Genomic DNA, 72,089 nt, shown 5'->3' with positions numbered 1-72,089 from the left:
AAACAACTTTATCAATGGAATTCAAGTCCATAATCAAAGGCCATGGTTTAAACCCATGGTAATTTATCCAAAAGCCTAATCCTCATTGGCAATATTTGAAGCCCAATTTTTCATTGGCAACATCAAAGCCCAATTCTCATTGACAATATCAAAAGCCCAAGTTTCCACTGACGATATCCAAAGCCCATTTTTTCATTGACACTATTTTATCAAAAAATCCGAGATTATTAACACTTGGCAAAGAGAAAAGTATCATGGCATAATTATTGCTTAAGTATTACTATGGCAAAAAAAAACCATGGCAATCACTTTATAAAAGCTCACAGGGAGTTATCTTGAAGAATATGTTCTTACATTATAACCCATGAAACACATGGTCATCACTTGCATCACAACATCCATAATATATATCTCCAACACTCATGGAAAATGCTCGATCCCACAAGCTTATCATTTAAATTAGGATGCGACTATTAGAAGCCACAAATGTTATTTATGATATGGAATCCATAATAGTAAAGGTTATTTTAGAAGGTGCTTTGAAAACTTGTCATATTGTTTCAATCATTACAATTAATTACCCAAAAGACCCATTGCAAGTATCTATAAAAACCCAAAGAATATTTACTAATAAAAGTCCATGAAGGAGGAAAGCCCATGGCAACATGTGTTGTTGATTTTGTAGGATGCACACAAACCGACCCAAAGGAACCAGCCCAGGTGAACGGGCCCAGTCTAAGAGATCCCAGCAAGAAGCAGAGGATTGAAAGTAGGCAAAACAACCCTTGTTCATCCCTGACCAAAGTACAACAAGAGAACCAAGTCCTTAAAGATGAACTAGAGGTTGTCCCGTCAACTTTTGGTCACTCTCTACCTGACGTGAACAGTACCTGAGGCTTATAACATCAGCTGAAGTCTAAAGGGTGATGGAACTCCACCATCTTTTTCAAGACTGCACCTCTAGCGGAAGGGGAGCTGAAACCAAATTATTTAAACTCTAGCAAATTGATGCTATAAATATTAAAAACGTTCAAGACGTGATTCATGTGCCAAGCCCATGAATCCTAAAGGGGAAAAAATTGGGAACATGTGGTTTGAAGGGCATAAAGGGACCTCCAGCAGAACCCCCTGAAGTAAGCTTAGAACTTGACACTTGGCTTGGGGTGTTGAATCTTACTTCTTAGGGGTCTAAATCTCAGTTGCAGCTTTAGGATTTGATCTTGATACATGCCCCAATCACATTGATTAAGCTCAGCCCCAGAAATCTTGACATTTAATGCAAAATCCCATCATTACCCAAAGAAGCAAAGCAGCCCATAAAGCAAACCTTCTACTTTTGACCAAATATCCCAGGAAGATTAACCTTGGTTTTTCACCTCTGATTAACCCTACGTTTTTTGGACTCATGTTAATTAATGCTTCCCTAAAGCTCCATTATAAAAAGATAAGCATCTCAGCCTATAGGGACAACGACTCCCTCTGAAACCCCTAGTCTATTTACCATTTTGCTAGCAGTTTAGCTCTCTTTAAGCTCACTACTCATCCCTTTCATCCCACGTTCATATAACCTCAGACATTCCTTCCTCTCTTTTACACAAACACAGCTCATAAATGCCTCCCACTACTCATAAAAAGCCTTAATCTCAAAGTTAATCTCATCTCACTTACTAAAACAGCCCAAATTGTCTCATTCATGCCTTATGAACACACACACTCACCAAAATCTTAGTTTAATACTTGCTGCACTGAGCTAGGATCCCTCTCCCCCTTCACACCATGCCAATTAATCCTTTCCCTCTTCCCATGGAACCTTTAATTTTTGTTTTTATTTTACGGTTGAAGGAAATAATGTATATGTAACAATCGAACTTTTCCCTCACATTGATGTAATGATGGCTGAAAGTACAATGAACTCCTCTGACCAAGACATGCAAAGACCCCCAAGAGTTAACACATTCCTAAATTTATTTAATCATTGACCATTGGAGATTTTATTTCACTCAAACTATCAGATCAGGACCACTAATGTACTAATTAAGTATTATAATGTGTTTTTGATTGGGCTTTTTGTTGTTGTTTTGTCAAGTGCAGCTTTAGTTTCTTGCTTGGATAAGCTTTGTCATCACACTGAAAGTCTTTGGGTACCATCTCAAGAGCCTATTTTCGAGTTTCGGCTTGACTTCCCAACATCTTAGATAGAGGCATCAATTTCCCCCTCGACACCCCTCTTATCATGCACTTAAATGAGTTTTTCCTTTAACAATGCTCTTTTAGTTGTTATGAAGTTATGAATAGTGTTGCCTTCCAGGAGAAGGGCTTTTTATATGAAGTATTTGTGTCTTCCATGAGAAAGCCTTTTGTAAGAAGTAGTTGTGCCTTCTAAGAGAAGGGCTTTGATATGAGATCTTGGTGCCTTCTAGGAGAAGAGCTTTAGTAATAGAAGTTCATGCCTTCCATGAGAAGGGCTTTTAGTATGAGTGTTTGATATCTCTTGAGAAGTGTGGAGATGGTAAAAGATATAGATGTTTTGTGGGATGTAGTATTTGTAATATGTATGATATATGGAAGTATAAGAGACATGGAGGTTAAAGATAGTAAAAATATTAGATTATAACTGCTGGAGAAGTTGTAGAGATTGCTTTCCAAGAGAAAAGATTTTGTAATAGGAGTATAAAGATGTGTTTAGGTATTTGGAGATAGGAGCAGTAAGATAGATGTATTTTCAGAATATGGAGAGTGAGAGAATGAGTATAAGAGGGGTAATGCTGTAGTGTGTTTAGCAATGTTACTAGGATTTATTGTTAGGATCTTTTGTTGGAGATGTATGAAGGCTTATGAAGGGCATTTATGAGCTAAAGGCTGAAGAGTTTAGTTCCTAATTTAGAAACTAAAAAATTCAGAAGCTCAAAACTTCATTAAGAGCTTTTTAAGATTATTAGAGGGAGAGAGAAGTTTATGAAGGAGTTCCTCTTCTCCCTTGGTGTCCCCTTGAGGTGTTGATGAAGAGTTTCTTTTAGAGCTAAGTTTAAGGGGGTATTTAGCAAAGGGAAACATTTTTTGCCTTTGTGGTCCACATGGTTGATTTAATTAATGATTGATGTAAGTTTGGGGAAAGATGCATGTTTTGTTCACATCGTTGTACCCCACAACTACGTGTTTTACTATCATCCAAGCACTCAAAAACAAAGAGTAGGAGAGTGGAAAGGTAACACTTTGTGGTCCACACGTTTTTCTTTCGGTGTTGAGGGCCAATGGGTGTTTTCCCTGCTTTGAAATTTGAATCATTGATGCAAGTTGGGGAACTAAATTATTACTTTCATCGATCGAAGCACTCAAAAAGCAGGGTCTTTGCTTTTATTCCACCTGAATAGTCCATCCCACTGTCACAGATTGTTCTAGTTTTACTCTTACCTTCCAGTTCTCAGTTCTCACAAGATTAGTGTTCATTCAATTCTCAATAATTAAGAAATGGCGGAAGGAGCTCTGTTCGACGTTGCTAAGGGAATCATCAGGAGAGCGGGCAAATGGACTGGGCCAATTAACTAATCTACAAACATTGTCAACATTTGTGATGAGTACGGATAGGATTGATTCAGTGCCTAGAAGTAACGGTGGATTGAAGGAACTTGACAAGCTAAATGAGCTTAAGAGGAAATTTGTCAATTGAAAATCTCAAACACGGAAAAGATGCCGTATTAGAGTATAAGGATGCAAATTTGAAAGAGAAACAATGTCTTGATAGGTTGTATTTTGGTCATTTTATAGTTTTAGGGGGGTATTTTGGTCATTTTTAGGTTTCTAGATTATTTTGATCAATTTTTAGGCTGTGGGGTTATTTTGGCCATTTTTTTAGGTTTCGAGAGTATTTTTGTCATTTTTTAGGTTTCAAGGGATTTTTGGTTATTTTTTTAGGTTTTGGGGTTATTTTGGTCATTTTTTAGGTTTTGGGGTTATTTTGCCCATTTTTTAGGTTTTAGAGGGATTTTGGGGGTGTTTCGGGGGTATTTTGGTCATTTTTTGGATTTCAGGGTAGTTTTGGTAATTTTTAGGTTTTGGGATATTTTGATAATTTTTTGGGTGTCGAGGGTATTTTGGTCATTTTTTGGGTTTCAGGGGTATTTTGGTAATTTTTGGGGTTTTGGGGGGTATTTTGGTAATTTTTAGGTTTTGGGGGTATTTTGGTCATTTTTTGGGTTTTTGGGGGTATTTTGGTAATTTGTAGGTTTCGAGGGTATTTTGGTCATTTTTAGGTTTTGGGGGTATTTTGGTAATTTTTAGATTTTGGAGGGTCTTTTGGTCATTTTTTGGGTTTCAAGGGATATTTTGGTCATTTTTTGGGTTTCGAGAGTATTTTGGTCATTTTGGGGTTATTTTGGTAATTTTCAGGTTTTGAGATATTTTGGTCATTTTTTAGGTTTAAGGGGTATTTTGGTCTTTTTTAAGGTTTTAGGCGTATTTTGGTCATTTTTAGGTTTAGGTGTTATTTTGGTCATTTTTTAGGTTGAGGGGGTATTTTGGTAATTTTAGTGGTTTTGGGGCATTTTAGAGTTGAGTGATTTGTAGAAATGATAGTGTTTTTTTTTTTTTTTTTTTTTTTTTTTTTTTTTTTTTTTGTTTTTGTTTTTGTTTGAGAAACCAGACTATTAGTGCCTGGGCTTTATTCATAAAAAAGAAATGAAAACTTCAGTGGACATCAAAACAAGCTAGAGAGGCTATGTCCTCAGGTAAATCTTCTAACCAAACCCGGGTGCCCCTATAAGTTTTTGCTTTTTTGGCTAATGCATCAGCAACTACATTACAAATTCGTGGAACATGAGTGAACATCGATTTCTGGAATTCCAAAGCTTGAAAACGGATATCTTCAATGACATGCCCATATGGTAAAGCATCCAAAGATCCCTATAGTATTTCTTGGATGACTGATAAGGAATCTCCTTCAAAAATGACCTGTGTGAGGCCTATTTCCTTGGCAAACTGCACAACTCTATGGCACGCTAGAGCTTCCAATTCAACCACTATTTGAGCAAGAGGAACTGATGTGGTTAATGCACCGATAGCCTCCCCACGCTAGTCCCTAATCACGACACCTAAGCCAGCCAAATTTTCTTCCTTAAATAGCGCCGCGTCAAAGTTAGCCTTGAAAATGTTCTCGTCAGGTGGGCGTGAAGATGATGGATCGGAGGCGAACCGGGAGTAGCTGTGGTGGGGTCTTGAGCTTTTAGAAACTTCTGAACTAGGCTTCCAGCCATTTGAGTGATCTTATACAAGGGCTGGGTGGGTCGCCTGACTCTTGAGGCGTTGCGACGATTCCACAGGAGCCATGCAATGGTGATGAAGATTTCCTTCCTGTAGTCATCGTTAGTCTGCATGAACTGTTCTGACAAATCCTGGAAGCAAGCGACCTGCACCTCAAAAGCTTGCTGGGTCCAGAACAGAGCGCTCCACACCTCTACAAATTTTGAACACGACCAAAGTGCGTGAAGTTCGTCTTCCGGATGGGTCTTGCACTCTTCGCACGTATCCAAGGCGATGATATGCCTGCATTGGAGGTTGACCATAGTTGGGAGAGACCTGTTACACGCTCGCCAGGCGAGGTGTTTTATTTTATTGGGCACTCTTAACTGCCAAAGATCTTTCCAGAACTTGTTTTGTTGTGCAGAGGAAGTAAGGCCCATAATTGGGTACCCAATTAAAACCTAATAAATATTAATATTTGATGGAACACAAATTCGTCAGTAAGAGTGGGCAGATGGAATCCCCTGTGGAATGTGAAGGTTTGCTCGATGAGGGCCACCGGTGTGGTGCCTGCCACAAAGTCTCCGATGCCAAAGTTAGAATAATAATCAAACACAGTAAAGAAAACAGAATGTACTTTCAGAGTATTTTTGCATATATCCCTTCCGTTGATTGTATGAAAGCTTTATACCTGAGGCTTTAGGGGCTAGCCGTTGGGGTTGTTAATGCTCTCTGAAGTAACGCCCCTGGTCCAGTAATGAGACTTTTAAGAGGCTCCCAACGGTCTGCTTGGTCGATTTAGTAACTGCTCAGGTCATTGATTGACTGTATTGAATGACTCCCTGCCTTCGTCAATGATGATGGCTTTCTTCGTTGTTTCTGATGACCTCGTCATGGATGATTCCTTCGTCATTAATATTATCTTCGTCAGTGGGATGTAGAATCGTCATTCCTGTCAGTTGCCCCCTAGGTTCTGGGGTCGTCGGTGATACGTCATGACGATCACAGAAGATGAAAAGTTTCTCTTGTGACTCTTGGGGTTCTGTTCCGCTTTAAATGCTTAGTGGCGGCGCTACACGCAATCATGGCCACGTGGTGCGTGATGATCTGTGGAATTAATGGCATGACCCTTGGGTTTCCCGCTGGTTTTTCAATCGTTTTTGGCCCACATTTAAAATTTCCCTTCTTTAGCTTTTCTTCCACTTCTCAGATAGCAAAAGCAGACAAATTCTTCAGTGATACTCTGAGCATTTTCTTGGGACTTCCTTTCTTCTCCAAATTACCTTGCGTTGTGCTTCTGCTGTTCCGCCATTAGAGGTACGTTTCTCTTTCCTTTTTCTTTCTTCTTTTTTCTTTTACTGTAGTATTATTTTTGATTTGCTATTCCCTTTTATTTTTCTTCTGTTGTTGGTCCTTGTTTTTCTTTTGGGGTTTTAGTTTTGTACCGTATTTTTCTGCCCTCCGATTTCTGCATTTTCCATGGTTAATAGCTTGGAGGTTAGGATAGCTTGCCCGTCGATCTCCTTCCTTTTTGCGCGTCTAGGGGGGTCTTTGGGTACTTACCCATTTTTAGAAAATTTTGTGTACGAGGGCAATAGTCTGAGCATGGTTTTGGGCGAATTGTTGCCTTTGCTCCGTCAATCGCTCAATTAGTTCGAGGGTTTAGGAGGGTGAGGATTAATGTCTGAGGTTAGGTCTAGTGACCTTGAGACTGGGCTATCATCCAGTGGTGACCCGGCTGAAGGAGATACAGCCGTCTCTGGCCCTCGAGAGGTTAGGGCTTTTTATGCCCTCAATGAGATTTGTGGTCTGGATGCTGAGACCGTAAATAGATTCAAGGATAGGTTTCAGTTTCCGTCTAGGGTTCTTGTTCGTCTACCTAGGGAAGAAGATAGGGCCTGCCACTTTTTTCCAGGCGAAATATGCTTTTATAAGTCAACTTTCACCTGCGGGCTTAGGCTCCCCGTCCACCCGTTCCTGATGGAACTTTTAGATCACTTTGGTATAGCTCCCGGGCAGCTCATGCCTAACTCGTGGAGGATCGTCATCAACTGTATGCAAATATGGTTGGCCTCCAACGGAGATATGATCAGGATAGGCGAGCTCACCTACTTGTATCGTTTGAAAGAGTCTAAGGAGTGGGGGTATTATGAATTAATCCCTTGGGAGAGAAAGACTAGGATCGTCAAGGGATTGCCCTCGTCATTCAGGTATTGGAAGTCGCGCTTTTTCTTTGTGTCTGGGGACGACTTCGAGACTCAATCCAGCAGTGATTGGGGTGATATCCCGAGGTTGCTCTGTCGGTGGGGAACCCCGACCTTAGGTGCGTCAGTATTTCTCCCCGTCGTTTTAATTTTGCCAACTTTGAGGCTCTGGTCTTGCTAACTTCTTTGTTTCTTTGTTTGGTATAGTTAAGAGACGGCCTGGACTGAAGAGCCGGTATAAGGAACGTATCGAGACTGCGATCGGGTACGCTGAGACGATTGAGAGCTGGGACGAACTGGTTGACCCCCGGTCTCTTGCATTTTACAATCTCGGTCCTGACCCGTCTCCCTTTGTTCTTCGTCAACTTGGCATTGAAGGCAAAAAGAGTAAGTTTTAACTTCGTCAATGCTGATTCTTCTTATGTACACTTAAGCAATCTTTGACAGGCATTTTCTTCTTGCAAAGATGACGACAAAATTCAACAAGGATATGTACGCAAAGATGAGATCGAAGAAGGACGAACCACTGTCCAATCTGGGGAAGAAGGCTGTGCGAGTTACCGGGAAGGGTCCTGCCTCCATGCCCCTTAGTATCGTTCCTTCCATAGCTTCTGAAACGATGAGGACTGCCTCCCCGACCGCTTCAATAGAGGAGATTCCTACTCCCGGCTCCAAAAGGCCGCGTGTGGCTAGCAAAGGGAAGGAGAAGACTGATACTCGTTCATCCACAATATGGGATGACGAGACATTGGCCGTAGAAAGAGCTCACGAGGTCGTCACTCCAGCGGACTTGATGGCTCTTTCTGACATGTCCTTAAACGATGTGGCTTCTCGTCATGTTCACAAACTCGTCCAGGTATGGAGTTCTTCCTTCTACATTTCATCATTTTTTTTTTCTTTTTACAGACGACTTCATAATTCCCTCCAGGTGTTGGGAGAGAGCCTTCATATTACCGCTGAATACCTCACTCAAGGGGCCAAGGTGGCGTCTCTGACAACCCGGATGGAGGCCTTGGAGAAAGAGAACTCTGATCTGAGGACGAACCTGATCACCTCCATAGACGAGGCAACGACTTTGAAGGAGAAGGTCAAAGTGCTGGAGGACGACCTCAGAGTTGAGCGCGGGTTGACTCACGAGAAGGACGAGCAGCTTCTTGCAGCCAAGGAGAAACTTGTGACCATCGCTGCTCGATCCGTGGAGGCTTTCCAGACCACTGACGAGTACAATACTGTGCTCTTCAGTTGGTATTTCAAAGGTTTCGAGCTTCTCCGGAGGTATATGATCAAGCATCCTTCTGGAGTCAACCTGGAGAGTCTGGACTTGGAAGAGGTTGACAAGGAAATGGCTCTGGATGAGGCGGCTTCATCTTCTGCCCCTGGTGATGACGCGCTTGAGCCTGTTACTGACGTACCGGCCAGTGAAGGCACAGCTGATGCCTGATTTGAATACTTAGAAATTTTTTGTTTTATGGTGGGTGCCCGTCTTGTTTTGGGCCTTTTCTTTTTGTAAATCTAATTTCAAAATAGCTAATTTTATTTTGAAAACAATGATAGTGGCCCAGTGGTTATGGGCTGGAATGAAGCGTACTTACTTTTCCTCTAGATGTTTTGGCTGATTTACATCCGTCTACAGTTTTGTGCTTTGTTAATTAGTTGTTGCATCCTGTTTTGATTTGATGTACTGCACTCTTTTCTCCGTCAGCTAGACTCCTGCCACTTGCGACTGCCAGGGGGTGCTGCCTGAGTGGCTTATGTCCGTCCAGGTGGACTTTTGTCACTTATTTTTTTATTTTTTATTTTTTTATATCGCCAGTAACTTACATCCATCAAGGCGGAATCTTGTTACTTAGTCTTTTAACCATCCTACGATGGTCGTCAGTAACTTACATCCGTCAAGGCGGAATCTTGTTACTTAGTCTTTTAACCATCCTACGATGGTCGTCAGTAACTTACATCCGTCAAGGCGGAATCTTGTTACTTAGTCTTTTAACCATCCTACGATGGTCGTCAGTAACTTACATCCGTCAAGGCGGAATCTTGTTACTTAGTCTTTTAACCATCCTACGATGGTCGTCAGTAACTTACATCCGTCAAGGCGGAATCTTGTTACTTAGTCTTTTAACCATCCTACGATGGTCGTCAGTAACTTACATCCGTCAAGGCGGAATCTTGTTACTTAGTCTTTTAACCATCCTACGATGGTCGTCAGTAACTTACATCCGTCAAAGCGGAATCTTGTTACTTAGTGATTTATAGGCCTCATGGTTGACCAGTACTGCCTGTGCAAAAACATCAGAGGAATAATACTTTTATTAACTTCGAGAACGAATGCATTCTTGTATTACATTTACTCATGGTATTTCTTTAAATGCTCAATGTTCCAAGGACGAGGGAGCTTTTGTCCGTCCATAGTTTCAAGATGGTAACTTCCTTGTCTAAAGTAGTGAATGACGCGGTAAGGCCCTTCCCACGTTGGGCCCAGCTTCCCTTGAGTAGGGTCTTTAGTTGCTATAGTGACTTTGCGAAGGACGAGGTCTCCTATGTCCAGACGCCTGAGTTTAACCCTCTTGTTGTAGTACTCGGCCATCTTTTTTTGATACTTTGTCATTCTACCGGACGCATTGTCTCTTACTTCATCTAGGCAATCCAGGTTGAACCGCAGTTCCTCGTCATTGAGTCCATCTCTGAAAGTTCCTCGTCTGATGCTTGTTACTCCAACTTCTACTAGGATTACAGCCTCTGTGCCATAGGTAAGTCTGAAGGGTGTCTCTCCTGTTGGGGTTCTGGCTGTAGTCCTGTATGCCCACAGGACACTAGGTAGTTCTTCTGGCCAGGCACCTTTTGCTTCGTCTAGCTTGGTTTTGATTATCTTGAGCAGCGTCCTGTTCGTTACTTCCGTCTGTCCGTTTGCCTGGGGATGTCCCGGGGATGAGAACTGATTCTTGATCCCGAGGTCCGAGCAGAAGTCTCTGAAGCCTTGACTGTCGAACTGCCTCCCATTATCAGATATGATCGTCAAGGGAATCCCGAACCTGCAGACTATGTTCTTCCACACGAAGCTCCGGATCCGAGCCTCAGTGATGGTTGCTAGGGCCTGCTTCAACCCATTTTGTGAAATAGTCAATAGCAACTAGAAGGAATTTTACCTGACCTTTACCTTGGGGCAGAGGACCGACGATATCGATTCCTCATTGTGCGAATGGCCATGGGGAGGCTATGCTCGTCATTTTCTCCGCTGGAAGCCGTTGCACATTCCCGTACCGCTGGCATCTGTCGCACCTTTTGACGATATCAGCAGCATCCCCCTGCATGGTTGGCCAAAAATATCCTGCTCTTATCACCTTGTTGACTAGGGATCTGGAGCCGGCATGGTCGCCACAGATTCCTCCATGTACTTCTTCCAGGATGTATTTGGCCTCATCCTCGTTGACGCACTTTAGATAAGGCATAGAGAAGCCTCTCTTGTACAAGACGTCATTCAGGATCGTGAACCTGGCTGCTCTCTTCTTGACCTTTCTGGCTTCGTCAGTATTCTGAGGTAGGTGCCCGTCCTGGAGGAAGGATATTATGGGCGTCATCCAGGTGTCTGTGCTCTGGATGGAGAACACCGCCACCTCTTCAATACTCGGGTGTTTCTGGATCTCTATTGCCATGTCTGTGCTTGTCCTCCCTTCTTCTGATGACGCTAGTTTTGATACTTCGTCGGCCCCAATATTCTGGCTTCTTGGTATCTGGACGAACTCCACTGTGTCGAACTCCTGAGTTAGTTGCCTTGTCAGTTTGAGGTATTTCTGCATCCTTTCTTCCTTTGCCTCGTACTCTCCACTGATCTGTCCGATTACCAGCTTTGAATCACTCTGGATCAGCAAGTTTTTGGCACCAAGAGCTTTCCCAAGCCTCAAACCCGTCAATATTCCTTCATACTCGGCTTCATTATTGGTGGTTGGGAACTTCAGTTGAACCCCATATTTCATCACTTCTCCGTCGGGGGTGGTTATGACGACCCCTACTCCCCCCCTCTTTTGGGCTGACGAACCATCTGTCTGTATTGTCCATTTATCAACTTCGTCTGTAATTCCATCTTCGTCTGGAAGAGTGAATTCAGCGATGAAGTCAGCCAGAGCTTGTGCCTTGATAGCTGTTCTTGGATGGTACTCGATGTCAAATTGGCTGAGTTCAATTGCCCATTGGACCATTCTCCCTGCTGCTTCTGGTTTGTTCATTGATTTCTTAATTGGTTGATCTGTCATCACAAGGATAGGATTTGACTGGAAATACGGCCTGAGTTTGCGCGAGGCTACTATAAGTGCAAACGCAATCTTTTCGATCTTTGGGTACCTGAACTCAGCTCCTTGAAAGGCTTGGCTGACATAGTACACCGGGAGTTGCTTCTTGCCTTCTTCTCTAATCAAGGTTGCGCTTACTGCCGAGGCTGACATCGCCAGGTACAAGTATAGGTTCTCCCCTCCTTTGGACGGGCTCAGGAGAGGTGGATGGCTCAGGTATTGCTTCAGCTCTTGGAACGCTGCTTCGCATTCGTCGGTCCAAGCAAAAGCCTGCTTCAGGTTTTGAAGAAGGGCATGCATTTGTCTGTGGCCCTAGAGACGAACCTATTTAGAGCTGCTATCCTTCCTGTAAGTTTTTGTACATCCTTGACGGTCTTGGGTGAGGCCATGTCAATGATAGCTCGTACTTTCTCTGGATTTGCTTCTATTCCTCTCTGGGACACCATGAATCCCAAGAACTTTCCCGAGGCTACCCCAAAAACACATTTGCTTGGATTCAATTTCATCTGGTGTTTTTTCAGGGTTGCAAAAGTCTCCTCCAGGTCGTCCAGATGAGCGAGCTCTTCCTTACTCTTGACGAGCATATCGTCCACGTATACTTCCATGTTCCTGCCAATCTGTTGGCTGAACGTTTTGTTTACCATTCTCTGGTACGTAGCTCCAGCATTTTTCAACCCAAAAGGCATCACCTTGTAACAGTAGAGTCCTTGGCTTGTGATGAAGGCGGTCTTCTCCTGGTCTTCTTCAGCTATCTTTATCTGGTTATACCCTGAGAAGGCGTCCATGAACGTCAGTAGCTTGTGTCCGGCGGTGGAGTCCGCGAGCTGGTCTATCCTTGGTAGAGGGAAGCTATCCTTTGGGCATGATTTGTTCAGGTCGGTGAAGTCTACACACATTCTCCACTTTCCGTTCGCTTTCTTTACCAGGACGACGTTGGCGAGCCATTCTGGATAATATACTTCCCGGATGAATCCAGCCGTCAAGAGTTTGGTTACTTCCTCTGCTACTGCCTGATCTCGTTCTGGAGCGAAGGTTCTTCGTCGTTGCTGAACGGGCTTCCTGCTGGGGTCCACATTCAACCTATGCTGGATGATTTCTGGAGATATGCCTGGCATGTCCTCGTGGCTCCATGCAAAGACATCTAGATTCCCTTTAAGGAACTTTATGAGTCTCGTTCTCATCTCGGGGCTTAGCGTCGTCCCTAACCTGGTTGTCTTGTCCGCATTCCCTTCTACCAACTCCACTGCTTCCAGGGTCTCCATCCCGTCTTCCTTTTTTTCTTCAATCGTCCATGTGTGGTTTTCCTTTCTTGCCAGTACGGTCTGATAGCACTCCCTTGCCAGGACTTGATCACCCTTCACTTCACCCACGCCGTTGTCTGTTGGGAATTTCACCTTCAAACAGTAGATTGACGTTGCCGCCTTCCACTTGTTTAGGGTGGGCCTCCCAATGATGACATTGTAGGACGAGGGGCAATCTACCACCAGGAAGTCTACTTGTTTGGTCAACTGCAATGGGTAGGTCCCTGCCGTCACCGTCAGAGTCATTATACCCCTGGGGTAGACCCTGTCTCTACTGAAGCTGACGAGCGGAGAGTCAAAAGGGCGGAGCCTTTTTGGATCTAATCTCAACTGCTGGAAGGCTGGGAGGTAGATGATATCCGCTGAGCTCCCGTTATCAACAAGGATCCTTCTGGTATCGAACCTTTCTATATTCAGCACTATGACCAGGGGATCGTTGTGAGGCTGCTTTACTCCCCTGGCGTTTCCTTCATTAAAGGACATGTCTTGGTATGTTCGTCGGTGGTTGGACGGAGGCATGGTGTGGACGCTGTTCACCTGTCTATGGCATGCTTTTTTGAGTGATCTAAATGATCCTCTTGAGAATGGTCCTCCTGTGATCGTGTTTATCTCCCCGATCACTTTGCGTGGAGGCAGGGACGGATGGTCGTCATCCCGAGTGAAGGATTCATGTTGGGTCCTATTGTCGTCTCTGAACTTGCTATATTCTCCTTTCTTTACATATTTCTGTAACTTTCCTTTCCGTATTAATTCCTCTATTTGTTCCTTTAGGTCTCTACAATCTTCTGTGTTGTGGCCGTGGTCTCTATGGAACCGGCAATACTTGTTCTTGTCACGTACGTTGGGGGACGAGTGTAATGGCCTGGGCCATTTGAGATAATGCTCGTCCTTGATCTGCGTGAAAATCTTGTTAACAGGCATAACTAAAGGAGTAAATTTTACCTGACAAGGATTTTTGTCGTCTCTCCTTCTATTCTCGTCATTGTTCCGACGTTCTGGTCTGTCTCTCTTTTGCCCTCTGCGGTCGTCTTCCCTTTTGGACTTGCCTCCTAGCCTCTCAGTATCTTTTATGGCAGCTAGAGCATCTTCCGCGTTCATGTACTTCTGTGCCTTCAGGAGCATCTCAGCCATCGTTTTTGGGGGGTTTTTTGCAAGAGAGGCCACGAGGTCTCTGGATCTCAACCCTGCTTTGAAGGTCGTCAGCTGTACCTTGTCATCAGCTTCGTCTACTTCTAGAGTTTCCCGGGTGAATCGCTTGACATATGACCTCAGAGTCTCCTTCTCTCCCTGTCTTATGGTGAGTAAGTAATCTACTGGTCTCCTTGGGCGTTGTCCCCCTATGAAGTGGCGCAAGAAAGCACTACTCAGCTGATCGAAATTGTCTATGGACGAGTTTGGCAACTTAGTAAACCACTCTCTTGCAGCTCCTTTGAGAGTCGTAGGGAAGGAACGACACAATATCTCGTCAGGTGGCTGCTGAAGACCCAGAGTCGTCTTAAAGGTATTAAGATGATCCTGAGGGTCCTTGAGTCTGTCGAATGGCTCTAATTGAAGCAGGCGAAACTTTGACGGCACAGGGCAATTAAGTACCGCTGCAGTGAAAGGCGAATCCGTAGCCCTTATCATTTTGTCTATGCTCCGGTCTGTCTTTTCTTTGATAGTGCTCCTTAGTTCGTCCATCTCTTTCCTCATTTTCCAAAGAAGATCTGAGTTCTGTTCGTCCGGAGTAGTTGGTCTCCGGGGGGTTTCCCTCCGGTGACTATCCCCTTCTTCCTCCGTGTTACCCTTGGACCGGTTTTCTTCCTGTTGAGCTTGTTGAACTTGCTGGAGCCGCAGCTTCATTTCCTGGTTCTGTCTGGTGAGTTCCTCAATAGTGGCTGCAAGGGCTTGAACTTGCTGGGCCAAGGTTGCTGAATCTGGGTTGGATTCCATCTGGATATGGAGAATTGATGGAAACTACGTTTTCGAGTATGAATCTGAAAACTCGTTTCCCACAGACGACGCCAAACTGATGGAACACAAATTCGTCAGTAAGAGTGAGCAGATGGAATCCCCTGTGGAATGTGAAGGTTTGCTCGATGAGGGCCACCGGTGTGGTGCCTGCCACAAAGTCTCCGATGCCAAAGTTAGAATAATAATCAAACACAGTAAAGAAAACAGAATGTACTTTCAGAGTATTTTTGCATATATCCCTTCCGTTGATTGTATGAAAGCTTTATACCTGAGGCTTTAGGGGCTAGCCGTTGGGGCTGTTAATGCTCTTTGAAGTAACGCCCCTGGTCCAGTAATGAGACTTTTAAGAGGCTCCAAACGGTCTGCTTGGTCGATTTAGTAACTGCTCAGGTCATTGATTGACTGTATTGAATGACTTCCTGCCTTCGTCAGTGATGATGGCTTTCTTCGTTGTTTCTGATGACCTCGTCATGGATGATTCCTTCGTCATTAATATTATCTTCTTCAGTGGGATGTAGAATCGTCATTTCTGTCAATATTAATTGGGTTTAATTGGATAATACCTATTTAATTTAATTAATAATTAGGTAAATTTGGATTTCATTTAAGTGGATAAATTTAGGTGAATAAATAGATTTAGGTTGATTTTACCTACGCAAATAAAATAAATAATGGTGAAGAGCGGAAGGGAAACACTTTGTGCCTTTGTGGTACACACGGTTGCTTTAATTAATGATCGATGCAAGTTTAGGGAAAGTTGCATGTTTTGTTCACATCGTTGTACTCCACAACTACGTGTTTTACCATCATCCAAGCACTCAAAACAAAAAGTAGGAGAGTGGAGAGGTAACACTTTGTGGTCCACACGTTTTTCTTTCGGTGCTGAGGGCCAATGGGTGTTTTGCCTGCTTTGAAATTTGAATCATTGATGCAAGTTGGGGAACTAAATTATTACTTTCGTCGATCGAAGCACTCAAAAAGCAGGGTCTTTTCTTTTATTCCACCTGAATAGTCCATCCCACTGTCACAGATTGTTCTAGTTTTACTCTTACCTTCCAGTTCTCAGTTCTCACAAGATTAGCGTTCATTCAATTCTCAATAATTAAGAAATGGCGGAAGGAGCTCTGTTCGACGTTGCTAAGCGAATCATCGGGAGAGCGGGCAAGTTAGCAGAGATTCCGCTCATCTGGGGCGTCAATGACGAGATAAAAAAATTCGTGGTGACTGTTTCGACAATCAGTGCTGTGCTAAGGGATGCAGAGAAGAAGCAAAACAACCATCACGTGAAACAATGGCTGAAGGGGCTTAAGGATGTCATACTTGATGCGGATGACTTACTGGATGAAATCTCAACTGAGGCTTTACGATGGGAACTGATGACCCGGAACAAGAAGGCCAAAAAGGTACGCATCTTCTTTTCATCTAACACGTTTGCATATGGTCATAAAATGGGTCAGAAGTTTAAGGCCATGAGGTATAGGCTGGATGCCGTCGCAGCAGATAGGAGGTTTTATTTAGAAGAGCCTTCTGAGGAGAAACAAGTCAGCCTAGTCAGTTATGAGGCAAGACTGCGGACTTATTCCATTGTAAGTGCTGAAGATTTTATTGGAAGGGAGGAGGATAAGAAGGCCATTATTGGATCTCTGTTGTGTGCTGAAGATGTTATTGGAAGGGAGGAGGATAAGAAGGCCATTATTGGATCTCTGTTGGATCCCAATTTGGAGGAGAATGTTTCTGTCCTTCCGATACTTGGTATCGGAGGACTAGGAAAGACCACAGTTGCTCAACTTGTCTTCAATGATGAAGAAATCAAGAGCCATTTTGAGCTAAAATTGTGGGTATGTGTCTCTGATGATTTTGATGTGAAGATAATTGTTGAGAAAATCTTGGAATGTATACAAAATAAGAAACAAAAAGGCCTTGAAATGAACACTTTAGTCAATGATGTTCACAAAGAAATTAATGGAAAAAGATACTTGCTTGTGTTGGATAATGTGTGGAATGAGTTGCATGTGGTGGATGATATGTGGAATGAGGAGCGTGAAAAATGGTCTAGCTTGAAAGCTATTTTGAAGGGTGGCACAAGAGGCAGTGGAATATTGTTGACTACACGTAGTGAAAAAGTGGCAGAGATTACACAATCTAAGCAACCATACAAGTTAAAGGGTTTAGATGATCAACAGTCTTTGTCTTTATTTAAGAAGATGGCGTTTAAAGAGGGGGAAGAGCCAAAGAATGCAAGCTTTGCAGAAATTGGGAAGGAAATTTTAAAAATGTGTGTAGGAGTTCCGCTTGCAATAAGAACAATAGGAGGTATGCTGTATTTTCAAAAATCTGAAAAAGAGTGGTTATTATTCAAAAATGGATTTTTAAAAATATCTCAGAATGAAAGTGATATTTTACCAACAATAAAGTTGAGTTATGATCTTCTCCCATCATATTTAAAGCAATGCTTTGCTTATTGTAGTCTATTTCCAAAGAATTACATAATTGACAAATCAAGTTTGATTTATATGTGGATGGCGCAAGGGTTCATCACGTTGTATGATGAAAAGCAATGTCCAGAAGATGTTGGTCATGAGTATTTTATGGATTTACTTAGGAGATCGTTCTTTCATGAAGTTGAACAAGATAAACTTGGCAATATTTCAAAATTCAAAATACATGATCTCATGCATGATATAGCAATACAAGTAACGGGATCAGAGAGCACCACTATTTATTCAAAAGAGAATGTAATTGACAAGAAAACTCGTCATGTGTCATTTGGGGATATGTTGTACTCAAAATCAGAGATTCCGATCTCATTATATAGCGCAAGAAGGATAAAGACATTTCTTTTGCCATGTCAACAAAATTATGATACCATAAGATCAAATGATTCAATTTCTAGTGTAATTGTGGCAAGTTTTAAGTTTATACGGTTGTTGGATTTGCATAACACGGGGATTAAAACAATTCCAAGTTCTATCCAAAACTTGAATTATCTAAGATATCTTGATCTTTCTAAGAATGGACACATTGAGATGCTTCCTAATTCTATTGTCAAGTTGTACAATTTGCAAACACTTAAACTCTCTGAGTGTGAAAACCTTCAAGAATTGCCAAGAGATATTAACAAATTAGTCAACCTCAGGTTTCTTGGGATTGATGAATGTTTGGGTTTGACTCATATGCCAAATGGACTGGGCCAATTGACTAATCTACAAACATTGTCAAGATTTGTGATGATTAAGGGTAGGATTGATTCAATGCCTAGGAGTAACGGTGAATTGAAAGAACTTAACAGGCTAAATGAGCTAAGAGGAAATCTATCAATTGAAAATCTCAAACACGGTAAAGATGCCGCATTAGAGTATAAGGATGCAAATTTGAAAGAGAAGCAACGTCTTGATAGCTTGTACTTAAATTGGGTAGAAGAAGACATTGATGAGGCGGGTCCTGGTTACGAAGACATGTCACTGGAAGCCTTGCAACCACATATAAATCTCAAAGCATTGAGTTTAAAGCGGTACGGGGGAGTGAGATTTCCACATTGGTTTCAGTCCCTCACAAATCTTGTCCGATTTAATTTAATTTCATGTAAAAAAAGCCAATATCTTCCACCGTTGGACCAATTGCCTTCTCTCAAAATTATCCATTTGTCCAAATTGGATTGTTTAAAGCACATATCAGATTCAGAGAGAGATAACAGTGATTCTTTATTCTACCCATCTTTGGAGACACTTGAAATTGATAAATGCCCTAATTTAAAGGGATGGTGGCGGGGAAGGAGGGATTCTCTTCCTTCATTTCCTCGTCTTTCCGACTTATACATTAGGGATTGCCCTCGGCTGACTTCCTTTCCTTTGTTTCCATATCTCGAAAGTTTGAGGCTATATGGGTGTAGCTTGAAGCAGTCATGGGAGAGGATGATGATAAACAACAAGACTTCTTCAGGGAATCTACCATCAATTGCTTCTTCTTCTTCTTCTACAATTGTTGCCCCTCTCTCCAAATTAAGTTACATGGAAATAGATGAAGCTTTGCCACAGGAGTGCCTACTAAGTCTCATCTCTCTCCGTACTCTATATCTAGTCAAATGTCCTCTTCCTCAAGGCATTCGATATCTTACGGCACTTCAAAATCTGTATGTTTGGAACTCTGAGGTGGTTGATTTATCCAATGATTGGGATAAGATGGAATGGCAAGGACTTAGGACCCTTCTCTCTTTGCAATTCTATAAACTTCCGAAGTTGGTCTCTCTCCCAACGGGGCTTCAATATGTCAGCGCTCTACAAATACTCAGAATTTCGCAGTGTCCTAGTTTGAGAGCTATACCGGAGTGGATCTGCAAACTTATATCTCTTCAATCTCTTCAAATTAGGGAATGCCCTAATTTGGAATCATTGCCAGAACGAATCGGTGCCCTTACCTCTTTGCAAGCACTACAAATTTGGGATTGCCCTTATTTGAAATCATTGCCAGAAGGAATCGGTGCCCTTACCTCTTTGCAAACACTGTACATTAGAGCATGTCCCATCTTACTGGAAAGATGCAAGAAGCTAATCGGGGAAGATTGGCATAAAATTTTTCACATTCCCAATTTGGAAGGAGATCTGTCTCGGCAAGAAGAAGAGCCAGGTATGTAAAAGTCACCATTTTATTCCCAACCTTCGATTAAAAAAAATCCAAATGCACAATTCTTCTTCTCCATTGTTCTCTCTCAACGGCTGTATTTCTTGGTGATTAAATTTCAGATGAAGAAGAACCATAGAAACCTGCTTGTCAGAATTGGGACTTAATTAAAGCTTTTGGGTGCTGCAATTGTTCAACAACACAACAACTCACTCACTGGTACTATCTCCTTTCTTTTCTTTTGCCTTTTCCCCCTTTATCTGCTTATAATATTCTCATTTTTTAAATTATGTTTTGGAAAAAAATTAATGTGAACTTTCTTTCATTACCCATTGTGTAAACAGAGTCAATATTACTAGGAGAATTGAACTGGGCAACCTTGCCATAGGATTCAGCTCATTGTACAGGTATTCAATTCCTTTTTAAATATATAAGCTTCCAATTTTCTGTTATGTCTACAAATAATGCCATTGATCACAATTTGTTATCTAAGTTAAATCACTATGGGATCACGCTTTGTAGCAAAATATAATTTTCATGCATCATGGTTTTATTTTGAAATATAGCTTTTGATAAGTTGATATTTAGAAGGAAAATGTTACTATATGTTACCGAAACATCGAACTATCTAAGTTTTCTCAGTTTGTTGATTTTAATATTGTTGTCTGGTTTGAGCTAAAAAAAACATGAATTCTACCACTGACCTGTTTTATAAATTATAACACTAAATATACTTCATAGAGATCAAGCACCGATTCATTATTTTTATTGTCATTACAGACTAAATTCTGCAGTCAAGACAAATCCTTGTTTTTATTTTTTATTTTTTTATAGCTAGTTTTTCTACTGATAGTAACAGTAGAACCTGATGCATCATTTTAATGCAAGTGCTGCAGGCTTTTATCATGTACATTTATATAGCTAGCTTTCAACAACAATATGTGGCTTTCTCAAGTGATTTATCAGTGTAGGTAACTCATATACAATATCCTAACCTCTCTCTCAAGTGTCCTTTGTCCTTACTTCTTTTGTTTCTTCTTTCACATCTTTGCATCTTCAGATACTAACATCAATTCTTGTTTTACTGTATTTCACATGCATCAGCACCAGACAAGAAGTAGAGAATAAATATAGGGCCCCATGTATAAGTGATGTAGTGCTTTTGATCTCAAAGTACATTGAGATACAGAGATGATTGCTTTCATACAGTTTGCATATAGCCTCAAGACTCCTATGAAAGGTAAGCCTACTTATCTAAAATCGTAATGGTTTAAGTACTGCTTTTGTATATTTTAGTATTTTATATTTCCAACTCTTACTTCTACTGTCTAATTCTCTTTCTAGGTATAATTTTTGTATGTCTTTTTTTTTTTTCCCTCTAAATATCCAATGATACTTCCCCTAGTAATGTGGGAGCTATTTCACCAGTTTGTTTAGCAAACAAGATGTGTTTGCATCATAGTGCTTTTTTTGAGACATTTTAGCTTTATCTATTGAATGGGAAAGGAAGGGGAAGAGGAGGAATTTAATTCCTATGAACCAAAATAATATGAATTTATTTGAAAAATGTAGGAGGAAATAGGTCACTAGTGCATTAAGCTGCTCACATCCCAGAGATTGAAATTTATTTTGGAAGGATTTAGCTCCAGTGTGTATACAGGTTTCTCATATCCCTCCAAATTTCTCAAGTACTGTTTTTTTTTTATCAGTATATAAGTAAGTATTTTATCAAACAAAAAGACAAGGTCCAAATATACAGTTAGTATACTACAGAACCAAATTTCTCAGATACTAATCTCGTTCACTGTTAAATTTACCCTTTGGTTTCAGGTTGATGAGTTTATCATTTATTGGGCTCTATATGCAAAAACCTGAGGAGAAATGAATACTAAAGCAGGCAAGAATTTAAAAGTGCATGTTTTTTTCCAAACTAGACCATGCGAAGTTTACACACAAACAAGAAGAAAATAATGGTAACTATCTCATTCCTTACCACATTAAATCTTTCCTCATAGGTTTGTCTTCAATTTTTGGGTTTTAATTTTTTTTTTCTTGCAATATGATAGGCAACATCATCAACAAAGCATTATTCCCAAGTTTTGAGGTTAGCTATGGATCCTCATTTCCTCTCAAAACTTTTTTCCTTTTTTGAAATATGGTGGAAAACTTATTCACTCACTTATTCACCTTTTTATTTCTCAAACTTCGGTCTGATAGGTTACCATGGATGAAAGCTATATAGCTTGGTGTTACCACTCAAAGTATTATCTGCTTTTAAGGATAGCTTAATTTCATGGTGAATGATTTTTGGACTTCTCAACCAGTAAGACTTCGTTGAACAAGGGTTGCTTGGAGAGTTCCGTTATTTAATAAAGAAGGCATTTCTTTCATCTTTGGATTAATTTCTTAAGGTTGCTTAGCATACCATGGAGTTATATTAGAGATATGGCACCTGTGAAATATCACATAAATCTAACACCTTGTTGGAATTTTTTGTTTAGTGCTCTGTCAGATAGGTTCAGGCTTTCTGGTGTATTTGTATTGCTGCTTCAGATTTGCTGTTGTATATGAGTTGCTAGTTTTTGGCTTGGTTTCAATGAAATTTCTGCCTGATTATCCAAAAATAAAATAAAATAAAATCTAGCACCTTCTATTCTTGAGGACAGGAGTTCATAACCTTTCTAATGGCTTTCAAATTGAATACTAGACAACAACAGCTATCAGACAGAAGAGAATAAATGATTTTATTTCCTGCAATTTGAGTTCCAAAGTAAAATTATAAGGTCTTTACACAAATTGGTCCCTTTTTCTTCATTTTTCATAAAAATTTTCAATTATGTTATATAAGTAAATTCTTTTCTGGGCAGAAGTTGGATTTCAAGGTGAAGGCAAGACTATTCACCTAAATGAGTAAGATCGATTCTTTTAAACATGAACTTCCTCTCTTTTTGTTCGCGGGATGTTGGATTGGATACCAAGGCTTATTTGACTGAACTCACTGGTATTTTTCTCATTTCCTTTTTTTCCCTTTATCTGGTCCTAGGATCTTCAATCTTTTATTTATGACTTTTGCATTTTAATAAAAAACTTGTGACTTTTCCTTCAACGTTTTCTTCATTCTAATAAATTGCATCTTTGTATCTTAAATTGTGTTGATGACATGATGTATTTGATGTGCTTCAAATATTGTTTAAACAGAGTAAAATTTGGCTCAAGGTGATATAGAGGTAATATTGCAGGGAGAATTAATTCTTGCAACCATGCTGCTGGAATTAGCTCATTGTATAGGAATTTTGCTGTTTCAAATCCTTTTTATATGTAAGCACCTAGCTTGCTGTTATATCTTCAAATCACAATCATAATAATAATGACTTGCAATTTTCTCTTGTAGCTTGGTCTTATTTGAAAACACAGCTCAATTTTTTAAAATCAGTTGATAAATTCAAATAAAATGGAAAATATTCCTATATGTTATCGAAACAGCAAACTACTATATTTTTCTCACTATCAATTTTTGAATAATAGGTTGCTTGGAAAAGAAAAAGAAAAAGAAAATCTCTGGCATATGTTTCATAACACTAATTATCATATATTATAAAACTAGAGATCCAAAAATCTTTTAATATAACAGACTAAATAATATACTTAGCACTATTGTTTTGTGAAGCAATCCTTTCTATAGAGATATTAGCAGCAGAACTTGATGCATCAGTAGATATTAGCAATAGGACTTGATGCATCATTTTAATGCGTGCACTTTCAAGCTTTTATCATGTACATTCATGTGGGCAGTTCCCACAACAATCCATAGCTTCCTTTAGTGAACTATCCAAGGAGGCAACTCATACAATATCCTAATTTCTCTCTCTAGAGTCCTTTTTGTCATTTCCCCCTTGTTTCTTCTTTCACCTCTTTAAGACCTGATTTACTTGTAGATTGTTTGTCATTCCATATGACTTCTTGTTGTCAGTTTATGTACTAATATCTATTCTTGATTTGTTCCATTTCACGTGCTAATATGATGAGAAGTGTAGAGTAAATGATAACCCATGTATAAGGTGATGTAGTGCTTTCTAATTCCATACTTGCATTGAGATACATGGATAATTGCTTTGACAAAGTATGTAAATAAACTCATGAGTCCTGTGAGATGTGAGCCTATGTATCTGAATTAGTAATGGTTGAACAGTTGCGTTTGTATTCTAGTACATTAAGTTTGTAAATTTTTGCTTGTCATGCTTGTATTTGTTTCTAAGTATTATTATGCATGCATCAGACATCCCTCTCAACTACACCCTCCCAGATGATCAAATCATATGGATTGGAAACAAGAAAGGTGAATTCTCTGTCAAAAGCGCCTTACTATGTAGCACTTCCAATCATTCATCCATTTAATGAGGGTGAAAGCTCAAGAGATGATCCTCGCTCCCCTCTCTGGAAAAGGATGTGGCTCCTCAACATCCCAGCAAAGATCAGAATCTTCGCCTGGCGTGCCTGCATGAATGCCCTCCCCACTATGCATTTCCTAAGAACCAGAGGAGTAAGCACAGATGGTATTTGCCCTGTGTGTGACTTGTGCCCTGAAAATACTCTGCATGCCCTCATACACTGTGACACTGCCAAAGAGGTGTGGAGCAATTGGCTAAACTGTCTAGTGGATTAGGAGACAAATTCTGGGGATTTTATTGATCTAGCACTTCAGTTCATCACCAATGGCACCACTCAAGACTTGGAAACTCTTTTTGTCACAGCCTGGCCTATTTGGTACAACCGGAATCAAATGGTACATGAGTCAACCTCATCACTTCCCTTCCAAATCTGGGAAACTGCTAGGAGAACTGTCAAGGACTACAAAGGTGCCTTGTCAATTGCATTTCAGCTGAAATCCAACCCAGCTTTGTGCTGGACTGCCCACAAATATGGTAGAAAAAATATTACTTTCTACCTTCTCTTTTTAATTTATCTTTCTCTTCTTCATTTTTTTAGCAATATTATTATCAACAATTTGAGTTCCAAAGTAAAATTATAATGTCTTTGCACAAATGGGACCTTTTTCTTCATTTTTTCATAAAATATTTCCAATTATGTTATATAGGTAAATTCTTTTTTGCGCAGAAGTTGTCTTTCTAGGTGAAGGTGAGACTGTTCACCTAAATGAGAAAGATTAATACTTTTAAACACGAACTTCCTCTCTTTGTTGTCATGGGATGTTGGAATGGATACCAAGGCTTATTAGACTGAACTCACTTGTATTATCTCATTTCCTTTTGATTTTTTTAACCCTTTATCTGCTCTTAGGATTTTAGATCTTTAATTTATAACTTTCGCATATTAAGGAAAAAAAAAAACGTGACTTTTCCTTCATCTTTTTCTTCTTTCTAATATATTGTATCTTTGTATCTCAAATTGCTTTGATGAGATGATGTATTTGATGTGCTTCAACTATTGTTTAAATAGGAATTTGGCTCAAGGTGATATCAAGGTAATACTGCAGGGAGAATCAAATCTTGCAACCATGCTGCTGGAATTAGCTCATTTAACCCGTGTGTCTACAGGTGCATACATCTCCATTCTCAGTTCCCTTCAAATTTATTAAGTACCAGATTAATTCTCTCTTAGCTTTTCCCTTTGGTTTCAGGTATGGGGAGTTTATTAGTTATTGGGTTCTATATGCAAAAGCCTGAGAATAATTGATAATACAGCAGACAAGAGTTTATTAGTAGTGCATGTTTTTCTAAATCTACTTGGTACAAAAATTATGCAGATGCTAAGAAAAAGAATGGTAACTATCTCTTTCCTAACCTAATTAAATCTTTTCTCATAGATTAGGTTTCAATTTTTGAATTTTCTTTTTCTTGAAATATGTTAGAAAAAGTATATGTATTACTGCTGTAGGGTACTAAAATGTCATTCTTTTGTGGTCCTGAGTTGTAATTGTCTTAGTGCTTTGTCTGCTGGTTCAGACTTGTTGTTGTATTTGTGTTGTTGGTTTTCAGCTTGGTTTCAATGAAATTTCTGCCTGATTATCCAAAAATAAAATAAAATCTAGCACCTTCTATTCTTATAAATATTCCTATATGTTATCAAAACAGCAAACTACTATATTTTTCTCACTATCAATTTTTGTATCATAGGTTGCTTGGAAAAGAAAAAGAAAAAGAAATATCTGGCATATGTTTCATAACACTAATTATCATATATTATAAAACTAGAGATCCAAAAATCTTTTAATTATTGGTGTTGCTATGACAGACTAAATAATATAGTTAGCACTATTTTTTTGTGAAGCAATCCTTTCTATAGAGATATTATCAATAGAACTTGATGCATCATTTTAATGTGTGCGCTTTCAAGCTTTTATCATGTACATTTATGTTGGCAGCTTCTCACAACAATCCATAGCTTCCTTTAGTGAACCATCCAAAGAGGCAACTCATACAATATCCTAATTTATCTCTCTAGAGTCCTTTTTGTCATTTCCCCCTTGTTTCTTCTTTCACCTCTTTAAGACCTGATTTACTTGTAGACTGTTTGTCATTCCATATGACTGCTTGTTGTCAGTTTATGTACTAATATCTATTCTTGATTTGTTCCATTTCACGTGCTAATATGATGAGAGGTGTAGAGTAAATGATAACCCATGTATAAGGTGATGTAGTGCTTTCTAATTCCATACTTACATTGAGATACATGATAATTGCTTTGACAAAGTATGTAAATAAACTCATGACTCCTGTGAGAGGTAGTCTACGTATCTGAATTAGTAATGGTTGAACAGTTGTTTTTGTATTCCAGTACATTAAGTTTGTAAATTTTTGCTTGTCATGCTTGTATCTGTTTCTAAGTATTATTATGCATGCATCAGAATTGTTATTTGAAGATATTTCCCCCATGGTCTCGGCGCTCATTGATGAAGACACAAGGTGTTGGAAGGTTGATGTTGTTAGAAGAACCTTCCTACCTTTGAAGCAGACATCATCCTAAACATCCCTCTCAGCTACACTCTCCCAGATGATCAAATCATATGAATTGGAAGCAAGAAAGGTGAATTCTCTGTCAAAAGCGCTTACTATGTAGCACTTCCAATCATTCATCCATCTAATGAGGGTGAAAACTCAAGTGATGATCCTCACTCCCCTCTCTGGAAAAGGATGTGGCACCTCAACATCCTGGCAAAGATCAGAATCTTCGCCTGACGTGCCTGCATGAATGCCTTGCCCACTATGCATTGCCTAAGAACCAGAGGTGTAAGCACGTATGGTATTTGCCCTGTGTGTGACTTGTGCCCTGAAAGTACTCTGCATGCCCTCATACAGTGTGACACTCCCAAAGAGGTGTGGAGTAGTTGTCTAAACTGTCCAGTGGATTAGGAGACAAATTCTGGGGATTTTACTGATCTTGCATTTCAGTTCATCACCAATGGAACCACTCAAGACTTGGAAACCTTTTTTGTCACAGCCTGGCCTATTTGGTACAGCCGGAATCAGATGGTACATGAGTCAACCTCATCATTTCCCATCCAAATATGGGAAACTGCTAGGAGAACTTTCAAGGACTACAAAGGTGCCTTATCGACTGCATTTCAGCTGAAATCCAACCCAGCTTTATGCTAGACTGCCCCACCTCCTGGCACTCACAAATATGGTAGAAAAATTATTTCTTTCTACCTTGTCTTTTTAATTTATCTTTCTCCTCTTCATTTTTTAGGCAATAAGCATGGATTGGTAGAAAATTTGTTACTTTCTCACTTATTCTCTAAATTTATTTCTTAAATGTTGATCTAATAGGTTCTCATAAATGAAGACTGTTGGCGCTTAGAGACTTCTTAACTTGATTAGTTCCGTGAACAAAAGGATTGTTTGGTGAATTTTGTAAAATCGTAAACAAGACATTGGCTTTCGTCTTAGCTCTAATTTCTCAATGTTGCTTACCATACCATGAAGTTATAGACACATTTTGAGATAGGAAACCTATAAGATATCAGGTAATATTATTTCCAATTGTTTGAGTTCCAAAGAAATTTGTAAATATGGTCTTGGCACAGATTGGATATTTGAATCTTTATGTTTTTCATTTCAGATGATGAAATTTCAAATGAAGAAATTTCAGATGAAGAACCAAAGAAACCTACTCTTAAGAAGTGGGACTTAATTAAAGCTTTTGGGTGCTGCAATTGTTCAACAACTCAATAACTCACTCACTGGTACTATCACCTTTCTTTTCTTTTCCTTTCCCCCTTTATCTGTTCATAATCTTCTCATTCTTTGACTTATATCTTTGCATGTTAAGCAAAAAAATAATGTGAAATTTTCTTTCATTTAATTTCTTACATTGAATAAATTTCATATTTGTATTTTCAATCGGGATGTATTTGATGTGCATTCTTTCCTGTTGTTTAAATAGTGTCAAATTGGCACAAGGTAATATTACTCGGGGGATTGAATCCGGTAACCATGCCGTAGGAATCACCTCATTGTACAGGTATTCCCTTTGCTTCAATTCCTTTTTATATATAAGCTTCCAATTTTCTGTTATGTCTACTGATAATACCATGTATCACAGTTTGTTATCTAAAATTAAATCACTATGGGATCATGCTTTACAATAAAATATATAATTTTCAAGCATCATGGTTTTATTGTGAAAAGTTGCTTGATATTTATAAGGAAAATATTACTATATGTTACCTAAACAACAAACTAAGTTTTCTCACTTTATTGATTTAATATTGTTGGTTGGTTTGAGCTAAAAAAAAATTCTACCTCTGACATGTTTATAACACCAACTATACTTTATAGAGATCAAGCACCTCTTAAGTATTGTTATTGTCATTACAGACTAAATATTGTAGTCAAAACAAATCCTTATTTTTTTGGAGCTATGTTTTCTACTGATAGTAACAGTAGAACTTGATGCATCATTTTAATGCAGGTGTTTCAGGCTTTTATCAAGCACATTTGTATAGCCGGCTTTCTACGACAATATGTGGCTTTCTCAAGTGATTCTTGGACTTCTTATCTTGATGAGTTCTATGAACAAAAGGATTGCGTGGTGAGTGTTGTAATCATAAACAAGACATTTGATTTCATCTTTGCACCAATTTCTCAAGGTTGCTTACCATACCATGAAGTCTTTGCACTTTTTTCTCAAGGTTACTTACCATACCACGAAGTTATAGACATTTCGAAATAAGAAACCTGTAAAATATCAAGTAATTATATTTCCAACAGTTGAGGTTCCAAAAAAATTTGTAAATATGGTCATGGCATAGATTGGATATTTGAATTTGTATGTTTTTCATTTATTTTTATATTTTTAGTTATGTTTTGTTCTTAGGTAGGATCCTTGAAGTAGTGAATCTTGGACACAAGTTGGATCCTTGAAGATTATACACATAATTATTTGGGCACAAGTTGGCTTTCAATGTGATAGTGATGCAGAACGAAAACAATTTAGATATCATTCTAACTAAATGAATACCTTGAAAGCTCAAGGAAAAAAAAAAAAAAAATGGAATCTTCATAAATTTAGCAATATTCTCATGGAGGTTTTTTTTCCCCAATCTAATCAAGGATAAGATATATGGTATCTACAAAAATTGGAGAAATTTCTCTTGTAGACAATTGAGGAAGTTACTTTTTTGTTTTTTTTTTGCAACATCCTTTCAGCTTCACTTCAAGGATAGTGATTAGAGTTCAATTTTATCTGTAACTTTTTTATTATCATACTAGATACATATAGATATACTTTATCCTTGGATTCATAGGCTTTCATTGGGAAGATTTATAAGAAAAACATAGTTCAAATGACACCCCTTGTGGAAAAGCTGAGACAAAGGGAGAGTTGGAAGGGTTTTATTATTATTTAGGGATAAATAGAGGTAGGGAGTATTAATAAATGAAAAGAACATAACATGAGTATAACAATCTTCATTCCAAACCATCTCTTTTAACCATAACAACCTTCATTCTTGTCTTGATCAATAGTCCACTCACTTTTGGCACTCACGGAACTCCCCACACCTGTAGCCAGATAAATTACCCGCAAATTTAAGAAGTTTTCTACGGTATCAAAAGAAATTGAAATGAAAAAAGAAGACTTATGTATGTTGGTTACATTACCACTAGGACTAGGAGCAGGACTACCATCACTTTGATTAGAACTCCTTCCCAATTGATAGAAAACTTGAGCTTCTGGTGAATTAGGATCCAAGTGTAGAATAACTACATCCATGACCAAGCAAACAAATCAAATTAGTGTGTCAAATATTAGCCACTTCTAGTGACATTTACCCTTTTTCTTAAAGAAGTGTAAAACCGAAAAAAACTCTATAGCACTCACCATTCATTTCTTACAGTGAATTTCATAAAAATCTTTTAGCTAGAACAAAACAACTCTTATAGTTAAATGCATGCCGGGACACTAGGAGACTTTAGCAGGGGCATGGCAAACTGAAGGCAGGCCCAGAGCAAGTGTTACATTGATCTGTAGTCCTAATTCAGGATCATTACGGTCTCTGATGACGACACACAAGCACTTCTTGTTGTCCTTTAGGACTTGTTTAAGACCAGTGCAACAATCTGGTGTAGGTGTTTTTGCTTGATCACCAACGTAAGGCAGACATGTAGCCAGTCCTACTAGTTGCTGTGCACATTCCTCTGTGTCTTTGGCTGCATCTGCCATTGTATAGCTAACCATAACTGACATTAGCACTAAAAGGAATGGAAGTATCAAAGTGCTTGGGTGTAAGGCTATTGCCATTTTGTATCATCGCATTTGCCCTCAGTAGTCACTACTTGTTGAAAACATTCCACATTGAATGATATACACTATTAAGGATAGCTCAACAATTGTTATCTAATTAGATGTGGCATTCTATGATTGCGGCAGGTTGCAAGAAAAGTAACTAAAATTCCATTCCTCTAATAAACGCACAAGATGAAATCTACCAATCAAATTTTGTTTCTTTAGTCACAGTTGCTAGTAACACTGTCGATTGGGGCGTGGGTGATGCTCTGTAAAGAAATAGAAGATCACAGAAGTTTCCCTGAGGTCATAGTCACCAACCCCACCTAGCGCAACAAATCAGTACATGATGTGGTGAGCCAAGTTCCATAATTATTATGTGTACTTCCAAATTATTATAGTATAATAATGTATAATTTATTCTCAATATTTTATTGTAGATAATTTTTTCTCCCTAAAAATTAAACAATTTGGAAAAGTAATTTTTATGTTTCTATCTTTACAAATATATAAAATTATTTTTTTTTGGTGCTTTTCATTGATTTTATTATTTTTTGAACCGGTTCATATTCTTTTAATTATTTTTATAATGCATTTTATTTTCCTAATTTCTATTGGTACTTCTAAAAATTTTAAATTTCAAATTTATCATTCTTTGAACTGACACCAAAATGAATAGAAGTTGACAAAAATGTATCAAATGAAACTAAAATGGACCGAAATGCTATACAAACGTGGCCGTTCAACATGAGCGTAGCAATAATAAATATTACACTTTTAGATGTTCATATTATATAGATTCAGATTGATATTATGGTATTATGCACCATTTTTAACACTTCAACATCACAATACAACCACTACCTGCCGTTCATTTTTGTTTTTCTTTTACACTTCTTGGGCCAGCATTCTCTCTGTTCTGTTTGGGCCTCAATTCCTTTTAGACCCGAGTTAAAATTTGGATCACAACATTCTCCATTTTGGCAAACTTATACCCAAGAAAGGGCAGAAACATTAAACAAGAGTTAGAACTTAGAATGATTCATGGACAATTTACCACCAATTCACCTTTATCATGACATATGAAGGTAGAGACAAGGAGCCACTAGTTTTTAGCTCTCTTAAAAATGTATGACTTTTTACCTACATGTAGTAATTAAAATAAAAAAAAGATTGATTTCGCCAACCAATTTGTTATATGTTTTACACGAATATTGCACTTCAACGATCCTTCAGTAAAATTAATTTTCGATCAATATCTAACATGGAGTACCAGTTTTTATCTGTGAAAATACATATTAGCTACCACCAATATATCTAATCTTTTGTTGAATATTTCGATTGCACTGGAGAAGCTTGCTTGTGACATCCAATCCTACCCAATTTTATCATGCACCAGTCAAGCTTTCATTGCTTCTTTCAACACCACCATAGATAAAAAATATCCTTGGTCTCCAATAGATAATTTTTCCCCAAAAAAAACAAACAAGGTAAGTATGACAAAGGCATTGAAATGTAAGCATTGTGACATGCTTTGAAGTGCATTAAAAAATTGCTCTTAAAAAGGCAAAGTAAACCCTCGAGTCAATCGAAGGATTGCAATTTTGTGCAATTATTTTTATTATGGAATGAATCAATCATCTACTACTTTGATATCTTATTAAACAAAATGGCAGCATCATCTAATCTAGAATTTTCTTCTCAAAAAATCATATCTAGAATTTCAAGATCCAAATAAATAATTCTTGTAGTATGAAATTAAAAAAAAAAAAATAAAAGTTTGGTATCTTAAAAAACTTTTGAAGTATTTTTATGAATTTTTTATTATTATTAAGAAGAGTGGGTTTTGGAACTGTCATTAAGAAATTATAATACCTTATTCATTTCTTAATTATTTTTTTTTTTTTTGGGGAGAACCTATGGTTTAAAACCAAATTAACCAATGGTTCTTTACTATTAAATCTTGTATTTCTTGAAAAATGAGTCCACTAAAGGGATTCTAATGGTATAATACTTAAGAAATGGATGAGATAGATTCAAGAAGAGAAGACCTTTGAAAAATGCACCTCTTTTATACAAGTGATTGTTTGTTCCCATGATAAATGCTAGCATGCTAGGTAGTCATGCATCAAAAAACCCCAATGATGAATTCTCACATGATACTCTAAGAATTCTATAAATCCAACTTTAATTCCTGTGGATAGGGTTAATTGCTCTCCCCAGATAAACCATAGAGCCAAAAGAAACCATGGACTAGAATTGAAGAACTTAGCAATCGAATGTACTAAATAAACAAGTACAACATTGCATTGTACATATTCATAATAGGCTAAAAAAGACATGATAGATATATAAATTGCTGTAAGATTTTTGTCTTTCTATCGCTATCATTTCAAAATTATATTTTAAGCATCAAAGACAAATGAGGGTGACTGCCAGCCATTTAAGTACACATATGAAAAAGAAGAAAGCTGATACTCTGTGAAAAATGCTAATATTATAATCCCATCAGCAATTTGACCATGGGCCTTACTTAGCCCTTAAAAAATTCATGGGCCACATTTAAAGCCCATCAAGAGAAGTTTTGGGCTAAGCTTTTGCGCGACCTTCCTGAATCAACTCCAAGTGGGTCTTGCAACTTCGAACTACCAACACAATTTTCTTTTGGTGTTTTTTGTCTGATTTTGATTATAGATCCAAGTTGGGGAACTGTGAATTTTTCGTTCTTGTATTCCACAACCACGTACATTACAATATTACTTGTCTCATCACACCCGCTTTGAACATGCAATAAGATTTTTTTTTTTTTTTTTTTTTTTTTTGGGGTTTACATGTTTTACTTATAGCAGTTTTATTTTATTTTTTATTTTAAGAAAAAGTTGTATTAGTACTTGACTACTAATGTGAGAGAGAAATGTGGAGGTGGGAAAGAATAGTTTAGTGGGAAAAAAAAAAAAAGCACATTTGTGGGGGGAAAAAACAGTTTTATTTTTTAATATTTTTTCAAAAAGAAGAAATTGTATTAGTACTTGACAACAAACATGAGGAAAAAATATTTGGAGGTGGGAGAAAAATATTTTTATTTTTTATAATTTAGCTAAAAATTAGGAGTTTTTAAATAACTAATTTTACATGTCTAACCCTATGATTTATAAGAAAAACATAGTTCTAATGACACCCCTTGTTGAAAAGCTGAGACAAAGGGAGAGTTGGAAATTTTTTTATTTATTATTTTTGGGAAAAATAGAGGCAGGGAGTATTAATAAAAAAAAAAAAAAAAACACGAGTATAACAATTGCAAAACAGAAATAGCAATGAAGGCCAAAGTTACAGAGGAGAGACAATCCAAGTGCCTATATGAACAGGTGTGAACTGAAGAAACACCATGTTAGGGCCTCGCCAATGACAATTTCCATTACAAACCTGACCATTAGTCCCCTTACTTTTGGCACTCGTGGAACTCCCTCCACCTGTAGCCAAAGAAATTACCACAAATTTAAATAGTTTTCTACCATATCAAAAGAATAGTAATTAAATTGAAATGAAAAAGAACACTCATGTATTTACATTACCACTAGGACTAGGGGCAGGACTACTATCGCTTTGATTAGAAGGGGCATGGAAAATGGAAGACAGCCCGAAAGTAAGTGTTATATTAATTTGTAGTCCTAATTCAGGATCATTACGATCTCTGATGATGATGCACATGCGCTTCTTGTTGTCCTTGGACTTGTTTGAGACTGCCACAGTTTGGGGGTAGATGCTTTTGCCTGACCACCAACGTAAGGCAGACTTGTAGCCAGCCCTACCTGTTGCTTTGCACACTATTCTGTCTTTGGCTGCATCTGCAATTGCATAGCTAACCATAACTGACATTAGCACTAAGAGGAATGGAATTGTTTAACTCAAAATATTATGAGAATATTATCTGCTCATAATATTCTCATTCTTTAATTTATATCTTTTCAATATGTGAACTTTCTTTCATCAAATTTCATGCAGTTTAATAAATACCATCTTTGTATTTTTGAGTATATCTAATATACCAGTTTTTAGTTGTGAAAATACATACTTCGATCTTTTCGTTAGAATATAGTCCCTGGATATACAAAGCATCCTTTCTGCCGCTATTGCTTGGCATTATTTCACCATGTTAGCCTTGTAGAATTTGGAGTTTATCCTTATCCCCTTGTACAAGGGCATTGTGGGCTTTGTGAGTTTGCTCTATTTTGTTGCATTGAGCACCTACTGACCCTTTCAATTTCTTCTCTCTTTGGGCCTTTGGAATATGACCCAATTTCTATTATTTTGCTCAGGCCTTGATCCATCTCTTGGGCTTTTCTTGGACTTTTCTCTTCATGAACTTTTGGGCACGAATTTGCAAAAATGGTATCAACACCAAGTAGGACTTGGAGTCCATCTTATTATTAAATAAATGTTAAGGAGCATCCTTTTAGAGGATTCTGGCCTTTTGCCCTTTCTGGGAAAAATATTTGGCATAATGCCCCTGTTTCGAAACTATATAGGGGCGTGCCCCTGTTTAAATACTCGATCACCGTAAAGGCGAGTTACATAAATATCTCGACTATGAAGAAACCGAGTTGTGGGCAGGTGCTTGCCACGCTGGTGTTCCAGCTTGGCTTTTGGGCAATAAAATATTCCCGCGTTACTGTTTGTAACTCGTCAATGGGGAAAACGAGTTATATGCAGAATAAGAACCAGTTTTTAAATGTAACGTCTCTAAAACTGTTTGTCTTCCTTCCTCTACAGTTTACAGTCTCTCTCCCTTCCTCAGTCCGATCAGTAGCCACCGCCAGTCTGTTCAGTAGCCACCGTTAGTAGCCACCGTCAAGTTTTCCTATTTCTACCCGCACCCAAACCAAACCATTCAGTAGACCCTTTCCGAAGTTGAATCGAAACCCATACCCATACCCACACTTTTTCAATCTCACCACAGCCGAAGCTCAACCCAATCTGTCTTCGGAGTTAAAGGATTAGAAACGTATTAAGGTAATTTGTAAATGCTGAGTTCAAATTTTAATTTTTTCCCTTTGCATGTAATCTGATTTGAGTGTGGCTTCTTAAGTTTTTCGCTGTTAGATTTTTCTCTATTTGTATTCATAATTATTGTTGCTGTTTTAGCTTTGTTGGGTTTGGTTTTGAAGTGGGTTTGGTTTTGAAGTGTCTTTTGACGCACATCTAGGGCAGAAATTCGTGTAAAATACAGTTAGCATGACAACGGTGTTCATTGTTAGGGGAAATTGCTTTGTAATTCATATAGTTTGAAAGTGTATCAAATCAATCTCTATTTTTTCCAGAAATTATGTCACAAGTTATGTCATGATTTTGAATTAGGGAAAATTTCTTTTTAATTCAATGCTGAATGATGTTGAATTGAGAAGCTATTGGTTTTACAAGCTTCAAAGTTACTGGCTTTTACAAGCTTCCACTCTGTTTAGTTATTATTATAATAGATATAATGTGTGTATAATGGATATGCATGCATATATCTACACACAGACCATGGACATCCTAAAACCTTTGCTGCCATTTACTCTGCTTAGGGCTCTAACTGTGCCATATTGTTTTTATTCAACATCTAAGTTTTGGTTTGTATTTTTTTTTTTTTCATGTCATTATCCTTGTAATATCATATGGGAACATATAAACTTACTTACCACATCAGTTGAAAGTCACTTACATTTTGTGTACAGATGCATAATTGATTGTCTTAAGAGACTAGAATTGTCTTAGAAGTTCTTAAAGTACTTTTTTTTTTTTTTGGTTATTAGTATTCCTAGCCTTTCTAAGAAAGGATTTAGAAGTAGCCTATATAATGAACATTCCAACTTTTTTCAATCGCAATTGCTATCTCATACCTAAATGTGAGTGCTTAGGAAAGCCTAGGTGTGATTGCCCAATGTTTTATCTTTGTTTATTTGATGTTCTTTTTATTGTTTAAATACCAAACAGCCATCAACACAATCAATATGTTATCAAGAATCTATTTTAGTGTTGAAATTCCTAAAAAGGCTACATCAAATTTGGTATTAAAGCCCGTTCAAGCTCCTGTCTTGTGTCAGATTAGCAGCTTCTGTGGGTTATGTTTGTTGACTAAGTACATCGAATTATTATTATTATCATCTATTACATTTGGGGTTGAAAAGGCAACTTAGTGGCCTTAGTGGCCTTTTAGGGTCACCCAATCCTTTCATAATAGGTTGGGTTAGGTTAGGGAGCATTGAGATTTGTGGTGGCTTTTGGGAATGGAAATAGTACATCCTCTAGGGTGCTTCTGACGGACCTAGGGCTTTGTTTATTTATTTATTTTTTTTGGTGGTTTGGCCTACTATACTTATTTCCCAAGGGTATTGGTGGAGGTATTGATTTCTGTGTGTCGAAATTAATTTTTGACTCTATAAAGTGTAGGCTTTTGAATGGGGTTTGATATGTAATTTAATTAATGGAAAAGAATGGAATATGAATTGCCACTAGGCTTTTGATGCAAATGGAAAATTGCAATAAAGAAACAAAGATGAAAAATGATAAAAAATTAAAAACGTACGAGTCAGTGATGGGAATGTAATTGGCTTAGTCTATTGGGATGTTTCAGATGATGAAGAGTTCTATTGGGACCTTCCTTAGTCTAAACTTGAATGTACTGTTATTTGATTGCAATTTTCTTTAAAGACCTTTTAATTTGGGAATTTTAGATAATAAAGAGTTATCTTGGGACCTTCGTTGGTCGATCTAAAGTTGAATTGGCTTGACACTTATTTGATTGTTTGTTTTTGTTTTTCACTGTTGGATTGCTTTTAATTAAGTTCTCCCAGAATGAAGACAATTTGGTAAATTCTAGGTCTTCTAGAATGGGCTGGCCTTGGCTGCACCAAAGGCCTTGTCGCCTCACACCTTAGGGCGTCGGGCCATATAAGGCCTTGGCACCTTAAGGTTGCCTTTCACCTTTAACTACCTTGACCCTATTTCTAGTTGACTTAGGAAAGCCAACTATTGATTTTAAAAAATCTGCTTGATTTGAAGAAAAGAAATGAATTACTAATAACCTAATTTACGACCAAGACTTGACCAATAAAAATATAATTGACTTCTAAGAGAAAAAATAATCGACTTCATAAAAAAAAAAATGAAGGAAAAAAACCCAAAAGAGAAGAAAGCAAAGGTCTTGGACTGTTATGGTCACCAATTCAGTGTTCATTTGACACATAACTATGCACACACCATCATTTGATGGTATAGGTCTCACAGCTGTTTAATCCATTTAATAAAGCTAAATACTAATTTGACTATTATTAGTTGCCTCCAAAGCTGTGCTTGTGAGTGAGATGTCCATTGCAGTAGAGTCTCTAATGGAACCTTTACCTATTTCCATGTTTGTCTCCCCCTTTTTTTTGTTGAAAACACACCTCAGTAGCCACTAAGTTACAATGAACCCTTTTCAGTTCTTGCTTTATTAAATAAAATTTCTTTTAGAGTGTGATGTCAAGTACGGGAACAAGCAAAAGCAAAAGGAAAGAACTTTACACTTTGATTAAAGAAGGGAAATTCTAGTATTGATGGGTGACAGGGCTTGTTTAGGGGTAATTGGTAATTGGGTACCTTTTAATTTTAGAGCTATGTTTTAGTGTTTTAGAATGGTGTTTTTTGTGGTGCTTAATTGATTGTTTGGTTTGCATTATGCTGTGTTCATTTGTTGGTTTACTTTGTTTGATTTAGACATTGAATCTCACCTTGGTTGGTTGGTTAGGTTGCTTATACAATTTGCGACTATGTGTCTTTTATGTTTATGCCTTGCAGCCATGAACGTTAGGTTGTTTATATTTTAGTGTTTTACTTTAACTCTTCCTTGATATGATTAAATCGATTGAAAATCAGTGTATATAGATGCATGATGTATAATTCAGTTTAGCAATTATATGTTTTCAATTTTCTGTCAAATCTCTCTTTCACTCTGTCTCTCTGTATTTGTTTCTGTGAGTTTGTTGTAGAACATTCAATTACTTGCCTGTGTTTACTTGCAAAAGCCAAGCTTTTCTTCACTATCAAACATAGAGCTACGTGTCTAACATGATTGCATGCGTGTCAGATATGCAGCAAGTGGGAAATGTGGATCCTGGACCGACGGTTGGTACACAGTTGACGCGGCAGCCGGTTCATCGATCCACGCTGCTTTGGGAGATGCCAGCCGGTCAGGTGTGTAGTTGTACTGAACTTTGAATATGTCGAAATCATTTAATTTTATTTCTGTAGGGTTCTTTAATTCTTTGCAAATAGATGTTGAATTTGATCCTATCTGCTATTGAGGTAGAGCGAATAAGCAGTTAACATTGTAACTAACGTTTTGCAAAATGTTCGGAACTAACTAGTTAGCCTACTGTTTCTTGCATATTGTTATTATGTAGCATTCTTATAGTTATTTCGTGTGCACTATCATAAGACAATGCTCTTTCGTGTGCAGGTAGTGCCAGGCGTGCTAAAGTGCAGACGCCGAAGTTGCAAGTTACCCGAGCATGGGCTTGACCCACGGATTGCTCGGTACATAACTGAGGCGGGTTTTGAAGGGTTATTCAAGGTTCCAAACTTGGAAGTGGATCATGCGTTGATCACAGCACTAGTTGAGCGTTGGCGTCCAGAGACGCACACATTCCACCTACCGCATGGAGAGATGAGCATCACCTTACAAGATATTGAGGTGATGCTAGGGGTTCGTGTTGATGGGTTGCCAATTACTGGGGCTGTGAAGATGGATTGGCCTACGTTGTGTCTTCAGTTATTGGGTCATCGTCCACCAGACCCGATACCGCATCCCCATGAGAACACCTCTATCCTTGCTGGGGCGAGGCTCAGATTCACGTGGCTGGATGCACTATTTAGTGGTCCCCTAGCTGCGGATGCTTCTGATGAGGTAGTGCAGCAACATGCGCGCTGTCACATACTCGATCGGTTGGGGATGATTTTGTTTATGGATAAGTCGGCAGATCGGGTGTCGGTGCTGCCTCTACAGTTCCTAAACCCAATCAGCAATGCGAAGAGGTACAGTTGGGGTAGTGGGGCATTAGCCTGGTTGTACAGGCACTTATGCAAGGCATCGGAGTCGAAGGCGATGCAGATTGGAGGAGCAGTGATGTTGGTGCAGCTGTGGGCGTATTCGAGGTTCCCACTGATATGCCCTGTTATGAGGTTGCCACTACTGCCAGTGGAGGCAGGTCCCCTTGCCAATCGGTATGTTATTTGATTAGTTTGATACAATTGTCATGCCATTTGTCATTCACCGTGCATGTGTCTAGTTTATCCCACTTGTAATACATTCACTAAGGACACTGCTGTCGAGAAGTAAACCCTGTTTCAAACCAAAAGTTCAATTGACATTAATTTAATGGATTACTTAACAAGATATAGCATGCCAATATACATTGTTATGAGTGCAGAAGAAAATTACAAATACAATATACTTTTTTTTAATAGATAATGCTAATACATAACACTTAGTTGCATCTATTAGTGCAATGGGAATCACAGTCACACACGTCATTTAGTACTTAATATGTACTCGGCGACAATTTCTAAAAATAGGTTGTACAAAATATTGGTAAATAGTATATAATCTAATCGTATTTAAGTATAATATTAATATTGAAGATGTTTGTTTTTGAAGACTTCTAAACAAGCATGTTTGAAAATACATTCACATGGAGTTAGTCACCATTTCTATCTAGTTTCCAATATGCTGTCTTCTGTCCAAAGCTGAACCCATTGAGAATACAGTAAATCAAACAGGGCAGGGAGACAATAATTCCCAATCCTACAATTGCCTAACATAGATAGGGTACTAATGCACTACTTTACCCCTAACATCCAAATAATCACTAACCCTAGCATGTTTGTTAGCTGCAATTTGGAAGGGATCATAAACTAACGTAAACTAACCAATTAAAAAACTTGTTCCCACACCATGCATCAAGCCATATACCCTCACCCTCATGCCATCCCCAATTTTAAATCTAATAAATTTATAGGACTCCCAAAACCCGCTCTTATTCCTTTCCACAGTCCCACTCCATGTGGAAATTCTACTCCGTTTGTAGTCCTCTGGGAATCTTGCTCATATTTAATTCTCAGAAGGCATCTCCACAATTGGTCATTTCCCTGAGTAAAGCACCATATTCACTTATCCAACAATGCAAAGTTGAAGGAGCTTAAATTTTTAAAGCAGACCAGAGCGGCCAGTCTGACGAGTTGAACAGTGAACTGGGACCTAGACTGGTATGGTCCACATTAAAAAACCAGGAAAAAATTGGAAGGGCTCAAAACCAGTCAAACCGCTTCCTGGTTTTGAGCAGTTTGATCAATTTTGGCCCCTTTTTTAATTACTAAATTTTTTTCTTCTCTTACAAAAGAAAACCTTGTATATTATTTTTTTGATAAGTAACAATCTAATATATATATAAATAAATAACCCTTATATGTTAGGTTTACACATAAGCTAGCCCAACATTAAAAACTAAAGAATGTCAGGCCCTTGCAAAAACTAAACAATGTATTCATGTTTGAAATTCTTGATGGAGAGGTATTTATTGAGGAGGAAGTATAGTATCCCCTTTCATTTCAATCTGGGACTTTCAATAAGTCTTTCTTACAAAACAATAAGTCCCTCATTGATTTTGATTTTTTTTTTATTTTTATTTTTTTTAAATTGGTAAGTTATAGGTGCACCCAATGGGAATCCAAGATTGAAAAAAAAAAAGATATTAAGAATGCTTGTACTAATAAAGGAGCCACTCTTTTTCTGTCTTTCATTCTAGAGAAGAAAAGTTCCAAATTTAGCATGGTATTTTTTATTTTTTATTTTTTTGATATGTAACGTTAGAACTTTTTATTAAAGAATAGCCAACCCAAGTACACTGAAAATGTACTACAGTGGCATGAAAATTTGCATGATAATTATTTGGATTCTATTATTTGCATGATAACTAATGAGCATTGTTTGAAATTATATGTTTAGTAGATGGAAGGGACTGAAGAGCACGACAGAGCATGCGACACATGTGCTAGCTACGTATCGTGCGTCATTGTCGAGTATACGGGCACACCAGGTATTCTACCGCTTCATGTCACAAGGATATAATTCTCTATTTTATTTTGGTTTTGACTTTCTAGGGTTGTCAACTACTGCATGTGTATAGTTAATAATGTAACTTTGGTCGATTAGACCATAGATATACAAGGCATTAGTTACGAATTCCGGAAAAAGGTGGGCAATCACTATAAAGTACCTTCATTAGTAATTTTACACTAATTTGATTCCACATATATTTAGCTGTGTACGCTTAAATTTTCTTCCTCGGTCTTAGCTAGTGCAACCAGTAGTATTCGGGTGCATCTTACCATGTCAAATCCAATAAGAGGGGGAAATAGAATAAGAGGGGGAAATAGGTCAAGAATGTCTTACGATTTTTAGTGAAGTGGTTCTTCAATGGTCTTATACATGTGTGCTCACATTGAGGATTGACACAAATAAGTACGTATTTCACTTGTTAAGAAAAAGTATCGGCACACCCAAATATGCTTTAACATATGATCATTTGCTACTAATTAAACAACTGCATCCTAAATTAGCTAGACTTTGTGAAACAATTAAAATTTTGAATGCTACTGCAACTCTAGGCTTATGTCGACACTGCCTCAACAAGTCAAACATGGTGGTCAAGTTGGGAACCTTGACTTGATAGAAAGGCAAATGAATCAGAACAAAAAGCGAGTAAAATTCATCAAGAACAAGACAGGATAGCTGTAAAGAAAAGTAAACAACTTCTTAACTTTTGCTCATCAGAAACCAAACACCCACTACCCATGTCTTGTGAACCAACACAAAAGAAACATTTTTGGATAGGATGACTCTGCTAAAAGCATCAATCAGAGAGCAGTGAGCAGTGCTCCTTTTCTAGTTGTCGCGAGAATAGCATTAGCTTGATTCGTCAGCAACCTCCAAACATATTACTCAAATACAGTTAATCAGTCAAGAAGTGGCTTCAATAATACACAATTTGATTCTTTGATGAGGTCATGACATAATCTAGTGGGGCAATGGATCATAAAGTGTCAACATTAGGTCCTTTTGAAAAGTACATTTGGGTGCAGCTAAGAAAGCATGGGAAGAGAAAAAAAAAAAGTGATTCTGATCTAACTATTTATTAGTATATATATTTATATATAGTCATATCCTTAATTTGGTAACCAGAATCTTCTTAACTGCCAATCTTAATTAAGGTTCTAAAGAAAACTTAATTTCTCACCTCCTAACCACTGGTGTTTTCTTGCTTCCACCAGCAATTGTTGCTAATATAACTTCAAAAAGAAGTTAAGACCACCCTTTTCATTTGTTCAATGCTTGTGGTTTCAACAAGATCAATCTGTTCTAGTCCTTTTTAATCCTTTTTCCTTTTACAAAAACAACAATCAAGCATTAGTTTCAAAATTTTTGGGTCGGTTCTAGATATAATCAACAAATTAGTCAGGTCGACCATATGAACTCTTTTTTGCTGGTCATTTTATTGAATCGAAATCATACTATTTGTTACCTTACGTCCTTAATGGACATATCAAAGTTTACAACTTCTATTAATGTCATTTTTGTCTTCCTCTATCTTTTTTTACTTCCCAACTTGAAACAAGTCACTTGTTGTAATTAGTGCATTAATCATTTTCCTCTAAAATAATCAAAGTATCTCAAATGACTTCCTCTCATATTTAAATACAAGAAAATTTCTCATGTTATTATGTGTGCAGATTTTGAATGATGTCCTTACTAGCTAGCTTTAAACCACAGTTTTATATGATCAAAATCTTCAAAAAGGTGTAAGGAAAAATACAGTTTCTCAAAAAATGAGTGCAGTTTGTTCTATAGGAAACCTAGATAACTGTGTATCTGCTCTCCACTGAAAAAGTTGGATGTCATTGATAGAAATTTACAACCTTGACTGGTAACATAACATAATCACTGTGGTGAGTTCATATGGACTCACAACATCAGCAGAATCTAATTCATGATAAACTGTACTCCGACATATGACCAATTTCATCATGGATACCTTGTCTTTTATCTTTTATTTGGTTACAATCATAGAAATGCAAGAACCATCAATTCTTTCAGAAAGTTGAAGTGCATGATAAAGATGTAGGACACACTAGCTGAGTTATCAAAGTAGTCATCATGACAAAACCTTAAAATTTGTCTTTTTTCACGTTGTCCACATATGATCGTCGAGTGATACTGTTTGTTCTAATTGAATTGCAAAGAATAATATGTTAACTTATAAATCCAGCACTATAAGAAATTCTTGGAGAAGAATTACGTTTAATTTTGATTGTGAATCAATGTCTAAGAGTCTAAATTATATATCAGGATTTTCTCAAGTCACCTTCACTTTATCCGACAAACAAATCTTTGCCAAACTCAGAGATAATCAGTGGGGAACCACATTCATGCATATCATGATTTTCTATGACTACACGGCACAAACAATGTATTCTTGCCCATAGAGAAGTCTATAATTTCTTATTTTCTTTATAGATGAAAATTGGTGGACTAAATCCTGAGATATATATATATATATATATATATATTAACAGTTTCAATATTTATTGATGTATGATAGGAGATGAGAATCCAATTCGTCTGAACTCAAAAGGACAGTGTCAATGCTTTTCAATTCAAAGTTGGAAATTAAAATTTGGACAGGAGTGGTGAGCAACTATTTAGAATTAAGAAGGGACAAAAATTGGTGGAGTCATAGTATCATGTGAGGATTCACAGAGTTCAGCTGCTATGATGATATATAGTAATTATTGAAGAGGTGAGATAAAATTTTTGAGGTAAACAAAAGAAGAAAAAGAGAGGCCCGTAAGAAATTATGTAGTTTTATAAGTAATAAATTAAATTAAATTACGAAGTTTCAAAAAATAACAAATAAAATTATTTACTTTCAAAAAAGTAAGAAATTAACTATAAGGTTTCATAAAACTAACAAATGATATTTTTAGATAACAGAATGATCAAGATTGTTCAATTAAGTCATTTATAAACCAATGAAGAGGAAAAGTCTAATGACTTTTGAATGCATAAAGTTTAGATCATGGTGGGACTAAACTCTTGCTGTCACACCAATGTGAATCCCACCATTTCATTAATTATAGTAGACTTTAATAGCAGATGTTGTCTAGGTTCTTTATGATCTTTTCAACCTAAAAAGCTAAAAGGATAAAGAGAACCATGACATTTATCATACTAGCTAAGAATTTATTATTCATCCAAAAAAGAAAAAAAAAAAGGAAAAAAAAGAAAGAAAAAAGAAGCCATACTTATCATGGAAACAACATGCTTTCCAGCTGCTTTTGTACCACTTGAAGTAAGAGAAAATAATGTTTCACACTCGTAGATATACACTTCGTACACACAATATTCGTACTTTCTTTTTTTGCATTCACATTTGTTAATAAAAATTTACATTTAACACGAAATTGATGATGTGTACAAAAAATATATATTAATAACTGTGAGATTACCAATACCCTTTTTACTCATATATACCCCAAAGTAAATTAAATTGTTAGTCCATATATATGATAGAAACCAGAGATTTTTTATTTTTTATTTTCTTAAAAAAAAAAGTGTGAAAGTGGTTGCTATGCATTTTATTAAGCCCTGAATCTCTCAGCCACATGCAACTTGCCAATAATGATTGCTATTACGTATCAGTCCTAAAAAGAAGCTAGCCAGTAGCCAATATACAATGTCGCTAATTATTGCTATCTATTCTTTTGGAGTACTTCCAGCAATCTTTAATTTTTACTGTAATATGATCAAATATTAGGGTAAATTAAGAAACTCTGAATATGTATCATAAATCATAATCTTACAATTAGGACAATGAGTCAGGAGGTTTGCGCCCCACAACTTATTATACTTTTTTGATGATTTTTTTTTAGTTTTTATTTATTATGAATTGCACCCCCACAACTTATACGATTCCAAAGATTCATGACTACTCTCAAGAGGTTGGCTTAATAGTTCTTAAGGCCTTATGATATCTATGAGATTCTGGGTTAGAAATCTCTTGGCGGCATCTTGGAGCATCCCTTATGAGATTATTCCATCTTGTAATAACCTAATGCATGTGAAACGAAGGACTATATACATCCAAGGAAATATTAAGATATTCGAAAAGGTTTAGATACCTTTATTTATTGAAAAAAAGAAAAAAAAAAAGATTCATGACCATAAATATAAAATTATTGGAAATTCAATGATACATAAAAAGTAAGCATGCATGCTATAATTGTAGACAGATTACTGATGCCAAGTTATAGCTCGAGCCAATAAAGGAATACGTATACAGATAAGAAAATGTTTTTGATGACATGAAATAACAACTCTATCTAAGAAAGAACTCAAATCATACATAGGTATAAGGTGACAACCATAATTAATAAGTAATTCTCTCCTTGATCATATTTTCTGATTCAAGCATCATAGCTTTTTATTATGTGGCTGCCACACTGGTAGCACTCTGAGGTTCTCTTATTGTTGGCAGGCATCTTATTGTTGACCATTTCTACAAGTTGTCTGGGAGCCCTACAGCGATGTCCTAGAGTTGTTGCCCCCATATTGCACTGCCGGCCGACAAATATGGAGGGCCGATGTGCCATTGATCTATTTTTGGATAGTAGAGGATTATCATCCCGAACGTGTCTTTCGTCAGTTCGGGATGAAGCAAGTGCCATCGGATATTGTGGATACGTCCGTTCATCTCCACAAAATCTCCCTCCAAGGTAAACTAGATAAGGATTGGGTGCAAGAGCATGCTGTCTACATTGACCGATGGGCCCATAGAGAGGAACATATTGCTGACGCACCGGCATTGGATGGGGACATGACGTACCTTGCTGCTTACATGGAGTCGTACCGAAAGACGACGAGACGGTACATTACACGCGACTCGGCGTATTGGGAAATCCTGGTAAGGCAACAATTCGATGCTTCTTTTATGGATTGACAATATATGTGTGTTGCTGCATGCATTATGAGAATTTAAGTTTTATGGAGCCATTGGATCAATATTTTGATATTCATTTTAGAGAACATTTCATTTCTTCCCATTAGATATGCATCTACCACAAGCAATATGTATTGGTGTACCATTTCAATGTTCATATATATATGAATAAGCTCAACATGAGATATAGTCAAAAATCAGAACTCGGTTTGCCCTTAAAGGCCTACTTGACGTGGCATGTTTTTGACTGTTGATAGTTTTCAAAATGATCCTATCTGTGAACTGGACACTCTCCATTTCAAAGGGAAATGGAGAGGATCCGGATCCAACCCCAAAGGTGATACAATTGTGGTCAACCATGATATTCAAGATTGGAGGCCAACCAACTATTGGTTCATTTGTTTTCTTCACTTGAAAAACCAATATGGTGGGTTTCAAATAATAGAATCCAAATAAATCATTGTCAGAATTGAGGAATAATAGCATAGATCTTGATCTGCAATATCAGGAACACCCAATTAGAAACACATTATGAATTGCATTCTCTAACATAACAAAAAACCATAGAATTTAAGAAAATAATAGAACTTCAATAATAGAACCTTTCACCTAAGCCTTTTAATACAAATAATTTTCTGTGCTTTGCTCAATGATATTGTTAGAGCTAGCTCATATTTGATTTGGGCCACTGATCAACAAATTATATGGGCATAGCAAAGTAGAGTACATAGAGTGTAACAAGCCGAATGTACGGTTCAGAGGTATTTCAGGGATTTGTACTGGTAGGGTTATGCTATATACGCTTGTTCTAATCTTAATTTCTCATATAAATGATTTATAGCCGCTCACTCCATGTGGACATAAGCCTGTTATTGAACCAAGTAAAATTTCTGTGTTGATTTCTTTCTCCTCTCTATTTTTATATTGCTTAGATTGATTTTTTATCCTATACTCTCTTTAAATAACTATTACTGAATGTATTATAAAAATAAGTCTCATAGAAACCCCTATATATCAAGCACCAAAAACCAAATTATCAATAATCAATATAATTTCATATAACTTAAACAGTATACTAGAACCAGAGTTACAACAAATTGAAGAAGAATAAACTTAGTAGAGCAGCAAACTCCAAATTTTTTATTTATTTATAAAATGTATTAACTACAATGCTGATTTAGAAAAATGAATTAGTACTAGTGTCACGTAGGTTACAGAATAGAAGTCTATTAGTTATAGAAATATAGTTTTTTTTTTCTTTTTCCAGAATAGCAATATTTTAGCTGTAGCACTATAAATTTGTCTTAATTTATTTATTTATTTTTAGGTTTGACAAATTGTTTTTGAACATACGGTAATGAGTACCAATTAGTTATGGATACTTTAAAGTACCGTCCCTAGCTAGCTTGGTCTTTTCCTCAGAAAACCCAGTCCATATCTTGCAAAAGTTGATTGAATTACACAGAATTGTAGAATTTTTTTTATCATAATGGGCATCCTAAAAAAGTTCTTGAGAGAGAGAAGAGGAAGAAAGTAACCTAATCTTTTTTCCCCCTTCTTTTGAGATAAAAATTCTACATGAACCTAATTTAAGTGTAGTAAATTTGTGGTAAGTTACTTGGTCATGTTAATTTACTTAAATTTTGTCAAATAACAGTGAATCAAACTTGCATTTTAAATTAGTGACTCATGATAGAATTTAAGAATTAATCATTGGCTTTTTCCTAGCTAGGAGCTCATTGATGTGGTTGTTGTAATATCACCCCACTTAGTTTTCCATATGAAATTTGCCCTAAAACTGAGATTGTTAGAGGCATGGTATGGTCACAAAAGTATTGAGCCACACTATATAAGTGGAGCAGTATCATTGAATTAGTATAACCGGGTTGGGTTTAGCACATCTATGGATTATCATAAATTTGGGTTTGGACCATAGACAAAGAGAATATGATATTGCAACACGATTGGGATTATGGCCAGCCTTGTTCCTCATAGTTAGGGCCCAACCCATTATTAGGTAATTTACATTTATTTAGGAAAACAAATGTAATAATGATATTGTTTGTACCTCTGATTCTTTAAAAAGACTAGACAAATATTTAAAAAAAGGAAGTAGCCAAATACTTTATATTGCAAACTTTATTGCACATTTTATAACATTGGGTTCCATTGCAATGTCTACTTTTACTCCAACCTATTATATATTCTTTTTAAGACTTATGTTAGTAGGTCCATAGACTAGAAGGGTTCTCTTGTCTGGTACCCATTTTATACAATTCATATATTGCTCATCAAATAGAAGAAAAGTAATTAAGGGATTCTTTTTCTACAGATTTTGATATCATATAATTAGGTTATGCCAAATTCGTTATATAAAAAATACTAATCAGTGTATGACTCAGCAGTTGGTAGAATACTTAATAATCGCATAACATTGCATGATTTGCACTTTGAAATAAACTAACATAAACCTTTTCATTCACTTTTATAGTCTCATTTTAGTGGGGCAAGCATAAGATGACACAACTCTCAAGACTCAAGCAAATCCAAACTCGCATTTGATCGAACACTATAATTCTTGGTGAAAGACCATCTTATATAGTATCTTACTAAATTATTGACATGACCTTCGCCAATAATATGCAAACAAAATGTTAATGCTGTCGTCAAACAAGTAAAGCCTTCTCTGGTTCCTTAAGATTGTCTTTTGTCTTGTTTCTTCATTTAGTTTTTAAAGACATTGCATAGTGTGCGATACCTTGGAATATTGTAAAAATGATAATTGCAAGTAGGATTAGCTCTTTCAATATCTTATAGATCGCAATGCTTTTTTCACGGGTATGCATAATCCCAAATTTGGTTCGTGTTAGTCTCATTAAATATTAATAGTATATAATTTCAACGACAACCTATTTGCGGGACAATAAAAATTATATATATATATAAATTATTTGTTAAAAAAAGAAGAAGATAAAACAGATTTAGTGCTGTGGACTTAAAGGCCTAGTGTTGCACAACACAAAACTAAACAAAGAAGTTTTAACGGGACTCCTTTATTTCTGAGGTTGAGTCCAATGTGGAATTACTATTGCAATGCGAACCAAACTCCGCAGTGTACAACCACCTGAAGAGGATGCTGGATCTTGTTGGAGAGATGAGCCGAGCGGCATTGGAGAATGCACGTGCCACGGTGACTAAGGCGAGCACACAGGCCACAGGCCGTGGTGGGGGAGGTCGTGGGTCTAGAGGGTGTGGACGCATTGGAGGTCGTGCATACAGTGGAGGTCATGGAGGTGGTCACGAGGATGACGATGTCTTGGGTAACTTCCAACTCTAATACCTTCAATTCTTACTGACTTTAACTTCTACTACTTTCAGTTGTAATTTATTTAGAGGACATATTATAGTAGCAAAGTATATATTGTTTGGTAACTAGTTTTTAGTGTTAATTTTCACTTCCTTCTCATAATTATGGTATAATTAGTAGCGTTACAATGTTCTGCCAAACTTTAAATATTAAGACTAAGCACTTTAAATATTAACCAATGGGAATAAGCACTTTTTTCTTCCAAGCGAAATATATATGTATTGAAATGTAAGACATGCAAACTTGTTTCATTCATTCCTTATAAACTACAATCACAATACTATTATCCACTTTTAATATATACACATCAATGCTAATATATTATGCTTATGTATGAAAACAAAAGTCCAGCAAAATCATTTTTTCATCGTATAAAGCACAAACCACTATGGATGCCAATGTAATTCCTTTTAAAAATATTGCTACGCGACCATGAACATAAAATTAGCATTATATGAGGAAATTCAAAGTTGTGATCACACTATGAGGTTCATAAAATTAGAGTTTAAAAAATAGTAATAATAACAATGATAGAGTATAAACAAGTAAACAAAGCTGGACTTTGTAATTCAAAGGTTTTGTTTTATAAATTTTATTATTATAGTTAATTTAATATGCCAATAACGAATTAAAAACAAAGTTTTATTAGATTTTACCAACAAAACAAGGTTTATATGGGGTAGTCTAGGTGGCCTAAGTATTAGTTTTATTGGGAAGGGTTTACACTTGACAATAGTTATTGGATTCTATGAACAACATGCACTTGGTGCGGGTCAAGCGATTGCTTACGCATTTGGCCCTTGTCTTGTAGGGTTTACACTTTACAATAGGGTTTACACCGTATTCACTTGGCCCTTGGTTACACTTCACATTTTGAATCTTCTGTTAAAAACAATGTTTTATTGTTATTGTATCAGCTTTGTAACTGCTATGTGTTTTTAGGTCTGCTCTACCTTTGTTTTTGGACTTTGTTGTCTTCCATTTTCAGTTGAATGAATACAGAGTGTTGAAATAAAGAAAAAACAAAAAAACAAAAACAGTGAGAGAGATTTTTATGAACATTTTGTAATAATTGATAGTGGAAGTAATATTTCTCCAGTCTCAGTCAGAAAATTTTCTCCATCCTAAAACATCAAGAATTTTCTTAAATGTTATTGTTAAAGTTGAAATAATTATTGTATGAAAAAATTGGCTTTTGCCCCTTTCAAAAAAACAATCTAGCATTTTACCATCTTTCCCAAATTAATTAGGAAATGCCCCTCTTTTTAAACTTGATTTTCTGAAAATCAAGTTAAGCTCTATAGTGACGTTTTTTAGGATTCTATAGTGACGTTTAAGGACCTATAGTGGCGTTTTGTAATCCGATTTCCATGAAGTCGAGTTATAGGTAACAAAAAGAGAAAAAAATTGCATGTAACTCGACTTCATGGAGATTGGATTATAAAATGCCACTATAGGTCCTTAAAACGTCACTATAGGATCCTTAAAAATGTCACTATAGGGCTTAACTTTGTTTTAGAGAAAATCGAGTTTAAAAAGAGGGGCATTTCCCTAATTAATTTGGGAAAAACGGCAAAATGCTAGATTGTTTTTTTGGAATGGGCATTTGCCCATTTTCTCTAGCTTGGGGCAAAATATGATACTGCCATTGCAAATGGAAAAGCATTCAATCAGAATAAAGAGTAAGAACACTGGACCGGAAAAGAAAGCAACCATGAGGCTTCATTTTGTATGATTCGTTGTGTGCATGTGAGTGTGTATATGAGAGGTTTCATGCACCCAAATTAAGCGAGTTTAAAGGGTCAAATGCCATTGAATCATATCTAGGCTGCAAATAGTAAGACATTTTATGACTCAATCCCTTGTGGTGATCTTAATAAATACAACTGTTTTTCTGTAGATGATGAGGCGTTGGAGGGCGACTGGGGCATGTACATGGATGGTGTCGGGTTATCGCGATGCACGTCTGACGCTGCTGCCCAGCCATCCCACCCCCCTGGCCATGAGAATAGTGCAGAACACACATCCTGTGCCCAAGCTGGCCCTCGGTCCCCACCACCCACTCGGCTGTCTCCCCCATTGTTTGCCGACTCTGCCCACGACGGTGGCTGTATATTTGTACCCACCCCTGGCCGACCGACACCACCTGTAGTTCAAGCTGAGCCCACCTAGGACCCTTCACTTCCTAACCCTGATGAACAGGCTGCACAGATCGAACAGATACAGGGTGAGAATATAGTGCTGGTACATGGGTTGCGAAGATCACTCCGCACTGACATACATCCCCCTGGTTGTGGGACCGGTGATGGTAAATAACATGATTTATGGAAACATTTTCGAAATCCATAGACTGCGCATAATTATAAAAGACATATAAAACTCGTAAAGGAATTATTACTATGTCATTATATGTCCTAGTCTTCTATTTTCATAATGATAAAGTAATTATTTGCACAGCTAGGAAGACATCTTTCTTAACTGCTACATGTTCATTAGAATGTTCAGATTAACAATCCTGTGCTCAGTTTGCATTATATTTTATTATTTAGGCAGTGCACCTCCATGCTATGTAAACTGTTTATCATTTACCTTAACAGAATGTCACAGGACTTGCATATGATGTTGTGTGCTTTAAGTGATGATCATACTCAGATCAAACATTTTCTGATAATTAAATTAAGCATAGGGAATGTGTGCATTCAAGTAATGTGTGATCCCTTTGAATTTCAGGTAAGATGAGACCGGCGAAGGCAGTTGTGAGGAAACGAAAAGATCGTTGAGCCGTTGATGATGTGGAGCATATGGGGGTAAAACCTTGCCCAATATTTGGACTTTTTAATTTATTTTTGTTTTTGAGGTTCAATTTCGATAATTACAATTCACAAAAAAAAAAAAAAAAAGAAGAGAAAATAAATGTCCTCATTATTAGACAGTTGGGATTTATCTTGGCTATAAAAGGAAGATGTTACTTTTAAGCAACTGAATTATGCTTCTCCTCTGTCTAGATATACATAAGTCTAGCATGGCTTGGAAATTGAATTTGCTTAGTTATGTTTATGCTTCTCCTTTGTCTAGATATACATAAGTCCAGCATGTTTATGACGTACAGAATTTGCTTAGTTATGTTTCTGTTTATAAATTTCCTTCCTTGCTTTAAGCTTTGTTTGATTTGCAAGAAAGTGATGGAAAAAAGGTGCACTGCACATCACATTATTATTATTAAAATCTGCCCTGCACATCAAATTAGACCTATGATATTTGGACACAAACACAACACAACTGTTATGTTTCAGCTTGGACATAGCATGTTAGACACAGCTGTTAGAGACAGGAACTTGTTAAATTTCAGACCATGCATATGTCGCTGGACCAGCATACTTGGTACAAAGCCAAGGCAATTCTTTTTGTTGATTGGGTCAATTCGAAATGGTATTGTCTGTGGTTTTAGATTCATGAGGGGAACGTCATTGGAATGATTTTAGGGGACGAGCATGTTGAGTGAGGATGAGATGCATGTAGGTGAACCATTTTGTGTACAGAAATTGTTCTTGAGTCAGACCATAAATAACTTCCTTGCTTTAGGGAAGAGGAAAAGACTTGATGTAGGATGGCGTACGAGTAAGCGGAAACATAAACTGATTCCTTCCACAATCTGCCTAAACACTAAACCCTCAATGAATTGAACCAAAACCCACACAAATGACCACCCATAAAGTAAAGAAAACTTATTAATAAAAATACCATGATTGGCCATTAGCTATGTCCCCATACTCAAGAATTCTATAATGGACAGTGATTTCCTCCATACCCAAGGAAATAGTGTAGGAATCTTGTGATTGTGGATTTTTGCTTGGACAAGATCATGTTGGGATATATGGCATGACTCAGGTGTGCGTAAACGTTAAGGATTTTTCTATAATTTAAACTTATATTTTCATTTAGTTGTTGGTTTTTGTTTTTCATTTATTGATTCATATTTGGTGGCATATTTTGCAGGCTTCAGTGGTTCCTACTATTGATATAGTTAGGAAACCTAACCACAATTTGTTTTTTTCTTTGTTTTTTGCACAGTAGTTGGACGACATCTTATTGTTCATGTAACAACTAGCGGATAAAACTTTGACAACATTTTTTGGACATAAAAGACTGAAAATTTTTTGTAGAGCATACATGACAACAGATTTTTGGAGGGCATATATGTTAACAGCTGATTTTTTGGATATGTTAGACACAGCTTTTGGAACATATTTTGTAAACTAATGAAGCTACTTAAGCATGTTTATGACGTACATGAATATTTGAGTCAGCTTCGAGTTAGGTACCAATTATACCAATTATATTTGCAAAGGGTGGATATTTTCATGTGCGATGGAAAAGTTCATTTCTAGATTTTTGTATCTATGTATCTACATATTTGAACAAAGGCAGCTTTAGACGAATGCAATATAGTGATGATGGATGGAGATCCCGCAACTGAAGAAGTTTAATTTATACATTAGATTTGTTGAAATTTTCCTTTTATGTGGGTCTCTTTTATAAGCAAAAGACTCTAGTGTAAATTTAGCTAAAGATTTGTTCAAGATGAATGCAACTTTAGTTGATGAATTAGTAGTTCTTGTTCTTGTTTCTCTAGTACCTTCAGTAGTTCCTATACCTGTCATGTTACTTGGATTATTTAGAAGCAATATTCACGCTCTTATTTTTGCAACTTTAGCTGTGGCTTATATAGGCGAATCCATGGAGGGTCATCATTGACTAGTTTGCGTGATTTATTTTTTAAGTTTAAGTCTTACGCAAAAAATGTGTGTATCAAGATAATCTGCTGAATGAGCATAATATATAAAACTAAATAGATAAATCATATAAATATAAACTATATAAAGTATAGAAGTAATATTGAAAATACAGATTTTAACGGTCTTCGGGAACTGCAACAAACAAAAGGGGAAGTAAAAAAAAGGAAAGAGATCGAGAAGATATTTTTCCTAAAATTCTAGTTCGGTCTATTTATCCCCCCCTAATGAACTACTATCTTTATATTGTTTTGTTCATTTAATTCCAATATTCAATATTATTACATATTTGTAATCATAATCTTAATAATAATTACGATTGTAATACTTACAGTATTATGGTGTGCTATCTCCTACAAAAAAGATGCTCTTAATTAAAAGGTTTGAAAGGGTTTAAAGCTTAATTAAAAGTTTGGTCAATTCTTACAAAATTCATGTCTTGGCTCCATTTGGTAGTCACACATTGTATGTGCACCAGGCTGTGAGAATGCAAGTGACTGAACTTGGCAGTGTCAAGGGTGAAGAAGGTAAAGCCTACAACCAAGCTTCATTGAGTTGGGAAGTAATAATTATATCCCCTAGTTGCACATACATAATACATTATACAACCGAAAATTGCCACCCTAAAAAAATGTCGTGTTCTTTGGTTACTATATATGTCAACGGACTGATTGAACTTGGTAGCAGGTAAAGCCTACCAATTTGGTATCTCCTACCAAAAAACTGGCTTAGTGTATACTTATATAACTCGACATCTAAGTAGTCGAGTATTGATTAGTACTCGATCTCTTTGTAAGCGAGTAGTAATTTAAAACCAAGACCTGCGGATGTCCATCCAAACTTCTCTGAACAAATCGATTGGTGTGCGATTGGTGTGTGATCGGTCAGTTTTTATACAACTCGGTTTTAGAGATTACGAGTATAAAACTCGCTTATAAAGTCATCGAGTACTATTACTCGATTATACTTTAGCCGAGTACTTTGTGCTTAAATTGCCAACTAGCACACTAATTACTACTCTATCTCTTTGTAAGCGAGTACTAATTTAAAACCAACAACTGCATCAGTCCATCCAAACTTCTCTGTACAAATCGATTGCTGTTGGATTGGTGTGTGATCGGTCAGTTTTGATATAACTCGGTTTTAGAGATTACGAGTATATTACAACTTGCTTATGAAGTTATTGAGTACTATTACTCGAATATACTTTAGCCGAGTACTTTGTGCTTAAATTCCTACGTACCATACTAATTAGTACTCGATCTCTTTGTAAGCGAGTAGTAATTTAAAACCAAGAACTCCCATCAGTCCATCCAAACTTCTCTGTACAAATCGATTGGTGTTGGATTGGTGTGTGATCGGTCAGTTTTGATGTAACTCGGTTTTAGAGATTACGAGTATATCACAACTCGCCTGTAAAGTTATCGAGTATAATTTTGTACTCGGCTATATATATAGCGAGTATTGTTACTCGTTTATAGGATAACTGTGTCTAGGTATCTTCCCCCCAGAAACAGAACCCTCACGCCTCTCTGAAATTCTGAATCTCAAGACTGCCTCTTCGTTTCCGTCATCAACCATTTACTCTCTCTTTCTCTCTTCGTCTTCGTCTCCTCAAAACTCCAACCGCCCCTCTTTGATGTACACAGTACACTACAGATTCATTCTTCACTATAAAACCAAAACCCTAGTCTGAATATGTCTCTCAAAGTCACTATTCCCCTCAAATCCGTAGGCGACCCCTCTGATTTATCTTCTCCTCACAATCGTGGCTGCACTCGGTTATTTTTCTTCAGCTTTCAACCACCGAATCCAGTCCAGCAAGGTATGTCCTGGACATAATGTCCATTATAATTTTTGTTTTGTTTAGTTAGTAATGAAATTGATTCATTAAAGTGTAGATGTTGTTTGCTGTGTTACTCATTATCATAATGTCCATAGATTTGTGATGTTGATTTTAAAATAATTGGGTCTTGCTGTCTGATTTCTTTTCAAATTTCTTTGTATCTGTCATCTTCAAACAAAATATTTGTAGATCCGTTCGTTTGTGTCCATCATAATGTTTGTTTTGTTTAGTTAGTAATGAAATTGCTTCATTAAATTGTAGATTTCGTTTACTGTGTTAATCATCATCATGTCCATTTTTTAGTACTTATAGCAGACTTTGTCGTTTATTTTGTATGTTGATTTTAAAATAATTGGGTCTTGCATGAGTCATTTAAATAAATGTAGTACATTTTAAAAAAAATATAGGGGGCTGCAATTAATTATATATGAGGGGGATTTTTAAATGGTATGAGAGTCATGGTCCCCAATCTATTCACCAATAAATGTTACACCAATATATTGACATATGATTTGCTTGCACAATTTAATTTCAGGTAAAAAATGCACATACAAATATTTGTACGTAAACAATATTTAAAAAAAAAAAAAGTTGTCTGTTTGGATGTCATGCATCATTATTATATAATTTATATTATTAAAAAAAAAAAAAAGAACACCAAAACTCTGATGACCATATGTTATTTTATTTATTTATATATATTTTGTTCTTAATACATTTTCAATGGAAAATAGATTATCAAATAGGAATATCTTCATTACAAAGAAAGATAAATGGGTTCTAGTATTTTCAAATGAGTCATTTAGGATTTAAATTCTCTTATGAACTATTAAATTTCAAAAGAATTTGGACAATGAGATATATATATGGGTTGCTGTGTATATATATATATATATATATATATATATAAAGATTCATTTTTTAAAAATAAAATTGGAGGGATGCTCCCCTTGTCCTTGCTCGCTCTTGCTCTATGATTTCTTTTCAAATTTCTTTGTATCTGTCATCTTCAAACACAATAATTGTAGGTCCGTTCGTTTGTGTTGTTAATCGCTATGATGTTGATTTTACTTCTGTTTTTTTTTTTTGATAAAAGCTGGAAGTTTAATTAGATGCAACTTTTGTCACCTGTAAATCTGTAAATAAATTATCATAAAAGAAACACTGTTACTAAAATAACAAATTACTTATTAATTAGAGTGCTCATTTTCGAGTGAGCTTGGGCTTACACTTATAAGACTTTTTAGAACTCCTGATTTCCTCTGAAGTTTTTCTTGTTTCTGACATCTTAAGATAAAATAATTTCAGATCCATACTCACTTTAATGTTGACTGTTTAGTAGTAATAGTAGATTTGTTTGTTCCTTTTGTTGATTTTAAATTAATTTGTCAGTCCTTACTTTTTCTTACAATTACTAAATTTGTTATCAATAATTTTTCTTTAAATTGGTCTAGATGGAAAGTGATAAGATGATTCGTACTGACATGACGAAAAAAGGAAAACAGAATGACTTAGATGCCCAAATTGATGAAGTGGCTGACCTTCTCGAGCCAAAGAAGGCAAAGACTGAGCTCAAAGTCTACAAGAGGAGGACTTCAACTGTTTGGCGTGACTTTGAGATGCTTCCGACAAAAGGCAAAGAACAGCCTTCATGCAAATGTAAGCAGTGTGGAAAGAAATTTATTGCTGCCGGAGCATATGTTCAGTATAATTTGAAGCGCCATTCGGAGTTATGTCGAAAGAAATTTGAAGTGCCATTGAGCATTCTTGTTTCTACAGGTAATGCATTTTTAATTTATATGTTGGCTGAATGACTTATAAGTTTATGATTTAAAAAAAAAAAAATAATATATATGTCCAAAAGGTTCTGGATTTCCCATAAAATACAAAAATGTTTACTTTAAATATTAATGATGAGGTGGTGTAGAGAAAAGTTGAAATGGCATTGAAGTTGCTATATGGACGGAGGATTTGAGTTATCAAAATAGAACATATAGAATGTGCACAATCTTGGCTGAGAATTTAAATGGAATAATCTGAAGAAAAATTATGCATGATGGTATGGTTGATACCAATGTAATACAAATTATATTCATGCATATTTTTTAGAATCGTTTTTGGATTTTGTTGGCAGACTTGGTACACAGTAGACACTACAAAAAATTTACCAGTCATTTTTTTTCTTACTACTATGCAAATGACTTATTTGTTTAATTGATTCATTGCTTCCATTGCTTCATTACCCACAGATTTTAAATTTCAGATTTATAATGCATAGATACGTTTTTAATGTTTCATTCAATTCATTTGATGTAGACCCTGTACAACCACAATTGGAAGAGGTTAGTGAAGATAAAAAGAAGCATGGAGATCAATAACGATGAGCACAAGGAAAGACAGCTCTTTCTAATCCAGTCTCTTAGTGAATGTCTGAAGGCTTTTTGATATGGCACTTGGATTTTGCCATGAAGATATTTGATATGCCATGTAATCATTTTGGGTTTTTATTATCTTAATCTGTTATGTGTTTTAGTTTTTGATATGGACCTGAAAATGACATCTAATTTATTACTTGGTTATTTATTATGGAACTTTGACATGGTATTTTTGTTTAGTTAGTATGGAGTGTGGAACATTTTGGACTACTAGTTGTTTTAGTGGAAGAATTGCCGAAGTATTTGCATTTGTTGTTATTTTGATTTTTTTTACTTGATTTATGATTGAATTCTGAATGTACATACATGGGCAACATAACAGGCTATTCGACAATGTGGGAGTGGAATTCAAACGTGTTAAGTGTAATTTTTTTTATTATTATTATGTTTTGAATTTGAAACAACAGAGAACAGGCCGAGATAGTTTTTATTTATTTATTGTTTTTTCAAAATATAAACGTGGTACATATGTTTTTTTTTATAGAAGTTCACTTTTTTCATTACATTGTTTGTTTTCAATTTTTATCAATTTAAGAGTTTAAACCATTTCTTATGAATTAGAGATAAAGATAAGTTTATTACATTAAGGGTATTTCATAATTTTCATTAGTTGTTTAGCTCTTTCCCTGAACGTCAGGGGCAATCTCAAAAAATAAAATATTATAAAATTTAGTATTTAGTTGAGTTTTTATCATCTTGTACTCAACCCGAGGTTTTTTTAAGATTATGTATTAAAATATTTAAGGGGTTTCTCTTGTTTGGAGTCCCCATTTTATTAATTAAGTGAATGTCCTTAACGTCTATATTTAAGTTGTGACTATTGAATGAAAGATAGTGAGGTAAAAATACATGTCTAACTTGCACTAAAACATTGCCTACAAAATAGGATTACTCTCCTGATGGTATTCAAATTACTTTATTCACTTATAAAAAAAATTTCATTAAAACAAACACGTTTGTTTGTGAATACATCTGCCATGATAACTGATAAAAAAAAAATTATAATAATGTGGTACCAAAAAAGAACACACACATCTGCCGTTATTGAAAAAAAAATAAAAATCAATTACCTTTATTTAAAAAAAAAAAAAGAGTCAATCGTAGCACAATTCTTATCTCAATCCAATTATCACAACAATTATGTTTTGAACAATTACAAAAAAAAGAAAATAAAATAAAATAAAATAAATCCATAAGAAATAAAAACAATAAATAAAAAAACCTTCAAACAATTCGTCCACTCTTTCTTACCTACGTACAAGTTTAAACTCTCCTCATATAAAACAGAGAAAATAAAATTTAACTCCCCATTATCATGAAACAGTTACAGTCTATCAGTTACAATATTATTTGACTCTGTCTATCCTTATCCTCATGTCTCATCTGCAAAAGGTCCTTAGAAAAAATGGTCAACATTATTTGACGCTGAGTCAAATGATCAATTCTGTCGAAGTAAGGAATGAAATGGTCTTTTTCTTCCCAAGTATGTTTAAATTTATTTGGAAATGTACATTTCTATATGTTAAGGTCGAATAACTGCATATTACGTAATGAAACAGTTTGGCAAATGCCCATACATGTTTCATTGCTAGGTGGTGTGCATATCTGGATTTTATGTTCCAATATGGCTCAATGTCATGCTGCAAAATCATAACTGACACGGGGTATATTACATTAGCGTTACGACAACTAACCTATTGCTCGTTATATTCGCAACTTAATTATATACAAGTTTTTTTTTGTTTTTCCTACGCAAAAAATATATAGAGAAAATACTTATTGGCTATCCAAAGCCAAGTACAGTTACCAAAACAACATACCCAATGTTAACAACAATACAAGCAATTACAGGCTAACAGGCTAAGACAGATTCCAAATTAACGTTCAAAAGGGAAACAAAAAAGATATTCAACAACACTTTAGCCCATCTGTACTGCAAACTTGAGCCATAGGGGTCATAAAAACACATATATTTAGTATTACTAGATTCATAAATGCCACAAGCAAGAGCCATAGTTTCACCTTCATTTTGTGCTTCCTTGTCGTGTCGAATCATGAACTTCGTCATTCCACATAACATGGGCTACCACTTCACTTAGCATGTAGTACTCAAGGTTGCAATCCTCCTTGCGTGGTCACGCTCCTCAATGGCAACGTTTAATTGATACCTCAACAATCTGTTCCTAACGTCTCCATCGCAATAGCTGGTTCCTTCGCTTTGAGACGCCATTTCAGAACTTGATGGCGACATGGTAGGAGATGTCCACAATTGGGAAGCACCATATTGCACGTTCCTACCATTACGTTGCATGAACTCCATGTATGCAGATTTTGCTTCCCGTCGATCCTTGTATGACTTGTGTTCAGCGTTCGCGAATCTATGAACTTGTCTACTTGCTTCTGCCCAATTGTCGTATATGCCAGGAGCACGACCAACGAAAACAACATAGTATCTGCCACCCTAAAAGAGTTCGTACAACAACACTGTATGTTAAAACCATATTTGTTGTGCTGGGGTTAGAACTTACGAAGTTTCGAAACTGAGGTATTAGATAAACATGTACCATGTTGCTTTACCAACAGGTGCCAATAGACTGTAGCAACGTTGACGTTTCTTGTTCAAAGATCTGACAAACTGCATAATCAGCATTTGGTTTGTACAGTAGTAAATTATTTAATGACAAGTACAAAAAAAGGTGGGCATGTTACCTCTAGAAGCGAAGGAGGCTTCTCTTCTCCCTGTCTGAATGTTTTCCTCTGCCAATACCCCCAACTAGAAAGAGAGGAAGCTGTCATTTTATATAAAGTGGAATATCTGTAGTACTCAATTGTAAAAATATCGAGTACAACATATAACTCGCCTTTCCCAATGGCGAGTATAAACCACTATCCCAACGGTCAGTTTGGTGAAGTAAATAATACTCGGTCTCCTCAGGGACGAATTTTATTAAACTCCATTTCAGAATCACTGTGCGTTCTGCTGGTAGTTGTACGAGGTTTTAATAGTACTCGGTGTCTGAAGAATCGAGTTATATGTAACTCGATTTGTTCAGGGACGAGTTAGTTTTATGACGTACAAGGTTTTAATAGTACTCGGCTTCTATATAATCGAGTTATAGATAACTCGATTTCTTTGGAGCCGAGTATTGTCCAACCATAACACAACCCCCACCCACCCAACTTTTTGGGACCACTGACCAGAACGCTATTTGACACTGTCGTTCTGAATTCTGGACGTGGACCGGTCTGAGATTGCAACCATTGTGTCACAACTAGTACCAGCTTCAACTTCAATTAACCATCTGCACGAAGCACACTAATTCTCTCAAGTGCACTTCATCTCTATTCTGTCAACATCTCAGTTGATAGGTAAATAATACTTGATAACACTTTACAGCAACACAAATTTTTTCAATGTTGTGGGTGTTGAATTGGGGTATCTGAACAAAATTATGTGGTACAAATTTTGAGAACAGAAATTATTTCAATGTTGTGGGTCTTCAATGCTAAGTATCTGAACATAATAATGTGGTACATGTTGCATGCTAGGAATTATCTCCCTTATTTGCAATGCTTTTGCATGCTAGGAATTATTTCAATGCTTATGAATTATCTCCCTTAGAGCAACACGAATTTTTTCAATGTTGTGGGTCTTGAATGGGGACATCTGAACATAATACTGTTGTGGACAATTTTTGAGAACACAAATAATATGAATGTTGTGGGTCTTCAATAGGGGGTATTTGAACATAATAATGTGGTACAATTTTTGAGAACACAAATAATATGAATGTTGTGGGTCTTCAATAGGGGGTATTTGAACATAATAATGTGGTACAATTTTTGAGAACATAAATTAGTTGAATGTTGTGGGTCTTCAATGGGAGGTATATGACCATAATAATGTGGTCCATATTGCATGGTATGAATTATCTTGCTTATTTGCAATGCTTTTGAGTTCTCATTTGTTGAACAATATCCAGCATGAAACCCGACCACATTGTGCAAACATTTTCGTTATCAAAATGAAGTCTGATGGAGTAGACGATATAATTATTCAATAGTATTTTTTAGCATGTTTAACACAATTTGCTTAGGTTTGTTTACCTCCATGAACACCCAAACATAGGGCATGTATAGTTAGCCTATGCTTTCACAATATTACGCAGCATGATACAATTATTACTATTTGTGGTTTAGGTCCGTTATGAGTCCACATTACTTCTATGTTTACTACGACGCAGAGGCATATATTAATGATTTGCACGGGCTATCATACCGAGGTCCGAACCAAAAGCAGACGCTTATTGAAGTGAAACGTGGGATACACACGAGAAAACTTAAACGGAAGATAATGTCAACTATGGGGTTAGACAAGGATACCCACGACATCTCCATTGTATTTCGGGCTCCGCAGCAACTAGTAGGTACCCAAGTGTTCTACAATTCAATTCCGTTACAATGCGACAATGATGCAAATATAATGTGGGGAGTGATAAAACGGGCAGGGCAATTCATAGGTTCTGACTTGTATGTAATTGTCCACACTGTTGGGTTCAATGTCGACGGGGGTTCGCAATATGGCAGTAGAGTTGGAGGGCAAGAATCAGTTCCTGTAACCGTTGTGTACCCGTCAGTTACACCCGAGACATCTTTGCCCTACAACTGTCAACCATGGAATGGGGTTGCTATGGACAATACTGAAGACGCCGAAGTGTTAGGGTCTATCCATACCCATGAGGATGAAGGATATACTCACCGAAATGAAGATATCCAAACCTACTTGGACGAGGCAACCAAAATGGATGACACTCGAGATGTGTATGAGGAGTTCATTGATAACGATGGACCGGTAAAGAATCCAGAATTGTTAGATGAACTATAACCAGAAAATAATCCGAACCCTAACCCCGAATGGTTCACGTCAAACACATGGGATGACATTGATGACCCATCACCTTCCCTAGAAACAGGTCTGCTGAGTTGGCAACCGGGGGATGAACCGAGCAAGGGGATGCTATTCAAGAATAAAGCTGCGGTTTAGCACGCGCTAACCATGTTCTCTGTTGGGCTCAATAAAAAATTTAAGTACATAAAGTCAGACCCCGAGAGACTGGTTGTAACGTGTGTACACGATGCATGTCTGTGGTCAATTCGAGCTATCTACAGCAAAAGGCACAAGCTGTGGATGATCACAACATGTAAGGGTCCCCACACATGCTCATCACTCCAAGTGGATCATGATGGAAGGATGATGGATTCGAAGTTCATTGCCATCACACTTGAGTCATACGTACGGGAAGACATTTCAAGAATAGTAGCAACCCTGCGTAGTGTTCTTCATGCGAAGCACGGCCATTGGGCGTCTCACTATAAGGTTTGGAATGCAAAACAGAAAGCCATTGCAGCCATCTACGGTGATTTCGATGAGTCATACGCAGAATTGCCTCGGTTCCTGGCAGCGTTAAAAGATGCATATCCAACCACAGTGACACAGTTGAAGTGCAACCACCGTAGTGTGCCGGGAACTTGCACATTTAACTGTGCCTTTTGGGCTTTTGGTCCGTCTATAGAAGGGTTCAAGTATTGTAGGCCGGTGATAAGCATCGATGCAACGCATCTCTATGGCAAGTACAAGGGGAAGTTGTTGATAGCAATGGCAACGGATGCTAACAACGAGGTTTATCCACTCGCATTTGCTGTTGTTGAGAGTGAGAGCAAGGAGACATGGGGATGGTTCTTGGCATGCCTGAAACGATATGTTACGGACCAGACAAATCTTTGCATCATCTCTGACCGACATTCGGGTATAAAAGCTTGCTTTGATGACACAAGGATGACTTGGTTGCAGCCTCCCTAGGCCCATCACCGGTATTGCCTCCGCCATGTAGTTAGCAATGTTAACACAAAATGGAAAATTCCAGAGTTGAAGAACATGGTATGGAGGGCAGCAAGCGCGAATCAAGTTAGAAAGTTTCAGGCCAAACTGGATTTAATTCGCAATGTCAAACCGGCTACACACAGGTACTTGGAAAATGAAAACAAAGAAAAGTGGACACTTGCACACGACGGAGGGCGTCGATACAGAGCAATGACAACCAACCTATCGGAGTGTTTTAATGGAGTACTGAAAGGTGCACGCAGCTTGCCAATCACGGTAATGGTGAGGTACACCTTCTTCAAAGTGAACTCCTACTTTGACGCTCGTCGTAATCTCGCTCTAGAGCAATTGGAAGCGAGTCAAGAATGGTGCAAGTATGCCATGGACAAGTTCGAAAAAAACCAAGCGAAGGCAAAGGACCATATGGTGACACGGATGTGCACACAAGTGCGGTTATATCAGGTTGACACACCGGGTAATCCTCTAAGTAATGGGGGCGGACAACACACGCACAGGGTTGATCTTCGGGTATGACATGCACATGTGGAAAATGGGAAGCATACAAGATGCCGTGTTCACACGTAATAGCAATTTGTGCTAAGTATAAGCGTGAGTCATAGGTACCATAGCTATGAACCGGTATTCCAACCGTTGAAAGACAGATTAGCATGGCCGGATCTGGAAGAAACTAGAGTAGTGATGCCCAATCCGCAACTGATTCGGAACAAAGGTCGGCCAAAGTCCACACAAATTTGCAATGAGATGGACGAGAATGATAGGGAGTTGCCGACCTCCCTATGGATCGAGAATGGACCCAAGTCAAGATGTGGGTTGTGTCGCCAAGAGGGGCACAACCGTAGAACATGTCCTACTCGAAATGCGGAGTCAACTAGCGGTGGAGCTGCATCATAGGTAAAGGTCATATATCTCCTACAACTTTTGTCATATAAATTGGCACTATTAAGAACTCAGTAGTAGTGTCTTTGTTCTCTATTGCCATAGTAAGTATTTGGACTAGTCATGAAACAAACACTGGTGTTCATGCATGTATAGGCAAATGAGGTTGTTCAGTTGTTTTGTTACACTATTCGTCGTAAGTCATGTAAATTTTTCCTGTTCTGCCTATGTTGCATGTTAATAACTTATATAAGTCCAGTGTACATAACATTTTTTAACTATTTACAGTAGGTACGGCAGCCAAGGTGGATGGGTGCTAACGGACATACGTTGCGCAGCCAGGATGATCCCTACCTCTTTAATTGGAAGCAACTGAACGTCACCAGTTGAACAGGCCCATGATGAGAAGACAAATGATATTGGTCATTTTTTGCTTAGAAGTTGATACTAAAGTTTGTACTTATGTAGTCATGCACTTTGTTAGTGGCATTAATGTTATGTACTGGATGGGGGTTTTACTAAGCCGGTCAAGCGAACAATTCAGTTACATGTAAAAACGAAGTTATTGCAATGGGGTTTCACTAAGTTGTTTTAGTATGATTTCAACTTCTCCAACTTTGTTGCATTCATATTTATAGCAGGGGCAATCTCAAAAGCAACAAGTGTGTTGCATGCCATGCACTTGTTGCTTCATGAACATTGTAATAAACAAAACATGCCTGGTGTATAAAACTGACTGAGCTCCAACAGGAAAAAACATGTAGGCCGAGTTGTAATATGTAGTGGAAGGTTTTTCTACAAAACTCGATTTTTTTGGAATCGAGTAACATTAATAACTCAGTATTGGAAAAATCGAGTACCATGTAGTTGTTTCTGAATTAGTACAACAAGATATTACTCGATCTTCTATTAAGCGAGTTCTATACGTAACTCGACTTCAACAAAATCGAGTATTTTTGAAGAATAACTGATCAGTCGAACTGGCTGCGACCCATTGAAATGCATAAGTCCAGCAATGTGTGACTGTAAGAATCGATTGTTATTCGATTGCTGCGCGACCAATCGAGGAAGTCATGAGTCCAGCCATGATTGTCTGAAAAAATCGACTGTTGTCCGATTGGTTTCGATTGGTCATAATATAAAACTCGGTTTTGCGGATAGCGGGTTACTTAAAGTAACTCGATGACATAATTATCGAGTACTAACTGGTTTCTGAAATAATATAACTAGCAAGTACTCGCTCTCCAAGAAAGCGAGTTACTTTAAGTAACTCGATAACTAAATTATTGAGTACATTGAAGCACTTGCTCTCCCAGAAAGCGAGTAGCTCTGCGATCCATCACAAGTCCAGCCAAAGTTGTCTGTAAGAATCGATTCTTACTTGATTGTTGCACAATCGGTCCAAATTATGTAACTCGGTTTTATATTAAGCAAGTAATATGGTACTCGATCGTTATGTTATCGAGTTATGTGGTTCCTTATTTACACAGTTTAGTGTTAACTGTTGTTTCATAAAAAGAAAAAAAAAAAAGCATAGCTGATGTTGGATTGCTGCACTGGACTCCCCACGGTAGCAGCAGTCAATTGCTCTCGATTCCTCAAGCTCGAAAGCGACTTCCCGGGTTCCAAACATCGATCCTCAACTGTAGTATGACTCTTTTACCCTTGCTTCCCATTCAAATTAATTTCAAATCCTGCATTAATCTCCCTGTGAAAGCTGAAATTTCGAACTATGCAAGGGTGGGGATTTTCATGATTTTGGGTGTTGTGGTCTGAAATGGGTCATGGGTTTTTACATATGCATGTTGTTCATACGATTTGTAGCCTTTAATTACATAAACATAGCTGATTTCTACAAGCCCATTCAATTTAGGGTTCATGTGTTAATATGGAATTTGGGGATTTTCATGGGTGTTGGTGTTTTGACGTGAAATAGGTAATGGGTTTTTTTTGTATGGATGTTGTACACACGTTTTCTACCCTTTAATTGCAAAGAACGCATGATTTGTGAGAAACGAAAAATTAGAGTTCATGTCTTCATATTGAGAATTTCGGGATTTTGATGTATTGCTTCATTTGATCTGAACTGGTTCATGGGTTGCTGTGTATGCATGTTGGCGAGATGTTTTCTATCGTTTATATTCAAAATTTTCACATCTTGGTATGCATGTTGGTTCATTCGCCAATCTTGTTCTTCGTGGAATTTGGGGTTTTGTTGAATTGGGTATAATTGCCTGAAATTGACCACATGGTAAGTTTGATGGATGGTAGTGACTGGTTTTACACCCGCTGCACAATGTACACTGTGGGTTTGCATGGTTTTCAAATAACTTGACTGTATAGGTCAATGTTCATGTACATACAGAAAATTTTTCATTTCAATGCATTCATTCATTGACGTTTATTGTGCATCAATATCATGCAGTCTTTTTGTCATGCATATGTACATTGTGTTTATGTGTCTCTAACGCAGTTCTAAATATTGGTTTTCTGTTGTGCTTTCATTCCCACCTGTAGATCCTAGTTATGGCTCCTAAGAAGTCTAAAACCATTAAAACCAAAGCCAAAAGAGTGTCTGCCTCCTTATCTAAGCCTGCCAAAAGAGTGTCTGCCTCCTCATCTAAGCCTGCAATTGTGTTTGATCAAACAACGTTTGAAACGGTTACAAAGGCGCAAAGGTTTGAAAATGTAATTCAGTATAGGAAAATTTGGCCGGAACGAGAAATCAATCTAGATGAATTACCACTTGCTGTCCATAGGAATCTACAGTGTAGGAACTGGTTGTCTCTATGTAAAGATTTACAACCCCCTCCAGTTGCACTGATTAGAGAGTTCTATTCCAATCTCGAAATTCGTTCTGATGATGATTTGGCTACTTGGATTCGAGGTCGATACTTTGTCATAACTAAGAATGATATATCCATTGCTCTTGATGTACCTCGTGTTAGAACACCTACTTATCCATACTCGGACTGTCCTCCTATATCTGATGTTATGACTCTTCTTTGCGGAAGATCAATGACATTGGGATTTGAGCCAAGAATTAACTCGAGTGACTTAACCGAGCTTAATTATATCTTATTTAGGATGGCTTGTCACAACATCTTCCCCATCTCCCATGTCCATACTATTCCTAGGGAGAGGTGTTTCTTTTTGTATGCCCTCGTCACTGATGCCTCCATTTGTTTTCCTTCCCTTTTCTATCAAACGCTTGTTGAGGCGCATAGGAGTAAGAGTAAGAAGCATGGTCTATTCTTCCCAGTTTTCATCTATAGGGTTCTATGCTATGTAGGGGTAGAGAACTTTCCTTCCCTAGAGTTGATTCACATCACAGCCCCTATAGGAGCCACCTTTCTCAAACAGCGGACTGCACAAAAGAGGAATGTTGGACCGAGTGTTGGGTCATCAAAAAGGCCACGAGTACAGTCCACCACTGGAGACGATCATGCTGAGCAGAGTCCTGTTGATCCTACAGGTACCGTTGCTGACATTGGTGACGATGGGGTACATGCTCACAGCACAGCTGCAGACCCCACCGTTCCTCCTCCCCTATCTCTTCGTGCTATGATGGAGACCTTTATAACGACTCAAGCAGCTTATGGACAGCTTTTAGATGGGCTTATTGCTGAGGTTTCTGAGTTGAGAGCGGATTTTTCAGAGTACAGCAGTGCTTTTCCACCTCCGCCACCGTCTGACGCTTGATGATTGCCTTTGGCAATACATAACAAACAGGGGAAGTAGGGATTGTAGCGTAGGAGCTTTAGGGTTAATTTGTAGCTTCAATAGATTATATGAAAGTTTTTTAATGTGATTCTCAACTATTTGTATATTATTATATGTACTCTTCAAGGTCCACAAACATGGTTTTAATTTTATGATAATATGACCATATTCACAATGTGTGATGACTTTTATATTGAATGATCATTTTCTTTCTTTTTTTCCTTCAACTGGAATGTTGATAAGGTAACCTCACTGATAACATATGCATATTTGAAGAAAAACTACAATCATTGAAATGATAACAGAAAGGAACCTACCTCATTATATGCATTATCGATTAGTTATGCAATGGCTACACCAAAAAAATAAAAAGAGATCATAAAAGTAGATTAAACACATACTAGCCTCTGAGCACGCACGTGCACAGAGGTTGTTCTAATTTTATGGATAAGGATTAATTTAAAGCATTGATTATAATTTGGGATTACTACATTTTCCAAACAAAAAAAAAGTACGGCATTGTGATTCACCGCACATAATACTCATCACACCCATACGTTTTTTTTATTTGTTTCATTTTTTTTTTTTTTTTTATGATTGGAAAATGTAGTAATCCAAAATTACAATAAATGCTGTAAATTAACCCTTACCCAAAAAATTGAAGAGACTCTGAGCACGCGCGTGCTGAAAGCCTAGTTTATAGTTGTATTTGATAGATTAAATTTGCCGTACTCATACATGTTTATACTTTTGGATGAATGTTATATAGATTTTTTTTCATAATTAATACCTACGTTTCCTGTTTCCGGTCACTGATTTGTTTTGTGTTTCCACTTCTCCATCCATATCCTTATATTTAGGTAAATTTTTAAGATTACAGTGGGGAATTCGTGTGACCCTATCCTTATTTAAAAGTTTATGAAAATAAGAAAAACTACACGTTTTAAAAAATCCCACTTACTACACATCCATAACAAAAGTGAAAAAGAGTTGAAATTCGAAATATACTTATTTCACCGGTGAAGGAATCAATAATGGTTAGCCACTTACTACACCCCCATAACAAAACTTAAAAAGAGATTAGATTTCAAAGATATCAATTACCCTTAAAACTGAGAAAATGCATGTAACATTGTTAATGGAGCAGTAAAGTAATAGTCTATAAAAGAGGAAATGTAAATTGAATTTCACATAGAATTATACAAATGATAAATATAATTTATGTTACAAAATAAATATGTTTACAACAATTTCTTAGATAACAACCACTTCAAGTGAGGGTTAAATTGGGTAACATTATCTAGTAGCTCAAATATATAATATAATAATACCCTCTAAAATAAAGTGGCATAAATTACATTTTTTAAAAAAATACCGTAAATTACATGGAAAACTTGTTTACATAATACCCTCTAAATAAGAGTAGTGTAAATTACTTTAGGGAAAAAGTAGCATAAATTACCACTGTAAGGACGCGTTTCGTGGCGGACCGTAACAGTGTCGGGTTCGCGCGTGAAAAGGCCCCTAACAATATCACTTATAGAGCGTGGGTTTGGAAGGCTAGGCCTTGGTTGACAGGCGGTGGGCTTTTCGTGGTGTACATACAAGTTTCGGTTTTCCTTCACCCCTGGAGTCTTTCTCCTGGAGGTGGGTTGGGAGGCTCTGGTTTCTGGCCATTTTTCCCAACCCCCTTTTTTAGGTTACTTCTTTTTCCTTTTATATTAGCCTGCGTTCATTGTCCTTCGTCCACGTATAGGGTCAATCTTTCCAAAATTGATACTTGTCCCATCAGTCCATATTCAAAGTCGTTGGGGGTGGTTGTAAAAGCCAAAAACTGCAGCTCTGTCGGGTTCAGAGCATTGAATGGCAGTGAGAGCAGCTTTCCCTGGATATTTTAGATCTTTTGTCCTGGTTTCGGTCCTATACCGTTTCTGCCCTCCTTTCAGGGGGGGAACTTTGGGTCTGCCGAGGACTGAGCCGTCCTCGGCGATGTCCATAGGCTATTTGGTCGAGTTTGGGCCATAGCCCTCCTCGGCTTGGGCCTTTGGATTTTCCCCAGGTAGATGAGCCCGGCCCGTAAATCATTTGGGCCCCACAATAGCCCCTCAAAACCCGGCTGTCCAACCTCTTGGTTGGAAAGGGGGGTTTTGGTGATGCCAAACCTCTTCCTATGGCCCAATCAGTTTGGCCTTTTAATGATGCTGGCGGCTTCTCATCTGTCCAAGAAACGCGCCGGTCTATGAGGTAACCTTTTGATTTCGCGTTTGATGCGTTCTTACCGCTTGGGTATCCCAAAACGTGCTTTTAATAATCATTATTCACGAGATTACTTTGATTCGACGGTTTATTTTGATGGGGTGGAGAAGTGGAACCGGCGTGTTTAGGTTCGCTGATTCCTTCGGAAATCTGAACCTATTAAATGCCCTTCTCTCCGCCCTCTGTATAAATAGGACAGGAGGAGGTTATTGTTTTTACCAAAAATCCTTTTCACCCCCCTGTGACCCTGAAATACTTAGTCTCCCCTAGGATTTGGTTTACTCGCTGGTTTATACACCTAATCGTAAAATACCTTACCATAACAACAAGGGATGCAAAAGCCCCGCCCCTCCCAAAAACGCCACGTTCCGATAAAACTTATCATGGCTCGATCGGGACAAGGATGGCGAAGACTCAAAATCAACCTTATCCTTCTTTCAGTCAAAATCCGAAGCAGGGACTCGTCACGTCAAACTTTC

The 72,089-nt window shown here is 37.2% G+C and overlaps 2 protein-coding genes, 1 long non-coding RNA gene and 1 pseudogene across 7 annotated transcripts; 2 read left to right on the top strand and 2 right to left on the bottom strand.

Annotated features, from left to right (window-relative positions):
- The first annotated feature begins 15,865 nt into the window (after window positions 1-15,865).
- LOC115963661 (putative disease resistance protein RGA1) lies at window positions 15,866-25,359 on the top strand. Of its 5 annotated transcripts, none has more exons than XM_031082753.1 (12): window positions 15,866-19,602; window positions 19,719-19,815; window positions 19,941-20,003; window positions 20,493-20,563; window positions 20,701-20,836; window positions 21,427-21,569; window positions 21,663-21,700; window positions 21,814-22,597; window positions 22,795-22,914; window positions 23,873-24,518; window positions 25,054-25,151; window positions 25,235-25,359. In XM_031082753.1, exons 1-2 carry the CDS (start codon window positions 16,089-16,091, stop codon window positions 19,733-19,735), a joined length of 3,531 nt encoding a protein of 1,176 aa, XP_030938613.1. In that variant the 5' UTR covers window positions 15,866-16,088; the 3' UTR covers window positions 19,736-19,815; window positions 19,941-20,003; window positions 20,493-20,563; window positions 20,701-20,836; window positions 21,427-21,569; window positions 21,663-21,700; window positions 21,814-22,597; window positions 22,795-22,914; window positions 23,873-24,518; window positions 25,054-25,151; window positions 25,235-25,359. The 5 variants fall into 5 exon arrangements, with proteins under 5 accessions (XP_030938613.1, XP_030938610.1, XP_030938611.1 ...); XM_031082750.1 differs by lacking the exon at window positions 22,795-22,914 and adding an exon at window positions 21,169-21,256; XM_031082751.1 differs by lacking the exons at window positions 21,663-21,700; window positions 21,814-22,597; window positions 22,795-22,914; ... (1 more) ...; window positions 25,054-25,151; window positions 25,235-25,359 and adding an exon at window positions 21,169-21,256 and having other exon boundaries at window positions 20,493-20,567; window positions 21,427-21,460.
- A 1,924-nt stretch (window positions 25,360-27,283) lies between these two features.
- LOC115963663 lies at window positions 27,284-28,907 on the top strand. Its single transcript, XR_004085869.1, has 4 exons — window positions 27,284-27,580; window positions 27,676-27,799; window positions 28,000-28,077; window positions 28,528-28,907. It is a non-coding gene; the product is annotated as an uncharacterized LOC115963663 (long non-coding RNA).
- Window positions 28,908-29,460: 553 nt separating this feature from the next.
- Window positions 29,461-30,357, bottom strand: LOC115965169 (annotated as a pseudogene).
- A 3,312-nt stretch (window positions 30,358-33,669) lies between these two features.
- Window positions 33,670-34,209, bottom strand: LOC115965168 (protein YLS3-like). The gene is made up of 2 exons (XM_031084356.1): window positions 33,915-34,209; window positions 33,670-33,812 (listed from the first exon to the last, which is right to left on the bottom strand). Exons 1-2 carry the CDS (start codon window positions 34,207-34,209, stop codon window positions 33,670-33,672), a joined length of 438 nt encoding a protein of 145 aa, XP_030940216.1.
- Window positions 34,210-72,089: the final 37,880 nt, after the last annotated feature.

The sequence above is a fragment of the Quercus lobata genome, chromosome 10 (assembly GCF_001633185.2).
Source record: "Quercus lobata isolate SW786 chromosome 10, ValleyOak3.0 Primary Assembly, whole genome shotgun sequence".
In the NCBI taxonomy this organism is placed as follows: domain Eukaryota; kingdom Viridiplantae; phylum Streptophyta; class Magnoliopsida; order Fagales; family Fagaceae; genus Quercus; species Quercus lobata.
Note: the sequence above shows the minus strand (reverse complement) of the source record. Positions and strands in the feature narration are given on the sequence as shown.

Bases quoted from the DNA above. Each gene is read 5' to 3' on its own strand.
- LOC115965168 (XM_031084356.1), bottom strand. From the start codon at position 34,209: ATGGTTAGCTATGCAATTGCAGATGCAGCCAAAGACAGAATAGTGTGC. The intron at 33,813-33,914 runs GTAATGTAAATA...CTTTGGCTACAG, and splicing joins TCCTGCCCCTAGTCCTAGTG to GTGGAGGGAGTTCCACGAGT.
- LOC115963661 (XM_031082753.1), top strand. From the start codon at position 16,089: ATGGCGGAAGGAGCTCTGTTCGACGTTGCTAAGCGAATCATCGGGAGA.